General features: G+C 45.5%; 4 protein-coding genes and 1 pseudogene across 4 annotated transcripts; 3 read left to right on the top strand and 2 right to left on the bottom strand.

Annotated features, from left to right (window-relative positions):
• The first annotated feature begins 17,926 nt into the window (after positions 1–17,926).
• LOC123087809 (elongation factor 2) lies at positions 17,927–22,715 on the top strand. The gene is made up of 3 exons (XM_044509919.1): positions 17,927–18,055; positions 19,370–19,498; positions 20,039–22,715. Exons 2-3 carry the CDS (start codon positions 19,408–19,410, stop codon positions 22,477–22,479), a joined length of 2,532 nt encoding a protein of 843 aa, XP_044365854.1. The 5' UTR covers positions 17,927–18,055; positions 19,370–19,407; the 3' UTR covers positions 22,480–22,715.
• A 2,120-nt stretch (positions 22,716–24,835) lies between these two features.
• Positions 24,836–29,764, top strand: LOC123087808 (elongation factor 2). Its single transcript, XM_044509917.1, has 3 exons — positions 24,836–24,981; positions 26,346–26,474; positions 27,130–29,764. Exons 2-3 carry the CDS (start codon positions 26,384–26,386, stop codon positions 29,568–29,570), a joined length of 2,532 nt encoding a protein of 843 aa, XP_044365852.1. The 5' UTR covers positions 24,836–24,981; positions 26,346–26,383; the 3' UTR covers positions 29,571–29,764.
• Positions 29,765–42,753: 12,989 nt separating this feature from the next.
• On the bottom strand, positions 42,754–45,705 carry LOC123087807 (huntingtin-interacting protein K). Its single transcript, XM_044509916.1, has 4 exons — positions 45,421–45,705; positions 44,305–44,360; positions 43,068–43,134; positions 42,754–42,979 (listed from the first exon to the last, which is right to left on the bottom strand). The coding sequence occupies exons 1-4, from the start codon at positions 45,598–45,600 to the stop codon at positions 42,899–42,901; spliced, it is 384 nt and encodes a 127-aa protein (XP_044365851.1). The 5' UTR covers positions 45,601–45,705; the 3' UTR covers positions 42,754–42,898.
• A 2,416-nt stretch (positions 45,706–48,121) lies between these two features.
• LOC123087806 (uncharacterized) lies at positions 48,122–60,652 on the top strand (annotated as a pseudogene).
• A 2,398-nt stretch (positions 60,653–63,050) lies between these two features.
• On the bottom strand, positions 63,051–66,332 carry LOC123087804 (B3 domain-containing protein Os03g0620400). Its single transcript, XM_044509915.1, has 7 exons — positions 66,103–66,332; positions 65,830–65,945; positions 64,821–65,145; positions 64,546–64,736; positions 63,960–64,437; positions 63,650–63,846; positions 63,051–63,501 (listed from the first exon to the last, which is right to left on the bottom strand). Exons 1-7 carry the CDS (start codon positions 66,128–66,130, stop codon positions 63,241–63,243), a joined length of 1,596 nt encoding a protein of 531 aa, XP_044365850.1. The 5' UTR covers positions 66,131–66,332; the 3' UTR covers positions 63,051–63,240.
• Between the last annotated feature and the right edge of the window lie 4,830 nt (positions 66,333–71,162).

The following is a 71,162-nucleotide window of genomic DNA, read 5'->3' as shown; positions in this document are numbered from 1 at the left end:
TGTGTGAGGTAAGATACAACGCTCGCGCTTTTAATTTTTTTTAATTTGTTTGTTTCACCCTCTGACTGGTGGGACCCAACATACTACGTGGAGAGAGGTAAGGTGACTAAGGCTGCATTATTTCCGCACCACTATGGATAGTCTTACCACCAAAGCCACATGATTATGATTTAAATCCCAATGACTCCCACAAAAAAACACGGCATGCTTGTCACATGAATGCAGGAATGTATAAAAGGTTATTTTCCTCTCGCTGAACATAACTGGAGCTGGTTAGCCTGTTCGCTCATCAAACTTGAGGTCTCGGGTTCAATAACTACACTTGAGCATAATTCCTGCCAGGAGGATTCTTTGACTGCTCAAAATGGATGGATACGGAGCTATACGATCAGCTGCAGCCTCGGCTCTTGTTTTCTAGGGTTTGCACTCTTCACACTCTCTCCAGTATATATATACACGCTGGAGCGTCAGCGTTTGTAGTTGCTCTCTTCACACTCTCTCACCCTCTCCAGATCTAAACAAGACTTCGTTGGCCTCTCTCTCTCTCCCCTCACTGATGGTCTGCTTGTAGTTGCTCTCTTCACACTCTCTCACCCTCTCCAGATCTAAACAAGACTTCGTTGGCCTCTCTCTCTCCCCTCACTGCTGGTCTGCTTGTAGTTGCTCTCTTCACACTCTCTCACCCTCTCCAGATCTAAACAAGACTTCGTTGGCCTCTCTCTCTCTCCCCCCTCACTGTTGGTCAAAGAGCCGGCAGGATCCGTCCGTCGAGAAGGGAAGGAGGCTTAACGCTGTCGCCGTCGACGAGGGAGGGAATCCACTACCAGCGCAGCTGTTCACTTTCACCCAGCGGCGGAGCGGGAGGGCCTCCGACCCCTTCTTCTTCACCGTCGTACATATTGTGGGCCGAACGGCCTCCGATCGCCCACCGAACCACACCCCAAGAACCTTAAGGTATAATTTACTTATTCCACATGCATTACTCTAGCTGCATGTGGGCCTTTTCCGCTTCTGCACTTGAATCTAGGTGTTGGATCAAACAAGAAAGTAGTGGGGAAAGTTGTATACCATGAATCTAGGATGTGGTTCAAAGAGGAAAGGAATGGGGGAAAGTAGTGGGAAAAGTTGTATAGCATGAATCTAGGACGTGGTTCAAAAAGGAAAGGAAGGGGGAAAGTTGTATCGCATGAATGTAAGATGTGGTTCAAAGAGGAAAGGAATGGGGGGAAGTTGTATAGCATAAATCTAGGACGTGGTTCAAAGAGGAAAGGAAGGGGGAAAGTACTAGTACAGACTGGCTATCCAGCACCTACGTTGGTCGAAAAGGGAAAACAATGACAAACACAGTATGCACATCTATAACGAACTGATCTTTTGTTTTTGGGGACAAGGCCATAGAGTTTGAGCAGGACTAAATTTGCTGCACTCACATAGGGAAAGGTGTCTAAAGATAACAAAACTGGGACCAACACAAATATGCTCCTTGGTTGTTTGTTCTTTGTTGCAACAGACTGTGCATCACCCCAGTACATCGGTAGATGCACATGGTGCTAGTGCGTCCACTGTTCCGCGCAACTCTTTAGTTGTTGTTAATCTAACGCCCTGTTTGGTTAAAAACTCCCTAGTCCCTGCATGCTTGGTTCCAGGGACTAAACATGGAATAGAGGTTATTAAATGACATGCTAAAAGACCATGTTACCCCTAGTAATGAACTAATAGAGACAAGGTGCGATCCGTGGCAGGGTCTTCTTTCTTTAGTCCCAAATGCCCACTTTTAGTCCCTAAAAGTCCCCCTTGTTTGGTTTAGATGGGACTGACACGGAGTTTTTTTAGTCCCTCCACCAAAATGTCCCTGTAAACAAACACCCTCTAATAATGCCGCTGGAAAATTGATGCAATGTCATAGTTAAAAGCAAATTACATGTTTAACGAATTTTATTATTAATATAATCTCTCTATTAATATTAATCAATGCCATCGTTTGAGAAATGCTACTGTCTTGCTTTCTTTCCCGTTTAGATAAGGTAGATGCTTCTTTTTGTTGGCTTTTGTGTCATCCATCGTTATTGACCACTAGTTGTTTCCTTTGCACCTCTGTGTAAACATGGTTATCTACTTCACCTCGTTGCCATTGTGACCTTTTGTTGCACTGCACAAAACACTTTTGTTTTAAGAGTGTTTTGTGCAATTCAACCAAAATGTCACACCGACAACGTTGCTTGATTGCTTGATCTTAGTGGAACTGCACAAGAGGAGATCTTACTTCCTATCTGTGTTGGCAAATTTGGTTCAGATCTTCTTCGTGTGAGTTGTTTGAATTCCATGTCATGAGAGGTCAATACTAGCCTTATTTCACATGATTCTGCAGTGTGCTTTCATATGTTGTGCTACTTGTACGGTAATGTTGCTTGATTTTAGTGAACTACACAAATGGAGACAAGACTTCCAATCTGTATGTGCACCGTAATATCCCATTGAGATAAGATAAGGATATTTCACAACTGTTGGCCTATATTTTGTCACTTTCATTGCTATACTTGTGCAACCTAATTGACATGCCAAATCTTACATTGAAGGCGAAGCTTGTCTGTTATTGAACCAAGTGATGAAGGGGAAGAACAAGCGGAAGAAAAACAAAAATCAACTCTCGGTGTTGTAATGAAGCATTGGAACTGTGATGACACAAGTAATGATATAGTTTTGCATCTTAATTTATTGCTATGGCTGGAACAAGCAATTGTTTTGCCACTGATTTGATGCCACTATTAATGTAATACGCAATTATCTCTACTTGTGCAAACAGGGATCTTCTTTGAAGATACCATATATTTTAGTGGAACTGCACAAGAAGATGTTGGAAACATTAAACTAATCGAGGAGTATATAGTAAGCATGGCCACCACAGTAGATAGCAATAGATGATTCCGGAGAAATGCTTCATCTGTATGCTCTACACAATAAGCCTCCTGACAAAGGTTGGTACTCGCCCACTGATTTCATCCATATGATTAAGCTTTGTCATCTCTATTGGTGTTGTGCTACTGTTTAGATATTGTCATCAAAAAGTGGTATTGTCCTTGAGAAGTGCTTCATCTGTGCTATTTTAAGGTGTTGTTTGGTTCTAGGCCTAAGAGTGCCACACTTTGCCATACAAATGTTACCAAACTTGCCTAAGGTTAGTTCTTTAAAATGAGAGCCACAATTTGGCAAGCCTAAGGGAATCTTGCCACACTTTTTGTGTGTATGTGACGTGGGGCCATAGTGTGGCTTGCCTAAAATGTGGCTTGAACCAAACACACACCTAAATTGGTCAAACTTGCCTAACCTTAGGTGTGGCAAGCTTTGGCAAACTTAGTCTCAAACCAAACAGCCCCTAAATATTTCCTTTCCTTTTTTTGAGCAAACAGGGATGCTAGCATTTAGTTGTTCTCTTGTCTTTGCACAACAGGATCATCCTCCTCTGAAGAAGAATATGGAGTACGTGAAGTGACTAGTTCCGATTATGCCAGGATGAAGAAGCACTGCCTATCTTCTCATCAGAAGGAGCAGTTGAAGGATGGTTACATTACCCCCCACAAGACCAAACTAACTTCATCTCAGAAGGACCGACAAATCTCCATTTTCTTGCTGCGATGCGCGAGTACAATGTTGTTCTAGGATTCTTTCTGATGAGTTCCATTTTTCTAAAAGTGTGCTCTACATGGACCATGTAGGTGCCTGTTTAAACTGTCAATTCATAGTACAGTTGCTTTATACTAATCACTTTTCTTGTATTTGTGCAAATAGGGGTGCTCAGCTTGATTTCAATGGGAACTACACAAAATGTTCATGAATACACCGAATCATTCATTTCCACCACAAGAAAGGAGGTGCCGAGCAAATTTGGTTAATTTTGGTGAAACTACACAAGAAGAACAGCTGGTTTATTTAGCACGAGGTGCCATGTCAATGTCCAAACTAATGGCAAACCCTGCCCGTTCCACAATCGTACGCATTTGATATTTTGGAATGGGACAACCTTGTCAAATTTTGCACATTGATTTTAGCAAGAAGACATGCGTTTGATATTTTCAAATGGGACACCCTTTGCTGTCAGCAGCGTCAATCCATTTTTTATTTATTCTGTAGTTGTGAAGTAAATATTGGCTCTGGCATGTGAATCACTGAGATGCATAACCTATTGGGGAACGTAGTAATTTCAAAAAAATTCCTACGCACATGCAAGATCATGGTGATGCATAGCAACGAGAGGGGAGAGTGTTGTCCACGTACCCTCGTAGATCGAAAGCGGAAGCGTTAGCACAACGCGGTTGATGTAGTCGTACGTCTTCACGATCCGACCGATCCAAGTACCGAACACACAGCACCTCCGAGTTCAGCACACGTTCAGCTCGATGACGTCCCGCGAACTCCGATCCAGCAGAGCTTCACGGGAGAGTTCCGTCAGCACGACGGCGTGGTGACGGTGATGACGTTGCTACCGACGCAGGGCTTCTCCTAAGCACCGCTACGATATGACCGAGGTGGAATATGGTGGAGGGGGGCACCGCACACGGCTGGGAGAGATCAACGTGTTCAACTTGTGTGTCTAGAGGTGCCCCCCTGCCCATGTATATAAAGGAGCAAGGGGAGAGGTGGCCGGCCTAGGAGGAGGGCGCGCCAAGGGGGGAGTCCTACTCCCACCGGGAGTAGGACTCCTCCTTCCCTTGTTGGAGTAGGAGAGAAGGAAAGAGGGGGAGAGGAACAAGGAAAAGTGGGTTGCACCCCTTGTCCAATTCGGACCAGAGGGGGGCGCGTGCCTCCTTCCTTTTGGCCTCTCTCCTCTATTCCCGTATGGCCCAATAAGGCCCATATACTCCCCGGCGAATTCCCGTAACTCTCCGGTACTCCGAAAAATACCCGAATCACTTGGAACCTTTCCGATGTCCGAATATAGTTGTCCAATATATCGATCTTTACGTCTCGACCATTTTGAGACTCCTCGTCATGTCCCCGATCTCATCCGAGACTCCGAACTCCTTCGGTACATCAAAACTCATAAACTCATAATATAACTGTCATCGAAACCTTAAGCGTGCGGACCCTATGGGTTCGAGAACAATGTAGACATGACCGAGATACGTCTCTGGTCAATAACCAATAGCGGAACTTGGATGCTCATATTGGCTCCCACATATTATACGAAGATCTTTATCGGTCAGACCGCATAACAACATACGTTGTTCCCTTTGTCATCGGTATGTTACTTGCCCGAGATTCGATCATCGGTATCTCAATACCTAGTTCAATCTCGTTACCAGCAAGTCTCTTTACTCGTTCCGTAATACATCATCCCGCAACTAACTCATTAGTTGCAATGCTTGCAAGGCTTAAGTGATGTGCATTACCGAGAGGGCCCAGAGATACCTCTCTGACAATCGGAGTGACAAATTCTAATCTCGAAATACGCCAACCCAAAAAGTACCTTCGGAGACACCTGTAGAGCACCTTTATAATCACCCAGTTACGTTGTGATGTTTGGTAGCACACAAAGTGTTCCTCCGGTAAACGGGAGTTGCATAATCTCATAGTCATAGGAACATGTATAAGTCATGAAGAAAGCAATAGCAACAAACTAAACGATCAAGTGCCATGCTAACGGAATGGGTCAAGTCAATCACATCATTCTCCTAATGATGTGATCCCGTTAATCAAATGACAACTCATGTTTATGGTTAGGAAACATAACCATCTTTGATCAACGAGCTAGTCAAGTAGAGGCATACTAGTGACACTCTGTTTGTCTATGTATTCACACATGTATTATGTTTCCGGTTAATACAATTCTAGCATGAATAATAAACATTTATCATGATATAAGGAAATATATAATAACTTTATTATTGCCTCTAGGGCATATTTCCTTCAGTCTCCCACTTGCACTAGAGTCAATAATCTAGTTCACATCACCATGTGATTTAATACCAATAGTTCACATCACCATGTGATTAACACCCATAGTTCACATCGACATGTGACTAACACCTAAAGGGTTTACTAGAGTCAATAATCTAGTTCACATCGCTATGTGATTAACACCCAAAGAGTACTAAGGTGTGATCATGTTTTGCTTGTGAGAGAAGTTTAGTCAATGGGTCTGCCATATTCAGATCCGTACGTATTTTGCAAATTTCTATGTCAACAATGCTCTGCACGGAGCTACTCTAGCTAATTGCTCCCACTTTCAATATGTATCCAGATTGAGACTTAGAGTCATCTGGATCAGTGTCAAAACTTGCATCAACGTAACCCTTTACGACGAACCTTTTGTCACCTCCATAATCGAGAAACATATCCTTGTTCCACTAAGGATAATTTTGACCAATGTCCAGTGATCTACTCCTAGATCACTATTGTACTCCCTTGCCAAACTCAGGGCAGAGTATACAATAGGTCTGGCACACAGCATGGCATACTTTATAGAACCTATGGCTGAGGCATAGGGAATGACTTTCATTCTCTCTCTATCTTCTGCCGTGGTCGGGTTTTTGGGTCTTACTCAACTTCACACCTTGTAACACAGGCAAGAACTCCTTCTTTGACTATTCCATTTTGAACTACTTCAAAATCTTGTCAAGGTATGTACTCGTTGAAAAAACTTATCAAGCGTATTGATCTATCTCTATAGATCTTGATGCTCAATATGTACGCAGCTTCACCGAGGTCTTTCTTTGAAAAAATCCTTTCAAACATTCCTTTATGCTTTGTAGAATAATTCTACATTATCTCCGATCAACAATATGTCATTCACATATACTTATCAGAAATGTTGTAGTGCTCCCACTCACTTTCTTATAAATATAGGCTTCACCACAAGTCTGTATAACACTATATGCTTTGATCAACTTATCAAAGCGTATATTCCAACTCTGAGATGCTTGCACCAGTCCATAGATGGATCGCTGGAGCTTGCATATTTTGTTAGTACCTTTAGGATTGACAAAACCTTCTGGTTGCATCATATACAACTTTAATAAATCCATTAAGGAATGCAGTTTTGTTTATCCATTTGCCAGATTTCATAAAATGCGGCAATTGCTAACATGATTCGAACATACTTAAGCATAGATATGAGTGAGAAACTCTCATCGTAGTCAACACCTTGAACTTGTCGAAAACCTTTTTGCGACAATTCTAGCTTTGTAGATAGTAACACTACTATCAGCGTTCGTCTTCCTCTTGAAGATCCATTTAATCTCAATGGCTCGCCGATCATTGGGTAAGTCAACCAAAGTCCATACTTTGTTCTCATACATGGATCTCATCTCAGATTTCATGGCCTCAAGCCATTTCACGGAATCTGGGCTCATCATCGCTTCCTCATAGTTCGTAGGCTCATCATGGTCAAGTAACATGACCTCCAGAACAGGATTACCATACCACTCTGGTGCGGATCTCACTCTGGTTTACCTACGAGGTTCGGTAGCAACTTGATCTGAAGTTACATGATCATCGTCATTAGCTTCCTCACTAATTGGTGTAGTAGTCACAGGAACATATTTATGTGATGAACTACTTTCCAATAAGGGAGCAGGTACAGTTACCTCATCAAGTTCTACTTTCCTCCCACTCACTTCTTTCGAGAGAAACTCCTTTTATAGAAAGGATCCATTCAAAACAACAAATATCTTGCCTTCGGATCTGTGATAGAAGGTGTGCCCAACATTTTCTTTTGGGTATCCTATGAAGACGCACTTCTCTGATTTGGGTTTGAGCTTATCAGGTTGAAACTTTCTCACATAAGCATTGCAACCTCAAATTTTAAGAAACGACAACTTTGGTTTCTTGCCAAACCATAGTTCATACTGCGTCGTCTCAACGGATTTAGATGGTGCCCTATTTAACGTGAATGCAGTTGTCTCTAATGCATAACCCCAAAACGATAGTGGTAAATTGGTAAGAGACATCATAGATCGCACCATATCTAATAAAGTACGATTACGACGTTTGGATACACCATTACATTGTGGTGTTCCAGGTGGCGTGAGTAGTGAAACTATTTCACATTGTTTTTAACTGAAGGCCAAACTCGTAACTCGAATATTTTACTTCTGCGATCATATCGTAGAAACTTTTATTTTTGTTACAATGATTCTCCACTTCACTCTGAAATTCTTCGAACTTTTTCAAATGTTTCAGACTTGTGTTTCATCAAGTAGATATACTCATATCTGCTCAAATCATTTGTGAAGATCAGAAAATAATGATACCTGCCGCGAGCCTCAATATTCATCGGACCACATACATTAGTATGTATGATTTCCAACAAATCTGTTGCTCGCTCCATTGTTCCGGAGAATGGAGTCTTAGTCATCTTGCCCATGAGGCATGGTTCGCAAGCATCAACTGATTCATAATCAAGTGATTCCAAAAGCCCATCAGCATGGATTTTCTTCATGCGCTTTACACCAATATGACCTAAACGGTAGTGCCACAAATAAGTTGCACCGTCATTATTAACTTTGCATCTTTTGGTTTCAATATTATGAATATGTGTATCACTACGATCCAGATCCAATGAACCATTTTCATTGGGTGTGTAACCATATAAGGTTTTATTCATGTAAACAGAACAACAATTTATTCCCTTACTTAAATGAATAACCGTATTGCAATAAACATGATCAAATCATATTCATGCTCAACGCAAACACCAAATAACACTTATTTAGGTTCAACACTAATCCCAAAAGTATAGGGAGTGTGCGATGATGATTATATCAATCTTGGAACCACTTCCAACACACATCGTCACTTCACCCTTAACTATTCTATGTTCATTCTGCAACTCCCATTTCAAGTTACTACTCTTAGCAACTGAACCAGTATCAAATACCGAGGGATTTCTACGAACACTAGTAAAATACACATCAGTAATCTGTATATCAAATATACCTTTGTTCACTTTGCCATCCTTCTTATCCGCCAAATACTTGGGGCAGTTCCGCTTCCAGTGACCAGTCCCTTTGCAGTAGAAGCACTTAGTCTCAGGCTTAGGACCAGACTTGGGCTTCTTCACTTGAGCAGCAACTTGCTTGTCGTTCTTCTTGACGTTCCCCTTCTTCCCTTTGCCCTTTTCTTGAAACTAGTGGTCTTGTCTACCATCAACACTTGATATTTTTCTTGATTTCTACCTTCGTCGATTTCAGCATTACGAAGAGCTTGGGAATCGTTTCCGTTATCCCTTGCATATCATAGTTCATCACGAAGTTCTACTAACTTGGTGATGGTGACTAGAGAATTTTGTCAATCACTATTTTATCTGGAATATTAACTCCCATTTGATTCAAGCGATTGTAGTGCCCAGACAATCTGAGCACATGCTCACTGCTTGAGCCATTCTCCTCCATCTTTTAGCTATAGAACTTGTTGGATACTTCATATCTCCCAACTCGGGTATTTGCTTGAAATATTAACTTCAACTCCTGGAACATCTCATATGTTCCATGACGTTAAAAACGCCTTTGAAGTCCCGATTCTAAGCCGATAAGCATGGTGCACTAAACTATCAAGTAGTCATCATATTGATCTAGCCAAACGTTCAGAACGTCTGCATCTGCTCCTGCAATAGGTCTATCACCTAGCGGTGCATCAAGGACATAATTCTTCTATGCAGCAATGAGGATAATCCTCAGATCACGGATCCAATCCGCAGCATTGCTACTAACATTTTTCAACTTAGTTTTCTCTAGGAACATATAAAAATTAAACACAGGGAAGCAACAACGCGAGCTATTGATCTACAACATGATTTGAAAAATACTATCAGGACTAAGTTCATGATAAATTTAAGTTCAATTTAATCATATTACTTAAGAACTCCCACTTAGATAGACATCCCTCTAATCCTCTAAGTGATCACGTGATCCAGATCAACTAAACCATGTCCGATCATCATGTGAGATGGAGTAGTTTCAATGGTGAACATCACTATGTTGATCATATCTACTATATGATTCACGCTCGACCTTTCGGTCTCCGTGTTCCGAGGCCATATCTGTTATATGCTAGGCTCGTCAAGTTTAACCTGAGTATTCCGCGTGTGCAACTGTTTTGCACCCATTGTATTTGAACGTAGAGCCTATCACACCCGATCATCACGTGGTGTCTCAGCATGAAGAACTTTCGCAACGGTGCATACTTAGGGAGAACACTTATACTTTGATAATTTAGTGAGGGATCATCTTATAATGCTACCGTCAATCAAAGCAAGATAAGATGCAAAAAAGATAAACATCACATGCAATCAATATAAGTGATATGATATGGCCATCATCATCTTGTACTTGTGATCTCCATCTCCGAAGTACCGTCATGATCACCATCGTCACCGGCGCGACACCTTGATCTCCATCGTAGCATCATTGTCTTCTCGCCAATCTTATGCTTCCACGACTATCGCTATCGCTTAGTGATAAAGTAAAGCATTACAGCGCGATTGCATTGCATACAATAAAGCGACAACCATATGGCTCCTGCCAGTTGCCGATAACTCGGTTACAAAACATAATCATCTCATACAATAAAATTTAGCATCATGTCTTGACCATATCACATCACAACATGCCCTGCAAAAACAAGTTAGATGTCCTCTACTTTGTTGTTGCAAGTTTTACGTGGCTGCTACAGGCTGAGTAAGAACCGTTCTTACCTACGCATCAAAACCACAACGATAGTTTGTCAAGTTGGTGCTGTTTTAACCTTCGCAAGGACCGAGCGTAGCCACACTCGGTTCAACTAAAGTTGGAGAAACTGACACCCGCCAGCCACCTGTGTGCAAAGCACGTCGGTAGAACCAGTCTCGCGTAAGCATACGCGTAATGTCGGTCCGGGCCGTTTCATCCAACAATACCGCCGAACCAAAGTATGACATGCTGGTAAGTAGTATGACTTATATCGCCCACAACTCACTTGTGTTCTACTCGTGCATAACATCAACGCATAAAACCTGGCTCTGTTACCACTATTGGGGAACGTAGTAATTTCAAAAAAAATCCTACGCACACGCAAGATCATGGTGATGCATAGCAACGAGAGGGGAGAATGTTGTCCACGTACCCTCATAGACCGAAAGCGGAAGCGTTAGCACAACGCGGTTGATGTAGTTGTACGTCTTCACGATCCCACCGATCCAAGTACCGAACGCACGGCACCTCCGAGTTCAGCACACGTTCAGCTCGATGACATCCCGCGAACTCCGATCCAGCAGAGCTTCACGGGAGAGTTCCGTCAGCACGACGGCGTGGTGACGGTGATGATGTTGCTACCGACGCAGGGCTTCACCTAAGCACCGCTACGATATGACCGAGGTGAAATATGGTGGAGGGGGGCACCGCACATGGCTGGGAGAGATCAACTGATCAACTTGTTCAACTTGTGTGTCTAGAGGTGCCCCCCTGCCCATGTATATAAAGGAGCAAGGGGAGAGGTGGCCGGCCTAGGAGGAGGGCGCGCCAAGGGGGGAGTCCTACTCCCACCGGGAGTAGGACTCATCCTTCCCTTGTTGGAGTAGGAGAGAAGGAAAGAAGGGGAGAGGAACAAGGAAAAGTGGGCTGCACCCCTTGTCCAATTCGGACCAGAGGGGGGGGGCGCCTCCTTCCTTTTGGCCTCTCTCCTCTATTCCCATATGGCCCAATAAGGCCCATATACTCCCCGGCGAATTCCCGTAACTCTCCGGTACTCCGAAAAATACCCGAATCACTCGGAACCTTTCCGATGTCCGAATATAGTCGTCCAATATATCGATCTTTATGTCCCGACCATTTCGAGACTCCTCGTCATGTCCCCGGTCTCATCCGGGACTCCGAACTCCTTCGGTACATCAAAACTCATAAACTCATAATATAACTGTCATCGAAACCTTAAGCATGCGGACCCTACGGGTTCGAGAACAATGTAGACATGACCGAGATACGTCTCCGGTCAATAACCAATAGAAGAACCTGGATGCTCATATTGGCTCCCACATATTCTACGAAGATCTTTATCGGTCAGACCACATAACAACATACGTTGTTCCCTTTGTCATCAGTATGTTACTTGCCCGAGATTCGATCGTCGGTATCTCAATACCTAGTTCAATCTCATTACCAGCAAGTCTCTTTACTCGTTCCGTAATACATCATCCCGCAACTAACTCATTAGTTGCAATGCTTGCAAGGCTTAAGTGATGTGCATTACCGAGAGGGCCCAGAGATACCTCTCTGACAATCGGAGTGACAAATTCTAATCTCGAAATACACCAACCCAACAAGTACCTTCGGAGACACCTGTAGAGCACCTTTATAATCACCCAGTTACGTTGTGACGTTTGGTAGCACACAAAGTGTTCCTCCGGTAAACGGGAGTTGCATAATCTCATAGTCATAGGAACATGTATAAGTCATGAAGAAAGCAATAGCAACGAACTAAACGATCAAGTGCTATGCTAACGGAATGGGTCAAGTCAATCACATCATTCTCCTAATGATGTGATCCCATTAATCAAATGACAACTCATGTCTATGGTTAGGAAACATAACCATCTTTGATCAACGAGCTAGTCAAGTAGAGGCATACTAGTGACACTCTGTTTGTCTATGTATTCACACATGTATTATGTTTCCGATTAATACAATTCTAGCATGAATAATAAACATTTATCATGATATAAGGAAATATATAATAACTTTATTATTACCTCTAGGGCATATTTCCTTCATAACCATCGATTGTTTTGAATGTTCTCTATGAATTGCCAGGCTTGTGTGTTTGATTGCAATGTACAGAAACGCTAAAAAGCTGCTCAAACTCTTTGTGCTCCTTCTGTTCCTTTTTACTTCGCACATCGTGAAGTGCATACTTTTTTCTATAAGATTGGTCAAAGTAGAGATACTTTGACTGCAGACAAAACTTGTATGCAGACTAGAATGGACCGGAGGGAGTACATGTGAAACTGCTGCAAATGAGGTGATCACCCTAGGAATAATGCTAGTACGCATTGTTTTGCATGTTCATCCAATGCCAGTGATACAAGAATTTGAACTAATCGAAATAAATTCATTCATACACGGTCAGATTTCATATAAACATGCCGGATTTCATTATATTTCATACATTCTTCAACTAAAAAGGGTGCGCTGGATGTATAATTAATTAACGGAAGCTACCCACCTGTGTCCGGTAGCATACAACTTAAGTGCTCAAGTTCTCTAGCAAATGACTGTATCTCATGAACTTGCTCAACCACGGAGCGGTCTTCAATCATCCTGTAATCATAGAATTGCTCCATGATGTACAACTCAGTGCCAGCAACCGAAGGATAGTTGCGGGTAGCAGGGGTGGCCTTACTTGGACCCGAGCGACGGCGACCTACCGTGTTCTACTCTTCCTTGTTTTTTGTATGGCGCGGCCTCGTTGGCAGCGGGACGGGGCCTCGGAGGAGCCGGCGATGTCCTCTGTCTCATTGTCGGCGGGCGGCGCCTCAGCGGAGCGGGGAAATCCTCCCCCTCGTTGCCGGCAGGGTGGGGCCTCGGCGGAGCCGGCAGTGTCCTCTAGCTCGTTGTTGGTGTTGCGGGGCCTCGGCGGAGCCGCCGATGTCCTCTGCCTCGTTGTTGGCGCCGCGGGGCCTCGGTGGAGCAGGGCCTCATCGACGCCAGCGGAGCGGGGACTTATCGGAGCCAGCATTGTCCTCTGCCTCGTCCTCGGTCTCGCCAAACAGCGCCTCGCCCGCTTCATCGCCCTCTTTGTAGGCTGTCGCAGCCTCCGCCACCCGCATGCGGTACCGCCAGCGCTCGAGGCGGCCCTCGCGGGCGGAGCGGTACGAGTCGAGTAGCGCCTCCTGCTCCGCCTGCTCCACGGTGATCTGCTCCTCCGCCTGCAGGTGCTCCTGAAGGAGATGGTGGTTGTAGGCGGCGTCGGACTGTGCCTCCCGGAACTGCTCCTCACGCTTCTGCCTCACCGTGTCCATATATTGGGCACGGGCCTCGCCGATGGTCATGGTGCAATGCACCGGCAAGGATGGCGCGGAGGAGGGGGTTGGCGCCGGATCGTCGACTACCATCTTCTCCATTGGGACGTCGTCATCCTTCGGCTGCCTGCCGGCCAGCCAGTCGGCAATAATGGCTGCCATCTCCTTGTGGTACGTCGTCCGCCCATCTCGAAGAGCGCTGGAGTGCGAGGAAGCCATGGTGGGCAATAGTGGTGTGGACAGGAGAAAGGGAACGGATGCAGATGACTACGGCTATGGCCGGCGCAACAGTTTATATAGCAATGGTGGGCGGCGGAGGGACGGGCGTGTGGCGCCAGAGTAGCCGCCTCGGCAACCGCATATCATTAATGTGGGCGGCAGAAGGACGGATGGACGACACTTGTGTCGTTGGAAGGCGGAGCAATTGCCTGCACCGGGAAGCGGGGCGGGCGGCGCTGATCGTTTTGGGCGGAAAGCGCGCGCAGGCGAGGGAGGCGGTCTGGGTGGGCCAGGGCAGTCAGACTCGTGCTTGGCAGCGGGTCGGTCCAGCAGCCGGACATGCTGGCTCGCCAGCTAACTCGCTGAGCTGAGCGACGACAATCAGACGATGGATGTAGCTTCCGACCAGGAGCCGGCGCCACTGTCCAAGCCGGTTCATGCCGTGTTCACCATAGAGCAGGTGCGGCCACACTTCGACGCCCTAATGACGGAAGAGCTATCAGCGCAGGAGGACCTGTGGTGCAACCTCCGTCTGCTCAACGAGCACCGGTGAACAAGCGAACAACAATGCTGTCGCGGACATGTGGCCCTATGATCCTGGCTTCCCGAATGAGCAGCGGGCGCTGTATCAGACCATCCGTAGGGCCCGCGAGGCCCTCTCCATCGTCCTTTGAGTTGTTGCACTCGCCGTGGCGCCGCCGTCTCGCGTTGTCAACATGGTCAATGGACATGAGGATGAGGAGATGACTTTACTTGGAGAGGATGACAATGGGGACCCACCAGGGCCATAGCCGCACGTACGCAAGTGCCTCCTTATTAGTATATAAAACTACAATTTTTTTGCTTCCTCCTGGTTTCCTGACATCACGGTCCCACACCATTATCAACCTATGTAGTTAATAAATGAGAGAATTGCACAAGAAGCGGTCGACAACTGGGACCAAGTAGCTCGAGCAGTATTTGTGTTTTTGAGGTGTGAGCACTACAGAGTTCTTCTTCAGCGATGTTTAGCCCAGCTATTAAATTTTCTCCTCTAAACAACAACGAAAACATCACTGCAGGTATTAACTGGGCGGACTGTGGCCCGTCTAGCCCAGGCCAGATATCTGATACGTCTCCGCCGTATCTACTTTTTCAAACACTTTTGCCCTTGTTTTGGACTCTAACTTGCATGATTTGAATGGAACTAACCCGGATTGACGTTGTTTTCAGCAGAATTGCCATGGTGTTATTTTTGTGTATAAATAAAAGTTCTTGGAATGAACTGAAAATCAACGGAGATTATTTCTGGAATATATAAAAAAATACTGGCGAAAGAATCAAGGCCAGGGGGCCCATAACCTGTCCACGAGGGTGGGGGCGCGCCTACCCCCTAGGTGCGCCCCCTGCCTCGTGGGCCCCCTGACGCTCCACCGACCTCAACTCCAACTCCATATATTCGTGTTTAGGGAGAAAAAAATCAGAGAGAAGGATTTATCGCGTTTTACGATACGGAGCCGCCGTCAAGCCCTAAACTCTCTCGGGAGGGCTGATCTGGAGTCCGTTCGGGGCTCCGAAGAGGAGAATCCATCGCCATCGTCATCATCAACCTTCTTTCATCACCAATTTCATGATGCTCACCGCCATCCATGAGTAATTTCATCGTAGGCTTGCTGGACGGTGATGAGTTGGATGAGATTTATCATGTAATCGAGTTAGTTTTGTTAGGGTTTGATCCCTAGTATCCACTATGTTCTGAGATTGATGTTGCTATGACTTTGCTATGCTTAATGCTTGTCACCTATTATGTTTTCATGAATATATGTGAGTTTTTAATCCTATCTTGCAAGTCTATAGTCACCTACTATGTGTTATAATCCGGCAACCCCGAAGTGACAATAATCGGGACCACTCCCGGTGATGACCGTAGTTCGAGGAGTTCATGTATTCACTATGTGTTAATGTTTTGGTTTGTTACTCTTAAAAGGAGGCCTTAATATCCCTTAGTTTCCAATAGGACCTCGCTGCTACGGGAGGGTAGGACAAAAGATGGCATGCAAGTTCTTTCCCATAAGCACGTATGACTATATTCGGAATACATGCCTACATTATATTGATGAACTGGAGTTAGTTCTGTGTCACCCTATGTTATGACTGTTACATGATCGATCGCATCCGACATAATTCTCCATCGCCGATCCAATGCCTACGAGCTTTTCATATATTATTCTTCGCTTATTTACTTTTCCGTTGCTACTGTTACAATCACTATAAAACCAAAACTGCTACCGTTACTTTTACCACCATTACCACTACTATCATATTACTTTGCTAATAAATACTTTGCTGCAGATATTAAGTTATCCAGGTATGGTTGAATTGACAACTCAGCTGCTAATACTTGAGAATATTCTTTGGCTCCCCTTGTGTCAAATTAATAAATTTGGGTTGAATAATCTACCCTCTAAAAACTGTTGTGATCCCCTATACTTGTGGGTTATCAAGACTATTTTCTGGCGCCGTTGCCGGGGAGCATAGCTCTATTCTTTGAGTCACTTGGGATTTATATCAGCTGGTCACTATGAAGAACTATCCCTCAACTACGAGGGGAGGTAAGGAACTGTCATCTAGCTCTGCACTTGATTCACCTTCTATTATGAGTAAACTTGCGACACCTACACATGCTATTGATTCTGATATGTCGCATGTTATCGATGATGACACTTCTGTTATGCATGATACTTGACTACTTCTATACTTGATAATATTGTGCCACTAGGTGAATTTTTTGATGAACAACTTGCTAGGGCTAGAGAGAATGAAATTATTGAAACTGATAATATTGATGAAAATGATGACGAAGATTCTCCATCTAGATATGAATTGCTTGCAATGATAGATCTAATCTTTAGAAGTTATTAGCTAATCTTAAAGAAAAATCTCTGAATGTTAGAATGAAATATGATCCTACTTATGCTACTTCACCTATTTTTGTTACTGATATGATGAACAAGCATGGTGCATTGATGCTGATTTTTTAACTTTTTTTTGCAAAAGAATATGGGACAATGGTTCATGCGTGAGAACAAAAGTTCAACCACGTACCTAAAGTGTCACTCTTATCCCGAGAGGATGTACATTTGGGATGAACTGTAAAAATCCAAAATAGGAAGTTTTAAAAGAGTATACTTTTTCGGCAATGGACATGCTTAGTTTCTTACCTACTTGTACATTTTCATGATGAAATGGCATCCGTGTCTGTCAAAAAAAGAAACAAAATCAGTCCTCTAAAAACTTAGACTTTTTTGAAAGTCAGTTTTGTTTTTCGTCCCTAGAATATCATGAATGTATTTCATCGCAAAAATGTTTACACGATAGTCAAACAGTCAACAATGTTTGTTAAACAAATTCAATTATGTCGTGATTAAAGATTAATAGATCGGAAGTTTTTCTGAAAAAAAAAAGAAATTCACTTATTTTTGAATTATTTACCCCGTATAACCTTGTTCACTTCCCCCCTCTCCGTAGGGATCATCGAGTCGGTCGTTCATCTTCTTTTTTTTTTAGACAAGAAGAAGAGTCGCCCATTCGTCTCACATCTCACTCGGCAGGTCTGGGCCATCACTCGGGCCAGGCCGTCGGCCCGACTCCACCACACACGGCCCCCTCACTCCCGCGGGCCGCAGTCGCCCATTCCTCGCCTTTCGGCCCTCGCGTTCCTGGGCCGGCACAGCACCACTATATATACCGGGCAAGCGATGCCGCCCTAGGGTTCTTCCTTCACCCCTTGTTCCATTCTCTTCCTCCGGGAGCGCCGCCGCTTCCTCATCTCTCACCTCTCGGCTCGGGAGACCGAAGCGAAACCCCAAGGTGAGCCTGACCTCCCTTCCTCCCCGCGCTCCGGTCGCCTCGTCGGCCCGTCGCTTCTCCGTAGTCCGCACCAGCTGCTGCCTAGCCGATCGATCGGTTCCACCGGTTCTAGTCTCCTCGCTAGCTTTTGCGCGCAGTTCACGTCGCCGGATCTGTCGTCGTTCTTCTGTGCGGTTCCTGTTCCCAAGCGCCGTAGATCTACTGCTTTGTTCGCCCTGCTCGCAAGTTCCGGGGTCGATTTTGTTCTGACGTCTGTAGATGCGCGGTCCCTAGGGTGCTATTCCGTCGTGTTGAGCGTGGATCTGTTGTCCCGGTGTTGGTTTTGGCCATTTTGCCATGCTTTTCGTTCACGAGGTTTTGCTAGAATGCTCGAGCTGTAGGGTATTTGCTCGCTCGCTTGCCTGCCTAGTGCCTACCCTAACCTGTTGGTGTTGTTCCCTGCTCATACTCAGGTCGGAGAAAATGGTATCGTTGCTTTGCATGTTCAGTTTAATTTGAAAGGGAGCTACAGATATTTTTGTCGTCTTTGTGTTTTCAGTGTTTTATGTAAATTTAGTTCAGGCACTCTGCATGTATTTCGCTCTGATCTGATAATTATTTCGTTTGGATGAGTCCGTGCAAGTATTTTCTGTGTTTCCCTTGGTATTGATGGTTGCACCACTTGAGAGTTCCAACTCAATGACGTTCTGTGCCATTGTTTCTAGTGTTTATGTTGGTAGTGCCATGATATTACAGTCAGTACTTGTGCATAAAACTGTGATTCCATTACAAATTACATTTTCCCAAGTCTTGACATAATCTTCTGCAGAAGTTTTTCTCTATGTTCTACCCCTTTATAAGCTCTACAGACCTGGAAGTACTTGGGGGTTTAGTTAGTGATCCATTTCCTATTTTTGCTTCATTGCTTTTGCATGTATGCTCTCCATAATGGATTGCATTTCTTTGTTATTGTATGTGTTATTTTTTCTCATGCTGTGACTGTCAGTGCTCTTAATATCGGTTGGGCTTGCTTTGTTGCTGCCTTCTCAGTGCATTTCTTTTTGTCCTAGTATATTAAATTTAATAAGCTCAATTGACCATCTTATATATTTCACTTTATTCGGGATGTTGGTGGAAGTGTTGGTTAAAGTAGTTTGGTAGCAGTGTATAAAATTTATTATTGTACACCAATTTAAGTGCACTTTTGAGTGGACAATTGTGGTTCTAATTACTTGAACAGTCATTATTTTATCACTGTCAGATTTTTTTTTTCATTTAATAGTTATTCAAACTGTATTATTGCTTTATTCTGATAGCTTGCTATTCTTTGAACAGGAACTATAGTCCCAGTGTGACATTCAAAAGCAGTCAAGATGGTGAAGTTCACAGCGGAGGAGCTCCGTGGAATTATGGATAAAAAGAATAATATTCGCAACATGTCTGTTATTGCTCATGTTGACCACGGTATGTGACCGAACAGTGTCAGTTGCTCTACTTACCATGTTCATACAGTATCTTGTAGATTGATGTTTCTGTAGCCTGCTCTTAGTTGTTCCATATTATTTCTAAAAACCAGATCTCTGTATTAATGAGCTGTTTCACTGTTTTAAATTAAGTAGTTCCAGCTCTTGCTGTCTCCTGGAGCTTATTCTTATTGCTTTTATGATTGATCTATACTTTAACAAGCTTAAATGCAACTATTGGCATATAATCCCATGGCTCAAAATCTCCCCAGTTTGGTGTGTGCTCCTGTTAGTTGCTGAATGTATTATAATTTACATGGTTGTATGTAGTAACACAAAAAATTTGTTAACCATGTTACTAAATTCTCAGTTTGTCCTCTTTTAATCGTCTTTTAATCATTGTTTGTTTCAGTGTACTTTTTGCCACACTTACATCTCTCAGTGGTTAATAAGTTCCAAGTGTGTATATTAATGTATATTGCTTTTGACTGTCAATCTGGATGCTTTTTTACCGTCCTCACATAGATTTACATGTTTGCAGGCAAGTCTACGCTTACGGATTCCCTTGTGGCAGCTGCTGGGATTATCGCCCAGGAAGTTGCTGGTGATGTTCGCATGACTGATACCCGTGCAGATGAGGCAGAACGTGGTATTACAATCAAATCCACGGGTATCTCCCTTTTCTATCAGATGACTCCTGAATCACTTGAGATGTACAAGGGCGACAGGGATGGTGATGAGTACCTTATCAACCTTATTGATTCACCTGGCCACGTTGACTTCTCTTCGGAAGTGACAGCTGCTCTTCGTATCACTGATGGTGCTTTGGTGGTGGTTGACTGTATTGAGGGTGTCTGTGTGCAGACCGAAACTGTGCTGCGCCAAGCTCTTGGTGAGAGGATTAGGCCTGTCCTCACCGTGAACAAGATGGACAGATGCTTCCTTGAGCTTCAAGTGGAAGGTGAGGAAGCATACCAGACTTTCTCCCGTGTCATTGAAAATGCCAATGTCATCATGGCAACATATGAAGATGTGCTGCTTGGTGATGTCCAAGTGTACCCGGAGAAGGGGACTGTTGCATTCTCTGCTGGTTTGCATGGGTGGGCTTTCACCCTTACAAACTTCGCCAAGATGTATGCCTCCAAGTTTGGAGTTGATGAGGCAAAGATGATGGAGAGGCTGTGGGGTGAGAACTTCTTTGACCCAGCCACAAAGAAATGGACCTCCAAGAACACTGGGACAGCTACCTGCAAGAGAGGTTTCGTTCAGTTCTGCTATGAGCCAATCAAGCAAATCATAGCAACCTGCATGAATGACCAGAAGGATAAGTTGTGGCCTATGTTGAAGAAGCTTGGTGTGACCATGAAGAACGATGAGAAGGACTTGATGGGCAAGGCTCTCATGAAGCGTGTGATGCAAACTTGGCTGCCTGCCAGTCGTGCTCTGCTTGAGATGATGATATTTCATCTCCCTTCTCCTTCAAAGGCACAGAGGTATCGTGTGGAGAACTTATACGAGGGCCCCCTTGATGATATATATGCTAATGCTATCAGAAACTGTGACCCTGATGGTCCTCTTATGCTGTATGTCTCCAAGATGATCCCAGCATCTGACAAGGGTAGATTCTTTGCCTTTGGACGTGTTTTCGCTGGGAGGGTTGCCACTGGCATGAAGGTCCGTATCATGGGACCTAACTTTGTTCCTGGCCAGAAGAAGGATCTGTATGTGAAGAGTGTCCAGCGTACTGTTATCTGGATGGGAAAGAAGCAAGAGTCTGTTGAGGATGTTCCCTGTGGTAACACTGTTGCTTTGGTTGGTTTGGATCAGTTCATCACCAAGAATGCAACCCTGACAAATGAGAAGGAAGTTGATGCCTGCCCAATCAGGGCAATGAAGTTCTCTGTGTCCCCTGTTGTGCGTGTTGCTGTTCAGTGCAAGGTGGCTTCTGATCTTCCTAAGCTTGTTGAGGGTTTGAAGCGTCTGGCCAAGTCTGATCCTATGGTTCTCTGTACCATTGAAGAGTCTGGTGAGCATATCATCGCTGGAGCCGGAGAGCTTCATCTTGAAATCTGCTTGAAGGATCTGCAGGATGACTTCATGGGTGGTGCTGAAATCATTGTTTCCCCCCCTGTCGTCTCCTTCCGTGAGACTGTTCTGGAGAAGTCCTGCCGTACCGTTATGAGCAAGTCCCCCAACAAGCATAACCGTCTGTACATGGAAGCTCGCCCATTGGAGGAGGGATTGGCTGAGGCTATTGATGATGGCCGCATTGGCCCGCGTGATGATCCTAAGGTGCGCTCCAAGATCCTGTCTGAGGAGTTTGGTTGGGACAAGGATCTCGCCAAGAAGATTTGGTGCTTTGGACCTGAGACGACTGGCCCCAACATGGTTGTGGACATGTGTAAGGGAGTGCAGTATCTGAATGAAATCAAGGACTCTGTTGTGGCAGGGTTCCAGTGGGCATCGAAAGAAGGTGCTCTGGCTGAGGAGAACATGCGTGGCATTTGCTTTGAGGTCTGTGATGTTGTTCTGCACACTGATGCTATTCACAGGGGTGGTGGTCAGGTCATCCCAACAGCCAGGAGGGTCATTTACGCTTCTCAGCTCACTGCTAAGCCAAGGCTGCTGGAGCCTGTGTACCTGGTTGAGATCCAGGCCCCGGAGAATGCACTCGGTGGTATCTATGGTGTTCTGAATCAGAAGAGAGGGCATGTGTTTGAGGAGATGCAGAGGCCTGGTACCCCGCTGTACAACATCAAGGCTTACCTCCCGGTCATCGAGTCGTTCGGGTTCTCAAGTACCCTCAGGGCGGCGACATCCGGCCAGGCTTTCCCCCAGTGTGTGTTCGACCATTGGGACATCATGTCTTCTGATCCTTTGGAGGCCGGCTCCCAGTCTGCCACACTTGTCACGGAGATCCGCAAGCGCAAGGGCCTGAAGGAACAGATGACCCCTCTATCTGATTTCGAGGACAAGCTCTGAACTTTTGCTTCTGTTACATGGTCTAGTTTGCTTTTGCTGCTAAGAGAGCTGCACTATTATCTGTCTATTGAGTCGTCGCTGTACTGCTATTGGGATTCCTATCGGTCGTGATACTGGCACTTTGTTTTGATGTCTGTCGATGTTAAAACTTAGATTATATATCTGTCGTGATACTGGCACTTCGTTTTGATGTCTGTCGATGTTAAAGCTTAGATTATACAAGTATCTGTTATCCATTGGTAGTTCTTGTTGGCGTCTTGTGTTTGCTTTTGTGTTGATCTTGAGAGCTCTGCCTGGTTCTTTATTGCTCCAGTCTTGCTCTATATTTTTCATGATCTTGAGAGCTCTGCTTGCAGTTTTTCGATCTCATTTTACCTTCCTGATTTGATGACCATCAAAATGTGTTCCATCTTTTGGCAGTTGTAATCTATGCTCAAAAACTTACTGCACTTGTTTATGCTGCAGTTTGTATACAGTACACAATTCTCCATTTCATGCCCTACAATTTTGTGGACACACTGATGATGAGAAATTGCTCCCTACTGTGTGCTAAGATACATCTGTTTGAGCGGAAAAAAATTGGACCTAAGAGAAATACTGTAGTAGAAGCATCTGTTAACGCTGAGAGTATCCGAACTTATGTTTTTGGAATATTACAGATTGAACCTTTGTAGGCATAATAGAATATTCGCATAATTCTCATGCTCAGTAACTTCTCTTATTCCAGGTTTGTAGCAAAATTGAGTTGTGAAGTTGTTCAGTAAATTTAGGCATATAATAGATTTGTTTGCTATATTTCTTATGACTGTTACTGGATGCACATGTGCTTAATAGTTATACACATAGGCTCTATGTAATTATGACACTTGCAAGCAAGCTTCAACCTTTTAGTTTTTTTTGCTGAAACATAGGATGCCGTTTCATGACTTGTTTTCATGACTAACTTAACCACTACTCCCTCCGTCATGGTTTAGAAGACGCGCTTGAAAATTCTCTGGGACCTAGGTGGTTATCTATTGGTTGTGGGATGGGCTAAAAAATAGCATTCACACTACGCATGCATATAGAAATAGTATATCGGAGTAGTAATTAGCTACTAGAAATAAATGCAATGCGCTCTAAACCTTGTTTATTGTGAAAACGTACGCAAATTTAACTGTGCCTTCTAAACCGTGATGGAGGAAGTATTAAGCTTAGACAAAGTGTGGCTGTCACAAAAAATGTGGTTAATAAAATGGTGACTATAAGTGTTGCAAGATTAAGCAAAAAGTGAGCCTATGACATGTGAACCTTGTAGCTAGAAAAGTGTGGCAATAAATCAAACACATTCCTAAGATGTTGTGGCACTACTAAGAATAAGCGTTAAAACCTTACGCTGCAAACCAAACAGGTATACATGAAGTGATCCTAGTCTAGTTTCCTAATTTGGACACAATGTTCGTAAATATCGATAAGAGATGATTGGCCTTGGTCAGGGTGTTTTGGCCGCTGCATAGATGTTTTTTCTTTTCTTTTATGAAATTCCAATACTTTTCAAAAGACAAGACAAAACCTTCAATTGCTAACAGAAATAATACGGGGAAATAGGGCTGCAGCTCCTCCATCAAATTCTCCACTAAAAAGGAAGATATAATGTGGTAGAGCTAACACTAATTTTGATTGGCCGCACTCATCTTTGGACCATCTTTGGACGAAGCTTAGTTTGAGCGTGATTCCAACAACATGTCACCTAAATAATAAGTGCCACACATGTGGCACGAAGCACTCTTGCCCTCACGTTTTTTACAACTGCTGAAATTGTCATCTAGAAAGAAAAAAAGAAACCCAGAAAAAACCGAAACTTACCATCCAAAAAGCAAGTGGCCATGCTTGACTTATGAAGTTGCCATCCCCGCGTCACTACATTTGTCATAAAAAACATTCGGAGTTGCCATGTGTTCGTGTCACACATCAAGGTTCAAATATTACCACTCCATCCAAAATCTTCGTGGTTGCTTTATTTAAACCCATCTTTCAATGAAGTCTAAACTGAGCATGGTTTCTGAAAAATGTGCGCCCAAACCTGTTGATTCTTTGGTGATAGAGAGAGCAAGACCCAACATACATTTTTTCATCAAACCCAACACTTGTTACTTTTGAAGATTGGGCTCCTAGGTGGTTAGAGGTTTTCCGAAAGCTTCCTCGCCATTTGATGGCGCTTCGGAGCTTTCGCTCCGACAACTTCCGAAATTCTCACCACGCCTGGCCATCATCCCCTTTGGGCCGGACTCCACCACAGTGGACGCCGGACAGGCCGGCTTCACTTGCGGGCCGCATTTCGCGTGGCCGGCCTTGGAAAGTTCCACTCCCCGCGCATCTTGGCCCGCACGGAACCAACAAAAATAGCGTATATAACGGCCAGCAAATGCGACCTAGCGTGCTCACTTCCTTGAACCCTTTCCATTCTCACGGATCGGGAGCGCCGCCGCTTCCCCACCTCTCATCTCTCGGCGAACCCGCAAGGTGAGCCGGACCTCCCCTCTCCTCTCCCCTTCCGCCGCCCTCCGGCTGCTCCGTCGGCGGGCGCGCCCGTGCTAGGCAGCTAGCTGCTACCTAGCCGACCGATTTCACCGGCTCAGTCTCCTCGCTAGCTCGATGCGCTCCGGTCCCCTTTGCTGGGCTCGTGGTCGCCGGGATTATTCCTATGCGGTCTCGCTGCTCTTAGATGCGTTAGATCTGCTGCTTGGTTCGTCCCGCTCGCTTGTTCCTGGCGACGACTTTGCGCTGACGTCACTAGATACATAAGCTCGTCGCCTCCGATGTGCTTCTGTGGTAGCTAAGGGTGTTCCTCCCGCCGTGTTTACCGTGGATCTGCCCGCTCCGCCGTGGTAGACGGCGATCTGTTTCATCTGGTGCTCTGCTAGCTTTTTCGGCGATTTTTTTCTGCGCTGCTGTTCGTCCACGGGGTTCTTAGAATGCTCAAGCTGTAGGGTTTTGCTCGCTTGCTTGCCTGCCTGTCGTAGCCTGGTTGGTTTTGTTCTCTGTCTTCATGTTCAGGGCGGAGGAAATGGTGATGCACATCTTTGCTTGGCATGCTTAATTTAATATAACTATGTGTATATAGAACGGGAGACTCTTGTATTTATTTCAAAAAAAAAGAAAGAACGGGAGACTCTTGTATCGGGGTGTGCCAGTTTTTATGTACTTATAGTTGAGGTATTATGGGTGAATTTATCCCTGATCTCTTTCATTTGGTTAAATTGATCATATGTGGCTATCTTCTGGTATTCTTCTCAGTGCTCCCCATGCATGGTTGGTCGCACCTATTTCAGAGCTCAACATTATGACCTTCTGTGCTTCCATTGTTTCTAGTGTTTACACTGGTAGTGTACATGCTAGTACAGTCAGCACGTGTGCATAAAACTACCCTTCTGTTACAAATCAACTTTGCATAAAACCACGATTCTGTTTCAGACCTACTCTTCTTTTCCATTCACATATGGTTGATTCCTGCGAAGTTTTCTGTGATCCTCATAAGTTATACAGGTTTAGCTAGTGATATCCGTTGCCTGATTGTGCTTCATACTTGTGCACACTCTACATAATAGACTGCTTTTCTTTCTTATCTTTCTTACTGTTTTGTGCTTTCTTTCGCACACTGTCATGTCGAGTGCTCTCAAAATTGGTTGCCATCGTTGCTTTCTGGCTTCCTTTTTAGTGCACTTTGGACAATTAAGTTTTCAGAACTTGGTCTTCGGTTCCCATATGTTAGTTTTAATATGCTTGGTTGACTGCACTTGAAACTAATGCGTGCCCAACTGTAGTAAGAGCCTTCTGATTATTCAATTGTGGTTTTAATTACTTGATTTTTGGTCCATTCTGAACAGGAACTATATTCCCAGTGTGATATCCAAAACCAGTCAAGATGGTGAAGTTTACAGCGGAGGAGCTCCGCGGAATTATGGACAAGAAAAATAATATTCGTAACATGTCTGTTATTGCTCATGTCGACCACGGTATGTGCCTAAACAGACAGTTGTCTCTAATTATTGAGTTCATACAGTAGAATCTTTGTTAACCAATGTTTTTGTAGCCTGCTCTTAATTTTACTCTATTTAATTCGAAATACTGAGACTATTTAAATGGGTCAATTTAAGAAGTGGGCCATAATTAGTTTCATCCCTAAAACCAATCCATCTTATTGTGTCCTGGAGTTTACTACTACTGCTTATTATATGATTGATTTCTGCTTCACCACTGCTTATTATATGATTGATTTCTGCTTCACCAAGCTTAAATGGTACTATTGACATAATATCCCAGGCCTAGTATCTCCCAGTTTGGTGTATTCTCACATTGTCCCTGAATGTATTACACTGCATAGGATCTTAAATTTACATGATTGTACTTAGTTACTTCAATATTGATGTCTTCATATTTTGTTTGCAATGTCCCACTAGATTTTGCTTAACCATGTTACTAAAAACCTTGTTGAGCTTATTTGTACCTTCTTTTGTTTCTTGATTGTTTGAAAGTACTGTACTGCTCTGTCCTACTTCTGCCTTATACTGTATGAGTTAACATGTTCAATTTTCTATTCATATAGGTTGTGTTCAACTGTCAAACCAGATGCTTGTGCATTGTTCTCACATATTATTTACATATTTGCAGGCAAGTCTACGCTTACGGATTCCCTTGTGGCAGCTGCTGGGATTATCGCCCAGGAAGTTGCTGGGGATGTTCGCATGACTGATACCCGTGCAGATGAGGCAGAGCGTGGTATTACAATCAAATCCACGGGTATCTCTCTTTTCTATCAGATGACTCCTGAATCACTTGAGATGTACAAGGGCGACAGGGATGGAGATGAATACCTGATCAACCTTATTGATTCACCTGGCCACGTTGACTTTTCTTCGGAAGTCACAGCTGCTCTTCGTATCACTGATGGTGCTTTGGTGGTTGTTGACTGCATTGAGGGTGTCTGTGTGCAGACTGAAACTGTGCTGCGCCAAGCTCTTGGTGAGAGGATTAGGCCTGTTCTTACTGTGAACAAGATGGACAGATGCTTCCTTGAGCTTCAGTTTGAAGGTGAGGAAGCATATCAGACTTTCTCCCGTGTCATCGAAAATGCCAATGTCATCATGGCAACATATGAAGATGTGCTCCTTGGTGATGTCCAAGTGTACCCAGAGAAGGGTACTGTTGCATTCTCTGCTGGTTTGCATGGGTGGGCTTTCACCCTTACAAACTTTGCTAAGATGTATGCCTCCAAGTTTGGTGTTGATGAGGTGAAGATGATGGAGAGGCTGTGGGGTGAGAACTTCTTTGACCCAGCCACAAAGAAATGGACCTCCAAGAACACTGGGACAGCTACCTGCAAGAGAGGTTTCGTTCAGTTCTGCTATGAGCCAATCAAGCAAATCATAGCAACCTGCATGAATGACCAGAAGGATAAGTTGTGGCCTATGTTGAAGAAGCTTGGTGTGACCATGAAGAATGATGAGAAGGACTTGATGGGCAAGGCTCTCATGAAGCGTGTGATGCAAACTTGGCTGCCTGCCAGTCGTGCTCTGCTTGAGATGATGATATTTCACCTCCCCTCTCCTTCAAAGGCACAGAGGTATCGTGTGGAGAACTTGTACGAGGGCCCCCTTGATGACATATATGCAAATGCCATCAGAAACTGTGACCCTGAAGGTCCTCTTATGCTGTATGTCTCCAAGATGATTCCAGCATCTGACAAGGGTAGATTCTTTGCCTTTGGACGTGTTTTCGCCGGGAGGGTCGCAACTGGCATGAAGGTCCGTATCATGGGTCCCAACTTTGTTCCTGGCCAGAAGAAGGATCTATATGTGAAGAGTGTCCAGCGGACTGTTATCTGGATGGGAAAGAAGCAAGAGTCTGTTGAGGATGTTCCCTGTGGTAACACCGTTGCTTTGGTTGGTTTGGATCAGTTCATCACCAAGAATGCAACCCTGACAAATGAGAAGGAAGTTGATGCCTGCCCAATCAGGGCAATGAAGTTCTCTGTGTCCCCTGTTGTACGTGTTGCTGTTCAGTGCAAGGTGGCTTCTGATCTTCCTAAGCTTGTTGAGGGTTTGAAGCGTCTGGCCAAGTCTGATCCTATGGTTCTCTGTACCATTGAAGAGTCTGGTGAGCATATCATTGCTGGAGCTGGAGAGCTTCATCTTGAAATCTGCTTGAAGGATCTGCAGGATGACTTCATGGGTGGTGCTGAAATTATTGTTTCCCCTCCTGTTGTCTCCTTCCGTGAGACTGTTCTGGAGAAGTCCTGCCGTACCGTTATGAGCAAGTCCCCCAACAAGCATAACCGTCTTTACATGGAAGCTCGCCCATTGGAGGAGGGATTGGCTGAGGCTATTGATGATGGCCGCATTGGCCCGCGTGATGATCCTAAGGTGCGCTCCAAGATCCTGTCTGAGGAGTTTGGTTGGGACAAGGATCTCGCCAAGAAGATTTGGTGCTTTGGACCTGAGACGACTGGCCCCAACATGGTTGTGGACATGTGTAAGGGAGTGCAGTACCTGAATGAAATCAAGGACTCTGTTGTGGCTGGGTTCCAGTGGGCATCAAAAGAAGGAGCACTATGTGAGGAGAACATGCGCGGCATCTGCTATGAGGTCTGTGATGTTGTTCTCCACACTGATGCTATTCACAGGGGTGGTGGTCAGGTCATCCCAACGGCGAGGAGGGTCATTTACGCTTCTCAGCTCACTGCCAAGCCAAGGCTGCTGGAGCCCGTGTACCTGGTTGAGATCCAGGCCCCGGAGAACGCACTTGGTGGTATCTATGGTGTGCTGAATCAGAAGAGAGGGCACGTGTTCGAGGAGATGCAGAGGCAAGGTACCCCACTCTACAACATCAAGGCCTACCTGCCCGTCATCGAGTCCTTCGGGTTCTCGAGCACCCTGAGGGCCGCGACGTCCGGCCAGGCCTTCCCCCAGTGCGTGTTTGACCACTGGGACATCATGGCCTCCGATCCTTTGGACCCCGGCACCCAGTCGGCGACGCTCGTGACGGAGATCCGCAAGAGGAAGGGTCTCAAGGAGCAGATGACCCCCCTATCCGATTTCGAGGACAAGCTCTAAACTTTGGGTCATGTTTTGCTGCTGGCTGTTGCTGTGAAGGGAGGCGCGGTATTTTTCTCCCTATGTGTCTTCCTTACTATCTTGTTGTTTGTATGTGGTGCTACTGAGACTGTGGTTTTGATGATGGTTGTGGTGATGTAACAGATGTTAAACTTAGATGATATATTTCTGGCATCCCACGGTGGTTATTTTTACTGTGCTGTGTTTGCTTTTGTGCAAGATCTTGCTTTCATTTACATATATACGTATTTGATTGTTGTGCTAGCAATTGTGCGTGTTGTAATGTTTGTGAGTTCCAGCCATGGTTGTATAATCTCTTGAGCTGATTTTCCTTTGCTCCTTGTTGCATGTTGTTATGATGATTTCCACCAGCCCCTTGTGTTCTTCCCCGGCCACTGTCTATTAGCTGCTCTGTACCTGAGCAGTATCGTTTGGCGGTTGAAGCTTTCAGTCTCTTATATGTATGTGAAGCTCAAATGCTTGACGGTTTTGTTTGTTATGATCTATTTTTGGAGTGCCATTGCTACTAGGTTTTGTTTGTTATGATCTATTTTTTGAGTGCCATTGCTACTACAGTACGTACTGCCTCCCTTTCTAAATATAAGTCTTTTTAGACAATTCAAATGGACTACAATATACGGATGTATATAGACATATTTTAAAATGTAGATTCACTAATTTTGTACAGTATGTGGTCATTTATTGAAATCTTTAAAAAGACTTATATTTTTGGGAACGGAGAGAGTACATGGCAGAGAAATGCTGCTCATGTTAAACGCCTTTTAAGATCTTACTACAACTGTAGCGAAATTGGCTGATAATCCGCGTTACATTTTTTACAAAGAACAGATGACAAAAGTCAGCACCGACAGGGAAGATCAGGGCCGGCAAAACAGTACCGCGTCGCATATTCCTATTCCGTTCCTCAATGTTTTTTTTTTGCATCGATTCCTCAATTGGTGCGTCAGCGATGTCGTGCTACCGGACGACGGACTTAACAAAGCACCATATATAGGCATATATATGCCCATTGGAGCAGTTGAGGCGCCGCCAGGGAAGACCCAAAACCTGTCCTTTGCATAGTTGTACGTTGCATGGTTTCACCGGACATGGAAAAAAAATATCCAATTATATCAGTCCTTAGAGCATGTCTTACTTAACATCTTTGCGCGGGGTCATTGTTGATAGGACTATCTTGTGGCTGTAACGTAATTTAGAAAGGACAATAAAAAAAATGACGTGCAATTCGTTATTCTTACTTAGCCTTGTCTTCAATAGCTAGATATCTCTAAATATGCCGCGACACAATTGTTTCTAAAAATTCATTGGAGGGGAATGTGTGCTCACAGGACAAGCGTGCACAGCCCCCAAAAATTCGCACATGAAGAAACAAAAAGGAGAAATTCATGTATGAATATGTCATTTTGCTTGTGTCTTAGCTTTACACTAACCATGATGGATTTGTCTTTTATATTCCTCAACGTATATTTAGATTTTGGATCTGAGTTTTTTAGGGATTGTATACGTATGTGTTGCCAACGTCCATACTTTTTATAGATTTTTTCAGAATGTTCAAATTTGAATTTCTTCAAATTGGGAGCATATATGGTTTGGTGCAGTGGCGGAGCTTCATGGGCCAAAGGGGGCCACTGCCCCCCCCCCCCCACCCTACTCTATAAAATCTCTTAAGTGTACCCTAATTAATTATTGGATTGAACATCCAAGATTTATGACCCCGCAAAAAAGAAAGAATATACAAGGTTTATGCATAACTTGTCTTTGTCGCGCCATCAACAATCTTCATCAAGCTCTTGTGGCCCCTGATACTTTCTGCACCAGATATATCCTTCTTCCTGTGTTAGCGCATGTTAGATGTGTATAGTCTCTTGTCTGTATATCCTCAATGTATAAGGGGTTCTCTGCACTTTGCCACACATGTATATGTACTGGCCTCTGACCCTCAGTGAATACTAGTTGCTCATTCATCCAACATGGTATCAGATGTTAGGTTAGCATCGCTCTCCCGCACGATGCAACTCCGTGCGCGCCACTCCTAGCTCACCTCGATTCCGGCTGTTTCCCGTACGTCACCGGCCGTCTCTCTCTTGGCCAAGCCCGACTCCTTCCGTCCGGCTGGATCGGCTGGATCCGGCGCCCGCTCCTGCTGCGCCCTAGCCGTCGGCGCTCGAGGCGGCCTTGTCCTACTCCGCCCGATCGGGCGCCCCTGCTTCCTGCTTTGCCGGTTGGCCGCCCTGCTGCTGCACCTGGCCACCGCCCGCCTCTGCCTGGACGTCGCCCCAGCCCGGCAGCTCTCGCCCGGTGTCCCGGCCGCTCTTGCCTGGTGCTGCTTCCCGCCTGGATGGGCCCTCAATCTGGATCTGCAGCCCAAGCTGCGATCTCCTCCTGGTCGTGGCCTTCAGCTGTCGCTTGGCCACCTTGTCCGCTCGATTTGCTCGAGCCCCGCTTCGTTCCCCTCGTGAGCGGGTCTGCCTGATCTAGATCGGGCGCACTGTAGCAGTTGACCAAAAAAAGGCTCACCATGTCTTCCTCGGGATATGTGGTTGTCCCTCGGTGCACGGTGATCTTCGATGACACCAACTATGCTGAGTTTGTGGGTTTCATGTGCATCCACATGCGCGGTCTTCTCCTGTGGGGCGTTTTCTCTGGCGAGGTCCCCTGTCCGCCATGTCATGTTGCTCCTGTGGCTCCTATCCCACCGGTCCCGCCTGTTCTTGCTGCCGACGCTTCTCAGGCTGATCGGGATGCAGCCAAGGCCCTTGATGATGTTGCGATGGATGCTTATGATCAGCAGGTATCCGCTTACTCAGATGCTCTTTCTGTTTACCGGGATGATCTGTCTGCTTACACTCAGTGGTGCAACGATGATGCTCGAGCGGCTCCGGTTCTCACTGCGAGTGTCTTACCCCAGTCTGCGTCTGAGTTCATGGGTCTTGGTACTGTTGCTGCGATGCGGACCTATCTTTGTCACCGATATCAGCCATCTGGTGATGCTCTCTACCTATCTGTGGTGCGTCAGGAGCATGCTCTGCAGCAGGGTGACTCTTCTATTGATGAGTTCTACTCCCAGAGCTCTGCCATCTGGCGTCAGCTTGACTCTCTCCAGACTGTGGTTTGTGGTACTTGCCGCTGTTGTCAGACTGTGCGGTCAGACTTGGAGTTTCATCGTCTCCACGAGTTCCTACCTCGCCTTCGCTCAAAGTTTGAGCCTCGGCGTGCTCACCTGCTTGCTCGTGGTCGTGTTCCTATTTCGGAGGTGCTTGCCGAGCTTCGTGCTGAGGAGACACATCTTCGGTCCGCTGATCTGCTTGTGGTTCCCACTGTTCTTGCTGCCCAAGCTCTTGTGTTGTCTGCTCACCTCACTACTCCACCGCTCCTGCCCACACCTCCAGGGGGGCGTTTCACCCTCCTTCAGGAGAGGGTCGGTCGTGCTCGCACACCTTCTGTGGCTACTGCAACAGGCCAGGTCACCCAGAATCAGATTGTCACAAGAAGCGGAGAGACCTGAAGCGCTCTTCATCTAGTGGGACTCGTGCGTCTTCCTCGACTGCGTCGCTTACTGACCAGGATATTCTGCGGCTCAAGCGCATGTTGGCATCATCCGGTTCTTCCTTGACGGGTTCTGTTGCCGTCGTGACAGCCACCACCACTCTGCCCCCGCTGGAGCCTACTCAGACAGGTACATCCTCGTGAGTTCTGGATTCTGGAGCTTCTTTTCATATGTCTTCTGATTCTTCTGTTTTATCTTCTCTTCGTCCTCCTGGTTTTCCTCTTAATGTTTTCACGGCCGATGGCACACCTCTTCCTGCTGCTAGTCATGGCATCCTTTCCACTCCATCTTTCTCGGTTCCTAGTGTTTCTCATGTTCCTCGTCTTACCATGAATCTCTTTTCCGCTGCCCAACTTACTGATTCTGGTTGTCGTGTCATTCTTGATGCTGACTCTTGTTCTGTTCAGGATCGTCGCACTCAGGCTCTGGTTGGCGCTGGCCCTCGGCGCCGTGAGTCTGAGGGCCTTTGGGAGGTTGACTGGCTTCGTGTTCCTTCCGCTGCTACCACATACGCCAGCTCCCATGCTCTTGCTGCCTCCTCTTTTGTGTCCTTCCAGCAGTGGCATCATCGACTTGGTCACATCTGTGGCTCTCGCTTATCCTCATTAGTACACCAAGGCATCTTAGGGTCTGTCTCTGGTGATGTTTCGTTGCATTGTGATGGTTGTAGGCTTGACAAACAGACCCAGTTACCTTATCCTACCAGTGAGTCTGTATCTCAGCGTCCTTTTGACTTAGTTCATTCTGTTGTATGGGGTCCTGCTCCTTTTGACTCGAAAGGGGGTCATCGCTACTATGTTCTATTTATTGATGATTTCTCTCGCTACACTTGGCTTTACTGTATGAAATCTCGCAGCGAGGTTCTCCCCATATACAAGCGTTTTGCTGCCATTGTTCGCACTCAATTTTCCACGTCTGTCCGTATCTTCCGTGCTGGCTCATCTGGAGAGTATATCTCTCACATGTTGCGTGGTTTTCTTGCAGAGCAGGGCACTCTTGCCCAATTCTCTTGCCCTGGTGCCCATGCTCAGAATGGCGTTGCTGAACGCAAACATCGCCATTTGCTTGAGACGGCTCGGGCAATGATGATCGCCGCCTCTCTTCCACCTCATTTTTGGGCTGAGGCAGTATCCGCATCCACACACCTCATCAACATTCAGCCATCGGTTGCCTTGAAGGGTGGTATTCCTATGGAGCATCTCTCTGATCGCTCTCCTGACTACTCCGCTCTTCGTATGTTTGGGTGCGTGTGCTATGTTCTTCTTGCTCCACGAGAACGAACCAAGTTGACTGCTCAGCCAGTTGAGTGTGTTTTCCTTGGCTATAGTGATGAGCACAAGGGCTATCGCTGTTGGGATCCTGTTGGTCGCCGACTGCGCATTTCGCGTGATGTGACTTTTGATGAGTCTCGTTTTTACTATCCGCGTCCCTCCTCCTCGAGCTTTTCCGTGGAAGATATTTCCTTCCTTCTCCTTCCCGACACATCTCCCTCTGTGCCCTCTGTTCTACCCTCTCCCAGAGGAGTCTCCCTACACCACCGGTACCACCATCCCCTCCCTCCTCCTCATCTCCCTCCCCACCTTCCTCTCCAGTCTTTCACCCACACTCCCCTTTTCCTCACTACTACACTCGTCGTCCTCGTGCTAGCGCTGATCCTACTGATGTGCCTCTACTTTTGGTGCACCACCTCTCACGCCTACGTCGGTCCATAACCTTCGTGTTAGGCCTTGTCCTCCTCCTGATCGCTATTCTCCTGACCGGTATGGTCTTTCTGCCATTGCTGAGCCCACCACCTATCGGGCCGGCATGACTCACCCTGAATGGTAGCTTGTGATGGTCGAGGAGCTTGCGGCGCTTGAGCACAATGGCACGTGGGATCTGGTTTCTCCTCCTTCTGGTGTTCGTCCCATCACTTGCAAGTGGGTCTACAAAGTTAAGACTCGCTCCGATGGTTCTCTTGAGCGCTACAAAGCTCGTCTTGTGGCCCGTGGTTTCCAGCAGGAGCAAGGACGCGATTATGATGAGACATTCGCTCCTGTGGCTCACATGACCACTGTCCGCACTCTCCTTGTTGTGGCTTCTGTTCGCAATTGGTCCATCTCTCAACTTGATGTCCAGAACGCCTTTCTCAATGGCGAGTTACGTGGGGAGGTGTATATGTAGCCACCACCGGGGTACTATGCTCCTGATGGCATGGTCTGTCGCCTTCGCCGCTTCCTCTATGGTCTTAAACAGGCCCCTCGCGCCTGGTTTGAGAGCTTCGCCTCTATGGTGACTGCCGCTGGCTTTTTGCCCAGTGACCATGATCCCACATTGTTTGTTCACACGTCTTCTCGTGGTCAGACTCTTCTCCTTCTCTATGTTGATGACATGATCATCACTGGTGACGACTCTGACTATATTGCCTTTGTCAAGGCTCGCCTTCACAACCAGTTTCTCATGTCCGATCTTGGTCTACTTCGCTATTTTCTTGGGATTGAGATCTCCTCGACCTCTGATGGCTTCTACATCTCTCAGGAAAAATATATTCAGGATCTTCTTGCCCGCGCCGCTCTCGGTGATGAGCGCACTGTTGTGACTCCTCAACATTCAGCTACGTGCCTCTGATGGTGATCCTCTTCCTAATCCCACTCGCTATCGTCACCTCATTAGCAGCCTTGTCTATCTTGCTGTTACACGTCCTGACATATCCCATCCTGTTCACATCCTGAGTCAGTTTCTTGCAGCCCCCACCTCTATCCACTATAGTCATCTCCTCCGTGTTCTACGATATCTTCGTGGCACGATCTCTCATCGCCTTTTCCCCTCGCTCCAGTTCTCTCGAGCTCCAGGCCTACTCCGATGCTACTCGGGCTAGTGATCCCTCAGATCGACACTCGCTGTCTGCTTACTGTGTCTTTCTTGGAGGCTCTCTTATTGCCTGGAAGATCAAGAAACAGACTGCAGTTTCTCGCTCGAGCACCGAGGCTGAGTTGCGAGCAATGGCTATGTTGATGGCTGAGGTGATCTGGTTACGATGGTTACTTGAGGATTTTGGTGTGGCTGCTTCTACTTCCACTCCATTACTGTCTGACGGTACCGGTGTTATCAGTATTGCGCGTGGCCCGGTGAAGCATGAGCTCACCAAGCACATCGGCGTGGATGCCCACTTTGTGCGTGCTGCTGTGCAAGATTAGATTCTTGCTCTTCATGTGCCCTCTGGGTTACAATTGACGGACTTCTTCACGAAGGCACAAACTCGAGCGCAACATAGCTTTCTTTTCTCCAAACTCAGTGTTGTTGATCCACTATGAGTTTGAGGGGGGGGGGGTGTTAGATGTGTATAGTCTCTTGTCTGTATATCCCTAATGTATAGGGGGTTCTCTGCACTTTGCCACACATGTATATGTACTGGCCTCTGGCCCTCAGTGAATACTAGTTGCTCATTCATCCAACAGCGCACATTTCTTTCTTTATGCTCTCAAATAATTTTTGCGATGGGGACATCGGCTTCCAAGTCCTGTTGATTGGTTAGCACACACTCTCGAAACATGTTCTGGACGAGTCGAGGCATAATTTTTGCTACATCTTAATTACTCTTCTTTAAAAATCCATTTACTTCAATTTTTTGATAAAATCCATTTACTTCGTGGATGCTAGTAAGAATTATCATGGGGGAAGAAGGGATAAAACATCGCACATGATCGAGAAGGGTAATTTCCTTATTCTTTTTTTTAGGGAAAAAGGGGTGTGCCTAAGTTGACGAGTTAGAGTTGTACTCTAATCAAAGCAATTACAGGTCGGGCTTATAGCCCGCTTATAGGTCATTTTTGCCTATATGAAGGACAGAGACATTAGAAGATGACGGAAATGGTTCTCATGCAAGAGTTAACTATATGCGTACTTCTACGCAAATACAATACATATGAAGAAAGAGATAGAAAGAAGGTGAAAAGAAGTACTACTCTTGTAGCCAAACTTGTTGTATGAGTGACTATAAGTGATGATACAACATCATATAACTAGCAGTTGATTATACTATTAACCATGCTATAATCAGGGGATGGTATTCCTCTTTCTCCATATGCAGCTGTTATGATCCCGTGCTTACGTGAGCTTGGGTGAACAATAAAATTAAAAAGATAACAATTTAGAAAATTCTGATTTTTTTTGTATGAAACTTTGACAAATGTTTTGATAGCTTGCAAAATTTCATCGCCAGATGAAATTTGTGTAAAATGTGGCAAAAAAACAAAACCGATGCTCCAAAAATATTATTTTCAAACGCATTTTGGCAATGTGAGCGAAGGAGGAGGTTGTTGAGAACTTGCGATGGAGATGAGTGCAGTGAGGCATTTTTTGTGTTTTTTAGGCCAGTGAGGACCAAGCAGCCACTGGCCGCTGGGACGCCACAATGGGCCTTCATCATTGGCAGGCAGGCCCATCGATTCTTTGTCCTTTTTTTTCTCTGACGTGAAACGGAGATCCAACTGGCCCATGAGACGGAAAATCTGGCGATCTTCCTTTACGGATCTGGGCGATTACCTCTGTAAACACGCCCCCCTAAACCCTTGCTCGATCTCCCCCAAATCCCAACCGGCCGATCATCATGCCGCCGTCACGGCCGCCACGTCGCCGCTGCGGCCGCCGCCGACGCCCGGCCACCGCCGCAGGGACGGATCCCTCCGCAGGCGGGAGCAGAGGGTGGCTCGCCGCCCGCCGCAGGCCGTTCAAGCGGCACGGGCCCGAGCACGGCGACCAGGCGCTGCCCCTGTGCGACGAGACCCTGCTCCTCGTCTTCTCCGCCCTCTCCGACGCCGGGGACCTCGTCCGCTGCGCTGCCGCTTGCAGGCGCTGGCGCCGCCTCGTCTCCTCCGACGCCGCCTTCATCTGCCGCCGCGGCCCCCCGCGCTGCGACCGCTTCGCCCGCCGCCTCGCGGTCGGCGTCTTCCTGCACGGCGACGGCTTCGTGCCCTTCACGAAGCCCGACCTCTCGATCACCGACGGCGGCGTGCCGGGCTCGTCGTCGCGCGTCGTCGCGTCCCGCAACGGCCGCGTCGTGATGGACCTCCGCCGCGCCAAGAGCGCCTGCGTGCTGCGGCTCTGCGTGTGCGACCCCATGACCGGCGACGCCGACCTGCTCCCGCCCCTGACCGGCAAGGACCGCCCGGGGCCGTACGCGTGCGCCCTGCTCACCGCCGACGACGGGCTCCACCTGTACGACGCATGCGCGGCCACGTCCACGTCCTCGTCCTCGTACCGCGTGCTGCTCCTCTACAACCACCGCAGCTACACGGCGCTCCGGCGCTACTCCTCGGAGGACGGCAGCTGGGGCCCGGAGGTGGAGGTGACCGGCGCCCGGATCGCGAGGGGGCGGCAGCTGGGCGTCAGGGCGCACGCGACGCTGGTGCGGGGCGGCGCCGTCTGCTGGTACGGGCTCGGCATCGCCGTCAACCCGGCCACGCTGCACACGTCCAGCTTTGGCTACACCGTGCAGGCCTTCGAGTCGCCGCCGCGCCGCGCCAAGGCCTCCCTCGGCAGCGAGGTGGACCGGCTGCTGGGGCTGATGCCGGACGGGAGGCTGTGCGTGCTGGAGTGCAAGGCCGACGCGGTGCGCGCCTACGTGGTCGTCTACGCCGACGCGGTGAGGAACGGCGGCGTGTCGGGGAGGAAGGAGTGGCGGTGGACGCTGAACACGGAGCTCATGGGCCTGCAGGCGGTGAGGTTGAGGTGGTTCTGCGAGAAGAGCGGCGTGGCGCTCTTCACGGCGAGGAACAGGGGCGGCAGGACGCAGGTGTACGCGGTGGACGTGGAGACGATGCGGGTGGGCAGGGTGGACTGGTCGGGGGACGGCGACGGGGACATGGACGTGTGTGGGTACGAGATGGACCGGGTGGCCATGCTCGCCGAGCTCGACCGCTCCGCTGAGCTCCATCCTGCTCCTCGGCAGCTCTGATTCAACATTCTTTTCCTTATTTTCTCCTTTTTTTTCTACAAAATTTCATTGATTTCTTCAATGACTGCAAATTGTAGTATTTGTACAGGAGTATTATAATGCTTTTCGCAAAATCAGTAGTAATACTGCAACCCAAACTGGTTCGATTATCGTCACTGTCATTGCTCTCGCGAAAATTTCATCTGGATCTCCAAATGAACCAAGCATCTCATGAAGGCACATGGATTGTTTGCATATAAACATCAATGACCTCCTGACTAAAATTTTCAACTTTTAAGGGAACTGAAACCACTTTGCAGCATCGTAGAAATATAAGTTCTGCATGTACCCTCGTGAACAATTAAATTGAAACAAACAGTAACACAAAAAATAAAAAACATGATTTCTTTGCCAGCAAACATCGGTGAATATTCTACTCCCTCTGTAAAGAAATATAAGAGTGTTTAGATCACTACTAAAGTGCTGATTTTGTGAAAAAAATAACATTGCTAATACTCTGTCAAAAGAAAAATCAATGCTCCAGAAAGAATATTTTTGAAAGCGTTTTGAGTTGCTGATTTTGCGAAAAGAATTCTAAACCTCCACGAATGTAATTTCATCACGAAATTTGCATGCACATAGAAAACTAAGCAGTGTTGGTCGTAAAAAAATCAGACTTTTACTGTTCATAGCAGGAGCTCTTGAGCTTGAGATTAGAAGGGAAGACTTTCGCCCGGCATTGTTTACACACCAAACACAATCATCATTCATCAGCGAAGCAAGAACTGAACTGCAGCAACATCGTCGCCTTGTGTTCTCGAGGGTCCTCTCTGCAATCTTCTTGTCCTACTGCACATTCAAATACTCCCTTTGCCTCAAAGTGTAAGACATTTTTTTGACACTTGAGACGAAGCGAGTATGTTTCGGAAGGGGCATTTGGAGCATTAGAGCATCTTCATTAGAAGATGTAAAAGCAAGTGATGTATAATTTACATCAACAAAAAGTTCTTTTTATACATCTTTAAAAAGTCCTAACTTCAAGAGATGTGTATATTTGGTGATGTAAAACTACTACTCCACCAAATGATGTATTTGAAGATGTAAAACTAGTACAACTACTATATTATTCCAAACATAACTTTAAATATAGCAAGTTCATTTGAAGCAAACATAGTTATTAAACATAATTAAACATACTTCAAATTACTACATGCATCAAACTACTACTACTCCGAGCCTACTCGCCGTCGCTCTTGAACTGCTCCCAGAACACCTTCTTCTTGGGGTTGTCGCACTCGTCCTCCTCCGAGTCATCCCAGTCCGACGAGTCGGACTAGACGGGGATCACCGCCGAGGCGCCGGCCTCCTCCACATCCTTCCTCACCGCCTTCTTTTGCTGCTCGGCCTCACGCTTCCTAGAGAACTCGTGCTCGGTCTGGACATACTCCGGATGCTCCCGCGTGAATCTCGCCTTTGCCGCCTCGTCACTATTGCCGGGAGCAACGATAATCACTGGCTTCTTCTTGTTCTTCTTCTCCTCATTCTCGTCCATCCGCCAAATATTGTGATTCTCCGGCCCAATTAGCTCCGTGTCTACCTGAGTCTCGATCTCCGGAAAGTTCATCTCGCGCCTCGGCCGTCAGAAACGCCACATGGCGATTTCGTACGCACGCGCGGGCATGTTGACGAAGTCAAACGTGCCGATCCAGTAGCGATAGCCATCGCACTGGAACTCCACACCGAAGTTCTCAGACGGCTTCTTCCGCACCCCTAAGAAGCCGGTCTTGCTCTTCGACACTTTCTTCGGCAGCATGGCGGCGGCTGAGCGTCGAGCTGAGACGGGCGCCGACGGCGGAGCTTGAATCAGGCGGCCGAGCTTCAAATCGAGACAAGGAGCGGGGCGGGGCGGCGGCAGAGCTCGAAACACGCAGGTGAAACTCGGATCGGGCGGCGGGGGAGCTTCAACTGAGGCGGGGTGGGGCGGCAGCGCTCGGCATGTTGCTATGGGGGTGGGAATCGGGTGGCGGGACGCGCGCGGGGGGGGGGGGGGGGGGAGGCAAAATGCAACAGGACCAGCGGCGACGAGGTGGGCTATATACATCACCAGGCGGTTGGTGATGCAAATTTTCATCTTCAAGTTTTGTATTTTACATCACTTAGAGGAGGTGATGTAAATTGTTTTACATCTATATGATCTGTTGGAGATGAGTTTTTAGGCCTCGGGGATTTAAAAGTTAGCTGTTTTTACATCTAAATTTTCTATTGGAGATGCTCTTAGGGGAAAAACGAAGGTTTCACAGGCCGCCTCAAGCTCGTTACCAAGAAAAGTGCTAAGCACCATATGTTGGTAGCTCAATAGAATTTAACTTCTCTATAGGTGCGAGCAATGTATGAAGCTAGACACATGGACGTTTTTTCAGAAGAAGTTCATATTATACCGATAATTCAAAACGGTGCCCAGGCTCATCTACTCCCGATGAACAATAAATTCAAAAAAATAGCAATAAATTCAAAAATATCTGAAATTTTTACACATGAAAGTTCAGAGAATCTTCTAGGTGCGTGCAAAATTTCAAAGTGTTTGGACGTTTGATGAGCTCGTCACAAAAAAAAAAAACCAGTCCACACAGTGCACTTTTTGAAAGTTTCTTTGACGGGCCAAATTTGTTATTTTTGACACGAGCTCCTAAAATTTCCAAACACCTTGAAATTTGGCACGCACATAGAAGATTCTCTCAATTTTCATGTATAAAAATTTCAGGTTTTTTTATTTGTTTACTATGTTGTATTATACGCCTTTTTTACGTCAGAGACCAGGCCACCAAGTTTCAACAAGGGCAAGGTGCTCAGATCGATAGCATTCACCAGAGAAGCATGGGCAAAGTTTTTTTTTTGGAGGTCTTGAAAGTCCCAACAAATTATTATCCCCTGAGTTTTGAAACCCCTGTCCTATTCTATGGTCAGGGCAAAATCACTGTTTTGATCTTCGGTGACAAGTTTAGCACTGAAACTATTTTACGACTGAAGTACTGAACCCCTCTAATCTACTCCCTCCGTCCGAAAATACTTGTCATCAAAATGGATAAAAAAATATGTATCTAAAATTAAAATACATCTAGATACATCCTCTTTTATCCATTATGATGACAAGTATTTCCGGACGGAGGGAGTATCACCGAACACCGTGGCAACAGAGTAGACGAGCTGCCATCATAGTCAACAGTGGTAGCCCATTTGATCCGTCGACGTCGACAAAAGCAAAGCATGGCAGCCTACCTCCGACGGCATCGGCGGTAGAGTCTCAAGGCTACCCTGCAACGGCGTGATAAGCACGACCACGAGAAACATGCATCCCGTGTGTGTGGGGCACGCCTGGTACCAAACTCACTGACCATTGTTCTCGGGAAGATAGCATCTGGATCTCCAAATAAACCAAGCAACTCATACGGGCACATGAATTATGGAGTCAGATTCGCCCTCGCGGAGGCATGATGACCATGACGCCAGACTGCAACCTTGACGGCCATTTTCTCCTCGGCGGCATGTGCGCATTGTCCTGTATGCCTTGCTTTCACAGGCATGATGTCAAGGGACGGCGTTTTGAAAAAAATACAGGCACATCTACCGTATGGATATAAAACACCATTCGACCTATACTTTTCAACTTCCTAACTTCTTTTCCAAGGGAACAGAAACCAGTCTGCAGCACCATGGAAATATAAGTTTTGCATCAGTGACAGAAACCATAGTTTCACTGTGATACAGGAAGACAAAGTACAGCCCCATTCGCATGGTTTACAGATCAAATGAAATCACGTGCACGCAGGCAGGCGGCATGTGTCGGAATCAGCGAAGCAAGAACCGGACTGCGGCAACAGCGTCGCCCTTGTGCTCTCGGAGTGTCCTCTCTGCGATCTTCTTGTCCAGCTGCACATTCAGAGACAATGTTTTAGAAGGGACATTATTTAGAGCATTAGGGAAAAAAATAGCTGCAAGCGAAGGTTTCAGATGCCACCTCAAGTTCATTGGCAATGATTTCAACGTCGGTAGGGTTGATCTTGACAGCAGCTAATTCTTTCTCCCTGGTGAAAGAGCAAAAAGAAACACCCGTTATGTTATAACAATGCCATGAGTGGGATGCAAGCGGGCGTCCCCGCATATCCTGCATAAGTAGAGAGTTAGTTCAATCTAAGCTCAATCTGGGTGGGGAAGTTATAACTAACGTGATCCATTTTGACTATGAAGCGGAGCGGATCAGGCGCCGCTCTGCACACCCCTAATCATGAGCTGTGAACAACATTTTCAGGAGAAGAAGGCCAAACCCATTTATCTAAAAATGAGGATACTATGTACTTCCCAAGGCCATTGTCTTTGTTTCAAATTGGAGCTGATATGTCATGGAAATACTATGGTTGAGTTTAGTTTATGCCCAAGGTTGCCCTACCAAAAAGTTTGGTGTGCAATACCCATGGATTGGTCAAGATTGGCCAGAAAAAATAACTAGAATTGGCAAATGAGCATTGGCATGCCAAACAGCTAGCAACTATCTAAACATAGAACAATTTTTGTTATGGTAAAAAAACTGGTAAGGTGCACTTTGGTAATAATCCAAACATACCATTAACCAGAAACATGGAATCCCCAACAAAATAGATCATGGGATATTGCAAACTCGAGCGCAAAAATTACAAGGTACTCCCTCCGTTCACAAATATAAGATTTTCAAACTTTTTTCTGAATCGGATGTATATACACATGTTTTACTGTGTTTGTTCACTTATTTCAGTCCGTATGTGGTCCATACTGAAATATCCAAAACATATTATATTTGTGAACGGAGTACAAAGGATCTAAGTTCCACTGCCATCATGCTAGATTTTCTTGTCTTTCCCGTTCACTTATTTACCCTTACTTGTTTTCTTTTTCTTTCATCAAGTTGAAAACCTATGTGATGACAGGATATTGAGCAAAACTGCAACCTGCCTGTGTCGCTGGTTTGTTCTCTTTTTTGTAAAATGCTAACCGATCTGTTAATGGACTCTATAAAAGAAGCTAAAATTTGTAGCAGGGAAAGCTGTTATTCAAACTGAACATCACATTTAAAATTTCCATGTGCAGTTGCTAGTAACGTCTGTCATTCACTGAAGAGGTGGTAGTTGTACAGTCAGCAAAAAAAAAAAAAGAACAGTGCGTTGATGTATTGCAAGTTTCTTGAGAGCAAAATAATAGCCATGAATATTTTCCACACCAACCTCAGTCTCATGGCATTCCAGTCAGCCTCTTTAGATGAAGCAAGAGCTGCCATGGCCTGTAAAAGAAAGAAAGATATATCAGCATCACCAAGGTACTCCCCAAAACATCTCAATTAAACACACACACTTCTCTACGAATCTACCTTCTACATTCCTGATATCCATGTTTTAGCACGGAGTTACTATACCAAGGGCTCATTCAACTGCTAGTAGGTGTCTCTTTCAAAGTCATTTATATAGCCCCTTCAAAATCATTTGATTAAAACACTTGTTGATCAGACTCGAAGTTGAACTGTATATCTGCCCAAGCGGCACTTTTCAGAGGCCATACTGATAACTTAATAAATAATTTTCCAGAATTGTAGAAAAGGTGGGTGCCGAAAAACACACTTTCAAACTTGCAAGCTATTCACATGACATGGAAATAATGGAAATTCTACTCAGGTCACCGGACCTCTGGATAATATTGCAGTTAAGCAGTGAAAACTTGCAATTGATTAGCAACACATCTAATAAAATGTTATATCCTATAAGAGACACACAAGCAGAAGTACAGAGATTTTATGGTGGGTGGACAGATTATGAGGAGCTGCTACCAAATGTAGGTTGTGTGTACTGCACGCCACCGTCTGATGTCGTCATTACTGAATACAGATAGTGTCTTCATTACTGAATACAGATACTGTATCTAACAAAAGCGTTCACTGCTTGAACTTTACACCCAACAGACATGGAACGTACAGTATGCTCAACCAATAACTAATGGGCCAGGAATCTGATAATTGTTGAAATGATTCTGACTGGAAACGACAAAGGGAGTAACACCGGTATAAACACGCATCCAGGAACAGGCTAGTCATGTTTGGAGGATTAAGCTGAAGCATGTCATCCCTGCAAAGCAAAGCAGAGGGGGTGGCACAAAACTAATTCACGAGACCGATTCATAGTGCACCCATGGCTCCACCAATGTCGACCAGATCCTCCAGCTCGTGGCTCCGATTGCTCACTAACGGGCCAGTGTATCACGAATCTACACCTAATCCTCACTAACGACGCGGCGGAATATGTGAATCCGCGCTCGCGGGAGCGCGAGGTTGGGGGTCGAGCAGGACTTACGGATTGGACGCGGGAGGAGTCGAGCTGGCGATCCTCGACGTGGTCGGTGAGCTTGTCGAGGGCCTTGCTCTGCTGCTGCAGGTCCTTGGAGTCGGCCTCCGCCGCGGCGGCAGCGGGGCCGCCCTCCGCCGCCACAGCCGCCGCGGCCGCCGCCGCCGTCTCGTCGACCGCCGCACCCATCGCCTCTCTCCGACCCGCGCTGTCTAAAACCCTAGCTAGAAAAATTCCCCTTCTCGCTGTCGTGTGTGGTGGGACTGCAGAGCGGGTCTGCGTGCGAAGCGGCTAGGGGGTTTTGTTGTCCGCCGATACGGCCTTGAGATTCGTGCGTGACCGGTCATGGCCAGTTCATTCTTTATTTTTTGGATTTTTTTTTGTGGAGGGGGAGTTTGGAGCAATTGATTTTTTTTTTCAAATAGGACAATTTGGAGGAAAATTTGCTCGTGACATTTTAGAGATGGATTCTTCTTTAGAATACGAGATGGATTTCACATGGCATGAAAGTTTTGGGCATGTACTGGAGAAGTGTTTGTTGACATAATAGAACGTCATTTTACAGCCGTAATGATATTTGGCAAATGTTCGCCAAGAGCCCAATCCTGACGAGTGCCCCAGAACCGTCAGATCTGCATCTAGGTGGCAGTTTTTGAAACTGTCACGCGGACGTTCACAAGTGACATGTCCAATGTTCACCGAGATTGACGTCCTTTTACAATTTCTTTAGGAGTTATCATCATCTCTACTGCTATAGAAGACTCAGTTGGTGATGACGGTGTGTCTGTCATCCGTCATTTCTAACCATCAGATATGCATCTAACGACTATGATGTAAGTCGTGGCTTTTTGCAACAAGACCCCACTTCTCTGCTCCAATTTGCAAAAATCCCTTAGTATATTAGAACTAACCACATCCCTCCCGCACCTCATCAAAACAGCCACAAGGAATATATTTTGAGTGAAACCTAATACGAGTATATTTTTAGTGATATATACACCAAACTAGAGTATTTTTCTTTCAAGTTTGTGAACATGTATTATTATTTTTTGAATCCGTTGCAAGGCACGAGCACATTGCTAGTAATATGTTATATATTTTCTCCCCTTGTCGAAACCAAATAAGCGTATGTATAAAAGTAAAAAAAACATGAGTATTATCGTGACATTATTCATTTATTTAAACTTTATTTATCAACAACATAACAGAGAGAGCTCTTTAATGTTTATATTTCACGTCCACATGTCGTGAAAATATTTTATACTTTGTTTGGGTTTTCAAGAAGCACTTTTTGCGGGTAAGGTTTTCAGGAAGCATTAACTCCTTTTTGGGTATGAATTAAAAAAACTCCTTATTAGGTATGGATACAAAGAGATATGAAATAGTCGACGCTACATAGTTTTTTGTTGTAATAAAAGTAGCACCGCCTATAAAAAAGACGCATGACGACTTGAGTGCCTGACCCTAACTTTGGATGTGTTGCTAGTGCAATTATTTTACTATTTAAACACGAGCAACACCATAAAGTAAATATGGTTTTTACTTGTTGTGGAGGGGGAGTTTGAAATGATTGATTCCCGAGAAAGGTAAACATACAAGTTAAAAACGTATGTACAAAAGTGGAAAAAAAACATGAACATTGTCCTGACATTATTTGCTTATATTTGTAGTTTATTTGTAGACAACATAATCGATAGTGCTATTTGATGTTTATATTCCACGTTCATATGCCATGACAAAGTTTCATACTTTGTTTGGAACCTCAACACGCATTAGCTCCTTATCATGGCTTTGTCATTCTCAAGGTATGCCGGTTCACCCTATCGATTATCAAAAGGTGCTCACAGAAGGTGGAGCATGCGTGTGTTTGTACAGACGAGCATGGCATGTGCATGTGAGCGTCTATGTTCGCAGCGTGTTTAAAGAAAAAGTTTGAGATACACCCACACCCCAAAAGCTGTGATTATATGGTGGAAAGCCGGGGCGGGGCTAGCTCTCGTCTAAACGAGAGATAACCACGTCTCATCTAGCTAACTCCTACGTCGTCGCTGGATTTTACGCGGAGATTCGTGAAGACATCTTATTTGATCAGTCAAATCCTCGAAAAAGTTTCTAGAAAACGGTGTTTTGCGTGAGCGACGACCCTAAGATTGGCTTCATTCTAAAAAAAAGGTTTATATTATACTCCCTCCGTTTCCAAATAATTGTCTTTCTAGCCATCTCAAATGAACTATAACATACGGATGTATGTAGATATGTTTTAGAGTGTAGATTCACTTATTTTGCTCCGTATGTAGTCACTTGTTGAAATCTCTAGAAAGACAATTATTTAGGAACGGAGGGAGTACTATACTACTGCGGAAACACACATACCGCGATGAAACCAAAGCGGCTCCACGCGACAAATCTGATGCGGTGAAAGCTCCACGAAATCGGATCCAGAAGGAAACGTTTCCCGGTAAGTCCACGAGCCCTCGACCGGTACACACGGCACCGTGCACGCCCGCCCGCGCCGCACGCACCAGGCGCGCGCAACAGTCCAACACGCTGACCGCACCGCACCACCGTGATGGCGCCTCCATCCGGCCGGACCGAAAAGGCGCCGAAAAACGACGGCCGCCCAATTACTCCGCCCCTCCCCTCCCCCCACCGAGCTAGCGCGTGCAGGCGCAGGCACCGCGTCGCACCAAAGACCAAACCGACCCGACCCGACGCACGCCACCACTCCTCCCCACTCTCCCCCCCTCCTCCCTTCCCCACCCGGCGGCCTTTTCCCCTCCCTTCTCGTACGCGGCCGATTGCGACCGCCCGCACGCGCATCGCATTTGCTGCTCCGCCGCCGCCGTCCGCGCGCATCGGGGGCGGCCCGGTCGGCGATGTGGCGGTGCTATGCTGGGCGGGCTCCTCAGGTTCCTCTCGGCGTGCGGCGGGTCCTGGCAGACCTCGCCCGCGCCGCCCCACGCCGCGCCCCCGCCGCCCTCCGACCCCTCCTCCGACGCCTCTGAGGGCCGCGACGGCCTGCTCTGGTGGCGCGACCTCGCGCGCTGCGCCGCGGGCGACGTCTCCGCCGCGCTCGTCCAGGCCAACCAGACGCTCGAGGACCAGTGCCGCATCCACTCCGCCCCGCCCCTCGGCACCGTGCTCGCCGTCCTCGACGGCCACGCCGGCCACGCCGCCGCCCGCTTCGCCTGCGACCACCTCGTCCCCACCCTCCTAGGTACCCATCCGCATTCGCTCCCCTCCTTCCTCCCCCTTCTTCTATCTATTATACACAGTACTAGTATATTCTTCCACCCGCACGCGCGCGCGCGCGCACGGATTGGTTTGGGGAAATGGATGGGATGGATTGCGGCGACGAGAGCTAGCTAGCTAGGTTTGATCTAATCATCTGCGCGCGTGCAGAGGCCGCGTCCGGCCCGGGGGGCGTCACGGCGGACGCCATCAGGGACGCCTTCGCGGCCACGGAGGCGGCCTTCATCGCGCAGGTCTCCAGCCAGTGGGACACCAACCCGGACCTCGCCACCGTCGGCTCCTGCTGCCTCGTCGGCGTCGTGCACGAGCAGACCCTCTTCGTCGCCAACCTGGGGGACTCCCGGGCCGTCCTGGGGAAGAAGGTGGGCCGCTCCGGCCAGATCGTCGCCGAGCAGCTCTCCGCCGAGCACAACGCCAATGACGAGGCCGTCCGGCAGGAGCTCATGGCCCAGCACCCCGATGACCCGCAGATCGTCGCGCTCAAGCATGGGGTCTGGAGAGTGAAGGGCATCATACAGGTTGGTTTTAATCTTTTAAGGGGTTTGGTTTTGCGTCGCTGTATTCGTAATTCGTTTGCAGCCTATATATATGTATGTTTGGTTGGTGCTTACGTAGTGGGTTGGTTATGCAGGTGTCGCGGTCACTCGGTGATGCGTACCTGAAAGACGCAAAGTATAACACGGACCGGATCAAACCCAAGTTCAGAGTCTCTGAACCATTCAGCAGACCTATAATGAGTGCCGAACCAACGATCGTCTCGCACAGCCTTGAACCGAGTGACTGTTTCGTCATATTTGCCTCAGATGGCTTGTGGGAGCACTTGACTAACCAGGAAGCCGTAGAGATTGTTCACAACAATCAACGCGCTGTAAGATCCCACACAGCATTTTCCTCTTTATATTTCTTTTAGCTTTGATCTTAAATCGACCAACTGTGAAATGCCATGACTTTAATTATGTTCATTAGACTGAATGTGTATCATGGCGTTCTGCTTTCTCATACTTCCATTTACCTAAGCAAAGGAGAATTTATAATCTGAATTTTGTGTACTAGAAATCCAAATGATGTTCTCATGTTTCGTCGACACCAGCATGAATAGTTAAGTTAAGTACAGACAGGGTCCTCACTATGAAACTAATAATTGTTGTTTCCTGGTGATGGTAACGTGCTGGACGTGGAGTATTTTCTGGTGTGTGACCGCGTCAGTGGTTTTGGATTCTCACAGTTACACAAGCTGGCAAAACTTCCAAGTCAAGGGTTTCCCCTTGAATGCTTTGAGTTAGAACCATCCTATTACCATAGGAAGTTTGAGGCATCTCCTATGATGTTTTGCACCCACTTAGATAGATAAAAAAGTTATCTGTGCCTATGGCTCATTCCCTTCTGTATTGCTGGCACAATCATTCATGTCATGATAGCTATTGTAATTATGTAAATTCTCTACTGTATTAGTGTAGGTCCACAAGGACCATACCAATAATAAAATGTCACTGCCTACATGGAAGCAACAGCAATTTTGTGCTATTCTTCAAGCATTGGGGATTCATTACTTGCTGTAGTACCTTGACTGAGGTCTCTTTAGCCACTTGTTTTCTTGGCTGTATATATATTTGTGTCTGATACCCTGGATATTGGATGTCCCACAAGCTTGCATTTATTGCTATTTCCAGACATAAACTGGATGCATATGTGTGCCATGGGTGAAGCTACCAAGTAATTTTGGGTATACTTTGTTGCAAAAAAATAGTAATCGTTGGACACTGTTGACAGTTTGACATGGTAGTTTTACCAAACTAGTCGAAGTTGGCTCACTCAGCATAGCTGCAAGGGTGATTTTGATTTCTCAGCTGTAGGTAAATGGTTAAAACCGCTTGGATTAATTTTTCTCTATCATGACTGGCACACTCTGTCTTTGTTCAGGGGAGCGCAAAAAGGCTCATAAAAGCAGCACTCCAAGAAGCAGCGCGGAAGCGTGAGATGCGGTACTCAGACCTCATGAGGATCGACAAGAAAGTCCGCCGGCATTTCCACGACGACATCACTGTCATCGTCCTATTCATAAATCATGAGCTGCTAGCCAAAGGAAATGCGCAAGTGCCGCCCCTTTCCATCAGATCCGCCTTAGACCACTGATCATGAACCACTTCACCCATGGATGCTCAGTTCCTGTGAGCAGAAATCGCCTGTGAGATAGATGGCTTCTTCAACAACCAGTCTCTGTGAACAGTGCAGAAATCGCCCGCCTGCAGCAGTTTTCTTTTCCTCGTCTTACTTTTCTCTTGGTTTTTGCACATAAAATTTGACTACTTGTTAAGTTGCCAGTTTTCCCCAAAGCTGTCGGGTCCCCCCTCGTATCGTATCGATGTCGGATAAATGTTGATAGTCTTCAGGCCTGGAGATTTGCCTAGAGTTTATGGGGGAACCTCTTCTTCCTTCCCTCCTAGAAAAGATGTTGATGAGGGAGCCTTGTTAAGGATGTTGTAACCGTAAATTGATTCATTCTCGCAGCTTACAATAATCTGTTGTTATCTCTGTCCACTGTCCCATGATGAGATTTTATTATACTTCACAATCTTGTTATCTCATCTGGTTGTTGCAGCTAACTGGAGATTGGGGAGCAATGCAAAAAAAAAATGCCCTTAATTATGCCTGTCACTGATATATGTTCAGGTAACGTCACTAGCCTCTTGAAAAAGAGGGGAACACCATCAGCGGACTTGATGATGTGTTTGAGATGTACCTGCCGAACCAGTTAGAATTTGAAGTTCTGAACTACGGAGTTGGAGAGAAAATTTCCGGCAAAACCCTAGCTATTGTGAAAACCAATCTAAAACTGGAGACTGGAGTACTATGTTACTACCTTTGTAAACTACTAATATTGTATAAGACGTTTTATGTACGTCTGATATTAAGTACTCCCTCTGTAAACTAATACGTATAAGAGCATTTAGGTCACTACTTTAGTGATCTAAATGGTCTTATATTAGTTTACGGAGGGAGGAGGGAGTAGTGACCTAAAACGTGTAGTTATATTAGTTTACGGAGGGGCTAGTGACCTAAAACGTGTTATACACGGAGGGAGTAATTTTTGAAAGAAGTTTATGAAAAAACGGAGTATGTTGGGTTGGTGTTGTCCTAGTAATGTGCACATTTTTAAATTCAAAACCAAATTCATTTAGGAGAAGCTCTTAACAATTTATGACGTCATTTTCTTACTGAAAAAGTAGTGGAAATGCCACCGATAGCCCAAAATGGTGCTGGGCTGCGACCCGGCCCCACCCGTCACGGACACAGGCGGAAATCCCCGCGCTCGTCTTCAATCTCCGGAGCCTTCCCGCCCACCTCCCCTCCCCTCTCCCCGGCCTAGGGTTCCATGGAGCCAGCCGCCGTCACCGCCTCCGCCTCCGCGGACGGGGGCGCCTTCCTCGAGTTCATCGACTACGCCATCTCCGTCGTCACCTCGTCCGGGGGCGACGGCAGCGAGTCCCCCGGCGCGGGGCCGGCGCCGGCGCGGCCTCCGTGGGGGTGGACGGTGGCGCAGGTGCTCAAGTCCTGCCGCGCCTACTCCAGCGGCGTCACAGCCGTCATCCTCCTCTCCGACCTCTTCCAGGTCTGTCAGATTCGCCGCCACCACTCCCCATTTCTATATGTTCTACTGATTAGGCGGTGTCTCCGTTGAATCGCTCAGTTAAGTTCACTGTACATTTACCCAGCCTTCAGTAGCCAGTAATAGCACATGGCTCTTTCTCTAGTTATCATCTATGTTTTGTGTGCGCTGTTTTCTAGGATTGTGTTGTTCAATTAGCTCCAATTTGAAAGCAAGCACACCAGTTCATGGAAGGATTTGGACAATGCATTGGTAATTAACAATCAACTACGCAGGACATACACAAAATTAAAATTATGTGTACTAAAAGTGGATCTAATTGGCCGTATACTCATCATCCGTATGCTAGGAACGAACGGTGCCCTATCCACCTTATAGTTACCAGTTAGGATGTACTGCATAATACTCCCTCCGTTCCAAATTACTCGTCGCAGAAATGGATGTATCTAGAACTAAAATACATCTAGATACATCCATACCTGCGACAAGTAATTCGGGACGGAGGGAGTAGTTACTTGGTGTTGATGTGGTGGCCGGCTGAGTACCAGCTACTGTTTATGGTACCTTGAGTTGCTCACTTCTGTAGCTTCCCCGTTCTGGTTTAAAAGGGTTTGGTATTGGCAACTGATGAGTCCTGCTTGTTGGCTGTTCCGCATATATGAACCTGTCGCAAATCTATGTGCTTACATCGTATTTACTGTTTTATCATCATTTCTTCTACCAATTGGATTGGAGGTTTCTTTTGTGTTTTCATGAAATGTATGGACGCCTTATAGGGTTAAACGTTTGCTGCTTTTGATAGTCATGGACAGAGCAGCGTAAATCTCTTACCGCAAAGACGAAGGTTGAGGTGACTAGCCTTCTAAACACGAGGAGTAAGAGAAGGAGGCTTCCCAGGACTGTCACAATCGATTCCATCCATGAGAAGAACTTCCTTTCTCCCAAGAGCGTCCTTGAGGCAGTCGTCATCGATGTTTTCGTTCTTCCTGGTATGCTTAAGCACCTTGTAATCTCCTTCATCCAGTGAACAAAATATGCGTGTTAGGAATTCCTTGATCGGCTTTAGAACATCTAAGCTTTAAAGAGATCTTTGCTAAAGAGGACGGCAGGCTAGTAACCTAGTACTTCTCTAGAACTGTCTCAGTAAGTGAACATAAGCCCAATATGAGAGCAGGACCCCCTTCAGGCTGCTGGCAGTTCTGGAAGCACATGAAATGAGTTGGTGTTCCTGCCCTTGTCTCCATCAATGGCACTCGTAAGGGTGATCTGCAGAAACAACGCAATCCTCTAGAGAGCCCACATCCCTCCTGGCCTTTGGCACTATGCCGATGCTTGGCGGGTTTGCCCTGCCTCTGGGCCCCATTACCTTTATTTCTTCTTTCTATCAAGGTCTATAATAAGCTGTAAACTCTGGTTCTTGTCTCAATGAAAATCTAGGTGGGCAATATCTCCCTCCTAGTGACCATTCGGAAAAAGAATAAAAGCAGCCCCCTCCCATTTATCACAACTTCCATTATTAATTGATGATATCCATTCATTCAACATTATCCGTGATTAAACGCCATAATTTTTAAAGCATTTACCATTTGAACGGTCATTTTGTTACATGAATTCTAATCTGCATTTTCGATGGCACCTCCTCAATTTTGCGTCTTTCTTATAGGTACAAATATATACATGCTTACCTTGGGAGACATGTGGAGTACATCCACTATTGATCTGTATCTACACCGAAGGTAGGTCTGACTAATTGCTTAGTTGATGTTCCATTTTGTTAGACTGATATCATGGTAAAAGTCAGTAACAAATGCATAAAGGAAATGTAGAATGGACGAGGATTGATTTTTCATTGGCCTGACTTTCATCTATATGCGGGCTCTCAAACTTCCATGCCAGGTACTACAACTATATAGGACAACATTGTATCTTGAAGAAGGGTCGAGAAGTTGTGCTCACAGGATGTTGTCTTCGCACAGCTGTTGTTGAGGGATCTTGCCATGCTCGTATTTTGCCAACAGAATACATGGTGATATTACTTGATGAGGTGACCATCCAAAGCTTTTAGGTTGTATTAAGGAACTTGTCAGATTATATGCTGCTGTTTAATTGTATTTTGATCCCTTGAATGACTCTTCATACCCTGGTAGTTGACTAGAAATCAGAAAAAGTTTATCATAATGTGAAACCACGCCGTCTCTACTTATGAGATCAACTGCGATATTTCATTTTGATCCCTCAAATGACTCTTCATACGGTCATACCCTGATAGTTGACTAGAAATTAGAAAAAGTTTATCATAATGTGAAACTATGTCATCTCCACTTATGAGATCAACTGTGATATTTCATTTCTGTATAGAAAAATAGTTAAGCCTAAGCTGTTATAATGTGAAACCATGCCATCTTCACTTATGAGATCAACTTCCATGCACATTCTTCACTAGGAGCTTACCTTTGCTTTATATAGGAGCAAGATGAAGATGCCATGCTACTTGCTGCACAGTTTTGCACATATTCTTTCTCCTCCATGATGGAAGAGAAAAGTAGAAATGATGTTGTATACTCATTTTATGCCAGGTAAAATAAGATATCTATCACTTCTGATTAGCAATCTCTTTAGATAGTGCTTGCTGGTATAGTTTCTTGTAGACTTGATCAGGTTTGATTGAAGCTTTTACAAATGTTTGTAATTATTTTCCTATTTATTACACTACTGGACATGTAAGATTCTAGCAGAAACAAGCTTGTTTAGCATTCGGCTTGGTAAAATATGCTCTGCTTGTACTCAAAGGCGAGGGTAGAAGATAGCACCGAACTTAATCTGAATGCTCGCTAGCTCTTTTGTGCTCAGCTCTCCACTATTGACATGAACAGGACTCAACAGCTGAAGTTTCCTTCTAAGTATTATATGTAGAATCACTCAGACCATCGAAGCCATTTGATTTACTGGTGACCATGTATAGGGGAATTCATCATTTAGTGGTATTAGAACTCTGTCAATACATGTTTGCTCTGTGGTATAAAAAAAGACTCTCCTTTGGTGGTGAGAATAAAAAGGAAGAAATTTACTACTCGCAATAAAATTGAATTGGATGAACTGTAAAGGCCGACTTTGTTAGAGAAAGGTTCAGAACCCACCCTTTCTTTCTTGCAGGATTGAGAAGATTGAGACCTTGGAACCTTTTGGATGTACAGAAAGAAAGCAGATTGTGCTTGTAGATAATGATGATGAGAAGATCAAATTTATTTTATGGGGAGAGCAGGTTTCACTTGCAAATCTTTTCAGGTTCATTTCACTCGATACAAGTTACAACTGTTTAAGTCAAGTTATAGCAAGCTAAACATTGTCTTTCAGTGTAGGGAGCATGCTTGCACTGGACAGTCCTTATATTTCCAATTTTGCGCACAATAATCATGAGGAGCCTCAGGAATTGTGCCTTGAGTATGGTAGTGCAACACAGGTTTACTTGGTGCCAATTGCTCAACACGAGGAACAGGTTGGTTGGAATATCTTGGTGCTACTTTTTTCTGCAGTACTGTTGACCAAGACATAGAGACTATGTGACAGGTATTCCTCACGCCTACTCAAGTAAGGAGCCAAGGACCTCGTCTGTCATGTGTTCCAGTCGATAATATGGCTTCGCAAGTAACATTACCACGGGACTTGCATGGTGCAGTTGACTTCAGCAAATATCCGTTTCGAGTATGTAACCTAATCTTCATTTGTTTCTGTTTCTTTTCAGAAGATAACTTTTGCCAGCCATTGTGTTGCTTGCAACCCGATTACTTCTTGATTTAGTTCTCTCACCACTGATTCTGCTGAAGCTTTAATTTGTATTGAGTTATAGTGTGAATCCTAATATTACTATGTAACCTAATATGTTGAGTCTACCGCAATGAAAACAAAAGAATTTAATATTGTATAAGGTGTTACATGTCATAATATGTTTAGTTCCTGTTAGTTCTGTTTATTTGCATCTTCTGCTTTCAATCCATGGACACATGCAACATTATGTAGAACCACAAACTAGTAATCTGATATTCCCTTGGTAGAACCTACAACAACAACAACAAAGCCTTTAGTCCCAAACAAGTTGGGGTAGGCTAGAGGTGAAACCCATAAGATCTCGCAACCAACTCATGGCTCTGGCACATGGATAGCAAGCTTCCACGCACCCCTGTCCATAGCTAGCTCTTTGTCGATACTCCAATCCTTCAGGTCTCTCTTAACGGACTCCTCCCATGTCAAAATCGGTCGACCCCGCCCTCTCTTGACATTCTCCGCACGCTTTAGCCGTCCGCTATGCACTGGAGCTTCTGGAGGCCTGCGCTGAATATGCCCAAACCATCTCAAACGATGTTGGACAAGCTTCTCCTCAATTGGTGCTACCCCAACTCTATCTCGTATATCATCATTCCGGACTCGATCCTTCCTCGTGTGGCCACACATCCATCTCAACATACGCATCTCCGCCACACCTAACTGTTGAACATGTCGCCTTTTAGTCGGCCAACACTCCGCGCCATACAACATTGCGGGTCGAACCGCCGTCCTGTAGAACTTGCCTTTTAGCTTTTGTGGCACTCTCTTGTCACAGAGAATGCCAGAAGCTTGGCGCCACTTCATCCATCCGGCTTTGATTCGATGGTTCACATCTTCATCAATACCCCCATCCTCCTGCAACATTGACCCCAAATACCGAAAGGTGTCCTTCCGAGGTACCACCTGGCCATCAAGGCTAACCTCCTCCTCCTCACAGCTAGTAGTACTGAAACCGCACATCATGTACTCGGTTTTAGTTCTACTAAGCCTAAACCCTTTCGATTCCAAGGTTTGTCTCCATAACTCTAACTTCCTATTTACCCCCGTCCGACTATCGTCAACTAGCACCACATCATCCGCAAAGAGCATACACCATGGGATATCTCCTTGTATACCCCTTGTGACCTCATCCATCACCAATGCAAAAAGATAAGGGCTCAAAGCTGACCCCTGATGCAGTCCTATCTTAATCGGGAAGTCATCGGTGTCGACATCACTTGTTCGAACACTTGTCACAACATTATTGTACATGTCCTTGATGAGGGTAATGTACTTTGCTGGGACTTTGTGTTTCTCCAAGGCCCACCACATGACATTCCGCGGTATCTTATCATAGGCCTTCTCCAAGTCAATGAACACCATATGCAAGTCCTTCTTATGCTCCCTATATCTCTCCATAAGTTGTCGTACCAAGAAAATGGCTTCCATGGTCAACCTCCCAGGCATGAAACCAAACTGATTTTTGGTCACGCTTGTCATTCTTCTTAAGCGGTGCTCAATGACTCTCTCCCATAGCTTCATTGTATGGCTCATCAGCTTAATTCCACGGTAATTAGTACACCTCTGAACATCCCCCTTGTTCTTGAAGATTGGTACTAATATACTCCGTCTCCATTCTTCTGGCATCTTGTTTGCCCGAAAAATGAGGTTGAAAAGCTTGGTTAGCCATACTATCGCTATGTCCCCGAGACCTTTCCACACCTCAATAGGGATACAATCAGGGCCCATCGCCTTGCCTCCTTTCATCCTTTTTAAAGCCTCCTTCACCTCAGACTCCCGGATGCGCCGCACAAAACGCATGCTGGTCTCATCAAAGGAGTCATTCAGTTCAATGGTAGAACTCTCATTCTCCCCATTGAACAGCTTGTCGAAGTACTCCCGCCATCTATGCTTAATCTCTTCGTCCTTCACCAAGAGTTGGCCTGCTCCGTCCTTGATGCATTTGACTTGGCCAATATCCCTCGTCTTCCTCTCCCGGATCTTAGCCATCTTATAGATGTCCCTTTCACCTTCCTTCGTGCCTAACCGTTGGTAGAGGTCCCTTGGTAGAACCTGCTTTGAGAAAATAATACCCAATGTTTCACCTTGGTAGAACCTGCTTTGAGAAAATAATAACCAATGTTTCACACTTTCCACTATCTTTTTGGTGATAATTTTGTGATTCTGTAAATAAAGGGAAACTGTGAAGAACACTTCAGATCCCCCATTCCACACTTCACTCCCTACATCATACAGTTCGATACAACTTATGATATATCTTGTACCTTTGCACGTGTGGTGTAAGTTCCTGCAATGTATTTTTTTTTTCTGGTAGTTGTATGACATGCCTCATTTTTAGGCGTATGTAAGTGATCTTCATGGTAAAATGGTGGGAGTTAGTCTGTTTGGCACTGTAAGAAGTGTTTGCAAAGTAAGCACATCTGGCACTACATTCTATTTGGAGATAGAAGACGCAACAGGAGTTGTTCTGACGAAGCTTATCTTTACTGGACACTGGTACCACTATCTGTTGTTGTTCTTACCTATTATTGTTTGCAACGTCGATTTCATTGGTTCTGCCATGCATCTGAAACCGTTATATTGTATGAATACCTATGCAGGTCATTAGGTAGAGTTGGAGTTGGTCATATGGTGTATATCTCTGGTCTGACTTGTAGTTTGAATAAAATAAACATGTAAGCAGCATGTTCTTTTATATTTCATCTATATGCATCTCTATGTTGTATTTATTGCCACAATGAGTGCAAAGTTCTGGTTGATGGCTTATTTTTGTATCAACAGCCTTGAAGTCTCGTGGAGCGAAAAGGAGCCAGGATCACTGTTTGTTAACTTGAGCTTACTGCCAGCGTTGTTGAATTCAACATGCCTGCATAATATATCACTCTTGTCAGATCTGCCCCATTCAGCAAACAGAACACATGTAACTCTTTTCCACTAGACAATTACTGCTACAAGATCTCTTCTAAAGCATTTCAAGTTTAGATACGAACATACTTCAGGAAACAACCACTGACCATAGGTTGAAATCTGTAAAAGTACAATAAAACCAGTCATCAGATACCACCATTTTTTTTACTGATGTTTCTAAGAACTTACTGCATTCTTCAACTGCAGTCAATTCTTTGTGCTGACAGCCTGCATTTATTTGACATCTTGTACAGATATGCCGTGTTCGACTTGACCACATCGATTGCGACAGTTTAAAGTTGTCGTTATTCCACAATCTCTGTGGTTATGTTGTGGATGAACTGCCAGATGGGCTTCAGTGTTCCTTGTGTAAAGTGGCCTGCCAGAATGGATGCACGCCTGGCTTTCAGTTGCACTTGACCATTGCAGACGACAGCGAGAAGGTCTTTGCATGGTGTGTTGGTCAAACGGCTGTAGAGTTCCTTCAGATATCTCCTGATGAATACATGGAACTCCCTGAGGTATTAACTGGTGAACTTACCATACCACTCATATAATATACCTAATATTTGAGGTAGTGCTTTTCAACATCCCTTTCGAATATTTTACCGACAACTTCTAAGGTGGACATTAACTGGTGGCATTTCACGTATAGTTACTTAAATTAATTATGGTTGCATGAGTGCTTCTGATTTTTCTAAAATGGCAGCAATAGTGTCCTCATTTCTTGAGCGAAAGTATGTATTGTTAATCACGTCTCAACATGAAATCATGTGCATAAACCATAATTTCCATTATTGGAACATTGCCCTGGTGGTCTCATTTGCTATCGTGTCTGCCAGTTAGGTTGCTGCTGCTACTAGCTACTATTACTAACTACGTTCTGACTGAAGTTTTTTCTTTCTGATGATAAACGACCAGGACGAACAGGCGATGTATCTCTTCACCCTCCAGAACGAGAGCTTCACGGTCGCCATCGCCAACACCAGCAAGCGGGTCGATGGGTACGCCGAGAACGCCGAGGCCCTCCCTGTGTGGGAGATCACAAGAGCCCAGAGATGCGAATGAGCCCGGAAGACGAAATGTTTGTGTTGCAAAGCTGGCCATAGAACCTGTTTGGGTGGCTCGGGAGTCGGGATGGATCATGGCCTTGCCCGTTGTGGTCATCCGTCGAGCATGTTATGTAAGCAGAGTGTTCACGCATCTGCCGCTGGGAGCCATGTGTTTTACATCCTTGGCGAACGTTTTTTACTCAAGGTTCTCTTCTCGGATGGCGTGTGGTTCAGTCTGGCAAAAGACAGCCTTTTTGTGACATTGCTTTGTGGCTGTGGCTTCTACTCCCTCTGTAAACTAATATAAGAGCCTTACGGAGGGAAGCAGATTAGGAGCACTCGGGTGCTCCACCCCCCTATATTAAAAAATAATGTAATAATTCAAAAAAGCCAAAAAAAAATCTTGGATATATTTTTGAACCAAATTTGACTAGGTATTGTACTCATATAAAATGTTTGGCCAAGGAATAATTCTCGTTGTCTTCAGGGCAAAAAAAAACAAATTTATGATGACAATATAGCATGAATAGTACTTGTTTCTAGCATTTTTTGGGAAATCTTTGACCCCGGATACAATAAAAGTCATTTCCTGTTTAAATCTTTTTATACGAGTGCAATACCTGGTCAGGTTTGATTCCATAAAAAGTTCCGGGATTTTTTGACTTATTTTGAATTACTAAATTATTTTTGAATATAGGGGGGCGTAGCACCCGAGAGCTCCTATGCATTTTCGCCTTACGGAGTGAGTACTTCCTTTCTTGGTTCCTTGATCCACCTACTCGTGGGGTCGAGTGACCAGCGGGGATCCTATTTGGCGTGCGGCTCGCTGGTTAGCGACCGCATGTGCACCCCTGGCTTCTGGCTGCATACATTTCGGCCAGCACAACTAACTCAGTTTTAGGAACCATACCAAACCGGGTTTTCAATTTTTTTGGGTTTTCATTTTCTTTTCGCTTGTCTTTCTTTCTTTTTCCCTATTTTTTGAACCATTTTCAGATTCATGAACATTTATTAAATCATGATATTTTTGGAGATGATGAACATGTTTTAAATTTGTGAATATTTTTTTGAATTCATGAACATTTTTTAAATTCACGATTTATTCAAAAAAATCCATGTACATTTTTCTGAAATTGTGAGCAGTTTTTTTAAATTTGATAACATTTTTGAATTGATGTTTTTTAAAATTTTGGAACAGTATTTAGAAAATCACGTTTTTTTCACTTTTGTGAACATTTAAAAAAATATGAACATTTCTTGAATTCACGAACATTTTCAAAATACGTAAACATTTTTTTTTACAAATTCGTGAATATTTTTAGAATTTGTGAACATTTTATAAAAGTTCATGAACATTTTTTGGAACTCGTGAACATTTTTTAGATATATGAATATATATTTTAAAATCATGAACATTTTTTGAGTCCGTCAACATTTTTTTAGATATGTGAACTTTTTCCATGAAAAAAACTGGACGCAAAAACCGAACCGAGAGCACATTTTTTTCCTTTCCAAAAAAGGCATGGCCGTGCCTTTCACGAAAGCATAATTGTGTCTCTTGCGGAAGAAAAAAACAGAAAACATGTTTTTTTGTTTCCGAGAGTCACGATCGTGCCTCTCGGGGAAGAAAAAAGAAATAAAATACGCGTTTTTTTTTCAGTTTTCAAGATGCACGACTGTTCCTCCTTCTCGCGGAAGCAAAACCGTGCCTCTCTAGGAAGAAAAAAATAGAAAATATGTTTTTTATTCCATTTCTGAGAGGCAGGACCGTGCCTCTCATGGAAGCAAAACCGTGCCTCTTGTGGTTAAAAAAAACCGTGTTTTTTGTATTTTTTTTGGGTCCAAAAGCTAAGGAAGACGGGTGAAAAACCAAAACGCAAAAAAGACCCAAAAAACCCGTTTAAAACGCCGAAAACGCGTGTGAAAAATAAAAATAAATCCGGATGAAGCACCAACGCGTGACACGTGGCGGCGGCTGAGAGCGCACCAAGTGACGTGTTCTCAGCCCACCCCAAAATGATTGTTGAGAGGCTCCTGAAGGAGCGCTCGCCAACTAGCTGCTCCCCACTTCATTTGAGCTTAATAATTGCGTCGAAATAAGGTCTAACGAGGGAAGTGATGAGGTTATCTCTCACAAGGTAGGCCCATGGCGACGTAAATCCCAGATAAGGCCTATGGAGGCCCAACCCCACAGTCGTTATGGCCCAGATAAGGCAACATATCAGTGCTGCTTGCTAGGAAGATTTTTGCCGAATTTGAGAAGGTTGGAGACAGACTATGACAATTATTACAGCAATGGAAGATGGCACGGTGAACAGATAAAAGATGCTGGATGATCCGTGATGAAATCGGTGCCGCTTGCTAGGCAGCATTTTGCTGAATTTGAGCTTGGTAAAATCGGCCGAGAATGCAACATGGGAGCCCACGAAAATGGCTGCCCCTTGAGATTAGATTGAGGAACCGAAGGCCAGCCCCCTGCAAAGCTCAACCTCGTGCTTGGATGTTTGGCTCAGCCCACGCCGTCAAGCGCCCTTCCTGAGAACCCTGTCTTCACAACCGGTGCTTCGCTGACCGACAGAGCAGGAACCCTAGGTTGGGTTGGTTATCTTCGACTTGGAGGCATAATAAGAAGCCACAAGAGGCTGGCAAAAGATGTTTTAAAAAAAAATAAAATAAATAAAAACTAGTTTCACCCTTCTGCACTTATTGTATGCATGTGCCTTTGGAAAGAGCTTTTGATTTGTGCCTTTGGAAAGAGCTTTTGATTTCACTGGATCTGCTTGTCCTATACTACTGTACTGTATATGTAGCTTCTGCACCACCAAACTTTCTGAGTATGTAATATATGCACCTGAGATGAGATGGCCTTTTTCTTTGTGCATGCAGCAGCACAAGCAAGTAGGGAACACCAACACAATGCCGAAGAAAATTTTGGTCAGCTGGAGACACCCCAATCAGCAACAAAATAAGACTTGTCTCAACAAGAAACAATAAAGAAATCAGCAATAAAATGAAACATCTCTTCAGCAAGAAAAACTGATCAGCAGCAGCAGCAGTACTACAGGAGATGAGGGTCAAGGGTTCAGTGTTTACCCAAACTAACACCAGGTTGTTCAAAACAATCATCAAGCAATGCATACAACAGCTGAGTTAAAAGCCATCATAGTACAGACCACACACAAACTAGAGCTAGAGCTTGCGGATCAGATGGACCGTCATCGTGAGGCTCTCGCTGCTCCTGTCTGCCAGTTCAACGAGGCAGATGTCTCCTACCTTCATCCCGGCCAGCAAGACAAGGTCCTTCCAAAATGAGCTAATATGCCTCACATCCTTATGTTTCTGGGCCACCATCCTGCTAGACCACTTCATGTTGCTACCCTCCAGCCCAAGTATGACATGTGTTTGTTCAAGCGGGAGACGACACGCCGAAGCATATTCCAGGCTGAAGCTCTGTTCAGTAAAGAGCGTGTCAAGATGCATGGCGATCGAATCTCAGGCCGACGGTTAATTCAACAAGAAAATGGTTCTAAACTTGCGAGCTTTTGGATGAGAAATGGACTATACATATTGCCTGTGGTATCTGAAGTTCTAAACTCACCAGACGTTTTGGGCTCCAAACATCACGTTCATTCATCACCTTCACAAACACAGGGAATTCAGATCCAATTGCCTGGACTTTCTCCTCTACTTTCTCCTCTTGTCGCCTAGTTAGCTTCGTCCCACTGGTTGATATGTAAGGCTTGTTAGACATAGGAGCTTCTAGACTGGCTTTCTTCGACTTGTCAGCTTTGTGTCCTGAAAAACATGCCATACTTTCTTGTGGTGAGCATACCATAACCACAAGTCGATCGTCTAAAATATGGTAAATGGAATGAAATGCACAGGGTAACTAACTACAATACTATCACCTGACTTAGTACGACGGGAGGATGTCGAAGCCATCTTCTGAGCTTCTGCACGATAGCCTCGTAGTGGCCGCTGCTTCCCCCTTGATGTTGCCGTGCCTTTTTCCACGACTTCATCGTCATCAGAACTCAAATCAATAACAGTATGCTGGGGTGGATCAACAATCTCAACCGGATCTTCACGCACTTCTCGGGCATTTGAAGAGTTTCCCATGGCAAAACAAGTTTTCTCACAACCGATCGGGTCAAGGACAAAAACTTCAAGGCGATCTTTCCTCATGCTTCTGAAGACGAGGAGGTCATTGTCTTGTATGCGGAGAGAAGCTACAAAATGACTCAACTCGGATTCGAGGATTATTTGATCGTCACGTTGCTTGCTTGCGGCAACAAAGTATACCATGCCGTTGCCATGGGCTTCGAGCTGAATGGTAGTTGCAGTTATCCCCTCTTCGAAATTGTCCAAAAGCCCCAATGGTATGTACTGCAAGAACATCGAAAAAAAATACAAGCAGGAATTAATAGCCTATGGATCGGAGTGACATACAGTCATACACAACCAGGAAATTATCTGAGGAAGGATGCAACTTACAACATAGTAGTCCTCATTGGCATTTCTTTTGTTCATAGCTGCCACATGCAGAGGAATTTCAGACCTCATGCTGCTATCAGCTAGCTCTAGCACTTTCTTCTCTTGTGCTTTGGTTAGGCAGGTCCCGGGGAACATGGTATAGCCAAAGTCGGTTGACGTCCGAACATGTGCAGGATCAGGCACCACTTGTTCTGCACATCAAGAAAGAACACTGTTATAATGATCAGAAAAGCATTGCCAAAAGCACTCGACTCGAAGGTCCTAATTCACTTTACCATTCAGCACGTGATGATCACGAGGAGGTTTGGCTCTAAAGATGTTGGGAGGCTGTTGAGAAGAGGGCAGAGAATTCTTGTGACCGGATGAAGTGCCCTTGAAGTGGACCTTGAACGTGGAGCGCCCACAGTAGACGAACGTGATGGGGTCACCTTGTCGTATATGATTAGCATCCACAAAGTGCCGCCACCCAGTCGTAAGAGTTATCAGGCCGAACTTGACGAATTCAACACTGTACACATGGCCATCAGGAGTTTCAAGTTTGATAGGCTCAGAGTGGGCGATCATATTTCTCAGCTGTCTTGTGACCTCCCACGGTATGCACTGTCAGAAATATTCAGTTTGGTTAGAGTGAGATATTAGGTTTCAGCGTTTGTGGGCATTGAGTTTCACACTGCACTATTTGAAGAAAATGCCGACACAATTCAGATTGCATGCAGTAGCAGAGGGTATGGAACAATTCTAGCATGTATATAAACGCCATCTATTTCAGGCACACAGCATAGGTAAGAACAAAATGAAACATTGCTTTTCATGAAATCTGAACACCCCAAAATAATACTGGCTGAAAAGCCCTCCCTTTCTAGGAGCAGCAACAGAATGAATTAACTAACAAATGGGAGGAAGGGAAAGGGCAGGGGCTATCTCTTGTCAACATTAGCAGCATTGGAAGGGAATCATTCTTTTCACTTGCAAAAAGTACTCAACAATAAACACATACTGTAAAGACTTGTTCCTGCCACCTCCTGGTACATTACATACATATGTTGTGAAACAAATTTCCCCCCACCCAAGGCAAAATGTCATGCTCTATCCATTCCCCCAAGGCAGATTTTACAGCGACATTTTAAGCCAAGGATGAAATTAGGCATTTTTTTCAGTCCCAAAAAACCCTCAAATTGAACCCACCCTTGTGTCTGGAAGGAGGAAATGTAGAGAGGAAACTCTGAATCGATCGACGGGATCAGAGCATAGAGAGAGAGGAGGAGGAGCAGGAGGGGTTCTCACCAGAAAATCTTTGTTGTCGGAGGCGAAGAGGACGAAGTGCTTGGTGCGGCCGTGGTCGTGCCTCCGCTCCTCGCAGTCCCCGCAGTCGCAGCCGTCGCCGGCCGTCCCGGCGCAGCCTGGGCATGGATGGGGCCACGGATCGATGTAAGAGAAGGCCGCATTTTTCTCCGGCCGGCCGGCCGGTCGGGGGGCATGAAGGAGGACGGAGGGGCAAATCGAAAGAAAGAAAAAGAAAAAGAAGGAAGGACGGACGGGGAGGTGGTGGTCACTCACCTGGGTTGAAGAACTCGTCCGTGTCCATGGGTGGAGTGGACAGATCGCCGCCGCCGTCGCCGCCGCCGCCGGCCTCGGGTGCTGCCTGGGGAGGGGGCAGCGTGCAGTGAGCTCCGTCCCAAGCCCGAAAGGGAAGCTGCGGCCGCTGGCCACGGAGCGCCCGACGCGTGGGATGGTGGAGGCTCCTCCCTCACTCCCTCCTCAATTATTTGCTACACCGACCAGCGGTACAGCGGTAGATAGATAGATACGCACGCACACGAAGTCGAAATGCGCTGCGTGACCAGCCCACACATGCGATGCACGCTGGTTTGGTTATGTGAGACAAGCCATCAAAACATATGAATTGCATCTCTATTTCTAATGGAGCAGTTAATGAATAATCTTCACGGTTTATTTTCATTGGTTTATTTTTGCTGGTTTATTTTCGCTCATTTTTTTCGTCTCTCCTTCCATCACCTTCTCCCATCCTGGTTTATCGGTTTATTTTTTTCTCCACTCTTTATTACAACCAGAACTTTCCTAACATATAACCGATTTTCAGGAAACAAATAATATATTTTAATCTAACTTTCCTAACTTATCTAAATCAATTGATTTCTCTCATTAGTGAAATTTGTTTCAGGAAACAAATAACAAACACGTCACAAACTTTCCTCCCAATAAATAGTTTCTTAACATTTGCAAACTTTCCTAATCGGACACGTCACAAACGGGCAGGTACTGATATCACGTTACCAAACAATAAAACCCCATTTGCATAGAAATCAGTTCAAAATCCTAACTTTCCTAAATTTTTACCTTTCCTTGATAACAACCAATATTTCCTATGTTTTCCACCTATCGAAGGAAATCACCCCTCCATCAATATTAGCATTTTTTTGGAATGAGATCTTCAGGTTATGATTTTTTTTGTGATTATTTCCAATTGCGACCTCTTCTTCTGCTCCGGCTCCTTCTCGCATAAACACCTCCACCACAGCCAGTTGACGCCACCCCAGACCTCCTGCCTCTCCACACCTTCTTCGCCACCTCCTCCTCGTACTCCATTGACAATCCCTCCGCATGTTTGTCCACGGAGCTGTCGAGGACATGGCGCAGCAGCGTACCAGCGGTAGAGAAGCGCATAGCAGCACGCATCAGGCGAGGCAAGCGGCCGGCATGGCCGAGGGGGCGGTTGGCAGAAGATGGCCGTGACAGGAGGGGGCGTGAGGCAGGGGCGCGACTGCGGGGCAAGCGAAGGGATAGGCGGCAGCAGACGGGGCGAGCGCAGCTAGTGAGAGTGTGGCGCGTGGCCAGGGTGTGCGTCGCGCGGGTCACAGTGGTGCGGTGGCTGCGGCGAGCGCGACGGCAGTGGACAGCGTGGCCCCGCGGGCGCGGAAGAAGAGAAGCAGGCTCGGGCATGGGCACGCATAGGAGCGGTCATGTGCCACGAGGTCAATCCGAGAAGCTCGCTGGCTACCCCTGCAATGGCCATGGCGGACGGCGGTTCTCGGCCACAGCGAAATACCTAACGAGAGCAAATGAGAGGGGAAACATGGGAAAAGGCAAGAGGAGATCACGACAGTGTCAACGGCACCCTAGGGGAAGACAGGGGAGCTCAGGGCAGCGCGGATCGAACGACAATGTTACGGTGGCTGATGGTTGAGGAAGACGGCAGCGACGTCGATGCGGGGGTGTTGGACTTGATCTCGTTGGCGCAGACGAAGTAGCGGAGGAGTTCAGAGCTCTGATAACCCACAAGTATAGGGGATCGCAACAATTTTCAAGGGTAGAATATTCAACCCAAATTTATTGATTCGACACAAGGGGAGCCAAAGAATATTCTCAAGTATTAGCAGCTAAGTTGTCAATTCAACCACACCTTGAAACTTAATATCTGCAGCAAAGTGTTTAGTAGCAAAGTAATATGATAGTGGTGGTAACAGTAGCAAAAGGTAACAATAGTAAAAGTAATGTTTTTGGTATTTTGTAGTGATGATAGCAATAGCAACGGAAAAGTAAATAAGTGGAGAACAATATATGGAAAGCTCGTAGGCAATGGATCGGTGATGGAGAATTATGCCGGATGCGGTTCATCATGTAACAATCATAACCTAGGGTGACACAGAACTAGCTCCAGTTCATTGATATAATGTAGGCATGTATTCCAAATATAGTCATACGTGCTTATGGAAAAGAACTTGCATGACATCTTTTGTCCTACCCTCCCGTGGCAGCGGGGTCCTTACGGAAACTAAGGGATATTAAGGCCTCCTTTTAATAGAGAACCGGAACAAAGCATTAACACATAGTGAATACATGAACTCCTCAAACTACGGTCATCACCGGTAAGTATCCCGGTTATTGTCACTTCGGAGTTAACGGATCATAACACATAATAGGTGACTATAGACTTGCAAGATAGGATCAAGAACACTCATATATTGATGAAAACATAATAGGTTCAGATCTGAAATCATGGCACTCGGGCCCTAGTGACAAGCATTAAGCATAGCAAAGTCATAGCAACATCAATCTCAAAACATAGTGGATACTAGGGATCAAACCCTAACAAAACCAACTCGATTACATGATAGATCCCATCCAACCCATCACCGTCCAGCAAGCCTACGATGGAATTACTCACGCACGGCGGTGAGCATCATGAAATTGGTGATGGAGGATGGTTGATGATGACGATGGCGACGGATTCCCCTCTCCGGAGCCCCAAACGGACTCCAGATCAGCCCTCCCGAGAGGTTTTAGGGCTTGGCGGCGGCTCCGTATCGTAAAACGTGATGATTTTTTCTCTCTAATTTTTTTCTCCCCGAAACACAATATATGGAGTTGGAGTTGGAGTCGGAGAGGCAACATGGGGCCCAGGAGGTAGGGGCGCGCGCCTCCCACCCTCGTGGAGAGGTGGTGGGCCCCCTGGCCTTCATCTTTTGCAGGTATTTTTCATATTTTCTGAAAAGTTGCTCTGTGAAGTTTCAGGTCATTCCGAGAACGTTTGTTTCTGCACATAAATAACACCATGGTAATTATGCTGAAAACAGCGTTAGTCCGGGTTAGTTCCATTCAAATCATGCAAGTTAGAGTCCAAAATAAGGGCAAAAGTGTTTGGAAAAGTAGATACGACAGAGACGTATCAACTCCCCCAAGCTTAAGCCTTTGCTTGTCCTCAAGCAATTCAGTTGATAAACTGAAAGTGATAAAGAAAAACTTTTACAAACTCTGTTTGCTCTTGTTGTTGTAAATATGTAAAGCCAGCATTCAAGTTTTTAGCAAAGATTATAACTAAACACATTCACAATAACGCATAGGTCTCAAGTTTACTCATATCAATAGCATAATCAACCAGCGAGCCATAATAATAAATCTCGGATGACAACACTTTCTCAAAACAATCATAATATGATATAACAAGATGGTATCTCGCTAGCCCTTTCTGAGACCGCAAAACATAAATGCAGATCACCTTTAAAGACCAAGGACTGACTAGACATTGTAATTCATGGTAAAAAAGATCCAGTCAAGTCATACTCAATATAAACTAACAGTAATGAATGCAAATGACAGCGGTGCTCTCCAACTGGTGCTTTTTAATAAGAGGATGATGACTCAGCATAAAAGTAAACAGATAGGCTCTTCGCAGAGGGAAGCGGGGATTTGTAGAGGTGTCAGAGCTCGGTTTTGAAACAGAGGTGAATAATATTTTGAGCGGTATACTTTCATTGTCAACATAACAACCAAGAGATGGCGATATCTTCCATGCTACACACATTATAGGCGGTTCCCAAACAAAATGGTGAAGTTTATACTCCCCCTTCCACCAACAAGCATCAATCCATGGCTTGCTCGAAACAACGAGTGCCTCCAACTAATAAGAGTCCCAGGGAGAGTTTTGTTTGCAATTATTTTGATTTAGTTTGCATAAAGCATGGGACTGGCATCCCAGTGATTAGCCATTTATCTCGTGAGTGAGGAGCGGAGTCCACTCCTCTTGAGAATAACCCGCCTAACATGGAAGATACAGACAACCCTAGTTGATACATGATCTATTCGAGCATACAAAACAGGATAATTATTTGAAGGTTTAGAGTTTGGCACATACAAATTTACTTGGAACGGCAGGTAGATACCGTATATAGGTAGGTATAGTGGACTCATGTGGAATAACTTTGGGGTTTAAGGGATTTGGATGCACAAGCAGTATTCCCGCTTAGTACAGGTGAAGGCTAGCAAAAGACTGGGAAGCGACCAGCTAGATAGCGACAACGATCATGAACATGCATATAAATTAATCAACACCGAATGCAAGCATGAGTAGGATATAATCCACCATGAGCATAAATATCGTGAAGGCTATATTGATTTTGTTTCAACTACATGCGTGAACATGCGCCAAGTCAAGTCACTTAAATCATTCAGAGGAGGATACCACCCTATCATACCACATCATAACCATTTTAATAGCATGTTGGCACGCAAGGTAAAGCATTATAACTCATAGCTAATCAAGCATGGCATAAGAAACTATGATCTCTAGTTGTCATTGCGAACATGTTTATCCATAATAGGCTGAATCAGGAACGATGAACTAATCATATTTACAAAAACAAGAGAGGTCGAGTTCATACCAACTTTTCTCATCTCAGTCAGTCCATCATATATCATTATAATTGCCTTTCACTTGCACGATCAAATGATGTGAATAATAATAATAGTGCACGTGCATTGAACTAAGCTGGAATCTGCAGGCATTCAATAAACAGGAGAAGACAAGACAATATGGGCTCTTTTGTCAGATAAGCAATAATGCATATAAGAGCCACTTCAACAATTTAATTATGGTCTTCTCCTATCGACCCCCAAATAAAAGAAAAGAAATAAAACTATTTACACGGGAGAGCTCCCAACAAGTAAAAGAAGAACAGAAAATCTTTTTGGGTTTTCTTTTTAATTACTACTACACGCATGGAAATTAAACTGATTAAAAGCTACAACTAATTTTTTTGTTTTTCTTAAGGTTTATTAAACACACAAGAAGAAAGCATAAAAAGGAAAATAAACTAGCA

This window comes from Triticum aestivum, chromosome 4A (genome assembly GCF_018294505.1).
Source record: "Triticum aestivum cultivar Chinese Spring chromosome 4A, IWGSC CS RefSeq v2.1, whole genome shotgun sequence".
Classification (NCBI taxonomy): Eukaryota; Viridiplantae; Streptophyta; class Magnoliopsida; order Poales; family Poaceae; genus Triticum; species Triticum aestivum.
This window is presented reverse-complemented; position numbering and strand designations above follow the sequence as displayed.

What these genes read in the sequence shown, in the direction of transcription:
- LOC123087809 (XM_044509919.1), top strand. Translation starts at nt 19,408, where the DNA reads ATGGTGAAGTTCACAGCGGAGGAGCTCCGTGGAATTATGGATAAAAAG. An exon ending in TATTGCTCATGTTGACCACG is followed by an intron (nt 19,499 to 20,038) that starts GTATGTGACCGA and finishes ACATGTTTGCAG; the next exon opens with GCAAGTCTACGCTTACGGAT.
- LOC123087808 (XM_044509917.1), top strand. Translation starts at nt 26,384, where the DNA reads ATGGTGAAGTTTACAGCGGAGGAGCTCCGCGGAATTATGGACAAGAAA. An exon ending in TATTGCTCATGTCGACCACG is followed by an intron (nt 26,475 to 27,129) that starts GTATGTGCCTAA and finishes ACATATTTGCAG; the next exon opens with GCAAGTCTACGCTTACGGAT.
- LOC123087807 (XM_044509916.1), bottom strand. Translation starts at nt 45,600, where the DNA reads ATGGGTGCGGCGGTCGACGAGACGGCGGCGGCGGCCGCGGCGGCTGTG. An exon ending in TGGAATGCCATGAGACTGAG is followed by an intron (nt 43,135 to 44,304) that starts GTTGGTGTGGAA and finishes CTCTTTCACCAG; the next exon opens with GGAGAAAGAATTAGCTGCTG. An exon ending in TCATTGCCAATGAACTTGAG is followed by an intron (nt 42,980 to 43,067) that starts GTGGCATCTGAA and finishes CTGAATGTGCAG; the next exon opens with CTGGACAAGAAGATCGCAGA.
- LOC123087804 (XM_044509915.1), bottom strand. Translation starts at nt 66,130, where the DNA reads ATGGACACGGACGAGTTCTTCAACCCAG. An exon ending in CCGACAACAAAGATTTTCTG is followed by an intron (nt 65,146 to 65,829) that starts GTGAGAACCCCT and finishes TATTTCTGACAG; the next exon opens with TGCATACCGTGGGAGGTCAC. An exon ending in TTTGGAGCCCAAAACGTCTG is followed by an intron (nt 63,502 to 63,649) that starts GTGAGTTTAGAA and finishes TTTACTGAACAG; the next exon opens with AGCTTCAGCCTGGAATATGC.